Genomic DNA, 50,726 nt, shown 5'->3' with positions numbered 1-50,726 from the left:
GAGTCATATTAAATGTTTAATGCCTGTTTTTATATTAATATTGTTAATCTATGAAAATGTGTTTCCTGCAACCTTTTCTGAAAATGTGTGCATAATAAAGTGTTTTAAACGTGTAAAACACATGGTCATAAAGTCTCGTGTGTGTGTGTGTGTGTGTGTGTGTGTGTGTGTGTGTGTGTGTGTGTGTGTGTGTGTGTGTGTGTGTGTGTGTGTGTGTGTGTGTGTGTGTGTGTGTGTGTGTGTATGTGCTCTGTCTTCTCAATCCCAAGTGGTTCATGGCGGATGGCTCCAGGATTCTTTGCAAGTTTCTTCCTGTTACATGAAAAATTGGATGACTCTAAACTTTCTGCTTTTAAATCAAGACTGAAGTTCTCATTATTGGACCGGAACTTCAGAAAAGGAAATTGTTTAGCCAATCATCTGACCTGAACAGCATTAAATTAGTCTCTGAGAACAAAGTAGGGAACCTTAGTGTCTTCGACCAGGACTCTCACGTTAAACTGGTTTGTAGGATTTCCTTTTTTCACCTTTGGAATATTGCTAAGATTAGATGCATCCTTTCCAGGAGTGATGCTGAAAAACTAGTTCATGCATTTATTACATCAAGACTGGATTACTGTAATTCATTACTCTCAGGAAGTCCACAGAATGTAGTTAAAAGTATTCAGCTTGTCCAAAATGCTGCAGCTAGAGTTCTGATGAGAATTAAAGAGATCATATCTCTCCTGTCTTAGCTTCCCTACACTGGCTGCTTGTTAAATTCAGAATAGATTTTAAGATCCTCCTTCTCACATATAAAGCTCCATCATACATCAGTGACCTGATTGTTCCATACGTTCCTAACCGAGCACGTTGCTCTCAGTATGCAGGTTTACTGGTGGTTCCCAGCATATCTAAAAATAGGATGGAAGGCAGATCTTTTAGCCATCAGGCTCCTCTCCTGTAGAACCAGCTCCCAGCTTTAGTCCGTGAGGCAGACACCTTGTCTACTTTTAAGACTAGACTTAAATCATTTTTATTTGATAGGGCCTAGTTAATATCAATGGAAACTTCAGGGTTAATGTTACAAACCCTGATGTTGTTAGACATTGTGGTAGAGGGGTAACATAAAAACTGGTGCGGAGAAAGGGGGAGTGTGAATAAAATGTATTTTTATTAACACAGGGCTAACACAATTACTCAGTCCTTGAGTGGAAAAATGTCAAAACGCAATTACACTCGGATATAACTAACGAAGGCGATGGAGAAAACCCTAAACACCTGAGACAAACGGTCTCAGGGAAGAAAACACGAGAATACCGGTACTAACGAAAAAACATCATGATCATTCATATCTGTTTAAACCCTCTGGTATTCTGTCTTTTAATCGTTCTTGACACACTCCACTCATCGTTTGCTGCGGTGATTTCACCTCACTGACTGTTACGACCCCAACCTGGTCTAGGAGCCAGGGAGGTCTAACACAGAAATGTGAGAAATTAAAGGAAATGATCTGACACCAAGTAACAATCAAAGAAAGTCCTTTTATTAACTAAAAGCGTCCCAACGGGAGAAAAACCTGTTTAACTAAAAGGGGAGTTTAACTTATGCTGCTGGAGACAAAACTGAGGATCAAGTAACTTAATAGAGTGATTAAATGAGGAACAACAGAAACTTGCCCGGAGGCCTTTCCAAAAGTCCACTGGTGACTAACTCACCCACACAACCGTCAGCTCTGTTAAGAGCTAAGGGGAAAGCAAACATCAGCCTGAAAGTTTTCCCAAGCAGATGGAAATTAACCATCCGGGGGCATTTATGTGTTCCCAAAAGTTCTCAACCACAAGTCTCCTTTTAATCCTCTCCTCTCCAGTCCTCTCTCTCTCTCTGCGTTCTCTCTCTGTGCGTTCTCCTCTCGCTCTCCTCTCTCCGTCTCCTCTGCCTTCCCTTGCTCTCCTCCGTCTGAGCAGCGCTGATCTTTATTCGCTCCAGCTGGGTGATTCCTGATGAGCGTCAGCTGCGTGAGTGAAGCCAGGGAGCCGGGCGCTCTCCTTGGTCCTGGAAATGGTGCAGGAAACGGTGCAGAGTAGAAACTGAGTGCCGGGGAACTCAGGGTTCGTAACACTGACGCAGCATCGAGACGCGCACTACACTTTGCGGTCAGGAGATCCCTTTGATCTGCTTAGTTCAAAAGTAACTGATGACTTGAAAAAGTAAGAATCCAGGCAGCAGTTTTTCTGGAGAGTTTAGAGGAGATGCAGGAAGATGAGAGACAGACAGGACAGGAAATAGTTCAATAAAAACAAGAAAACAAAGCAAAGTGCTGAAAAGTAAAATGTAGATAGATTTATCTCCACTACACGTTTTTACCTGTATAAAACAATAAGTTACACACATGTAATATTTATACATCTGATAAAATTCAGATCACCTTCAAAACTCAGACAAACCCAGGGCCGTTTCAAGGCATTTGGGGGGGCTAAGGCAAAACAGAACACCCCTCACCCCTATAACTGGGCTCCCCAGAAGTTATACAGTGTTTGTAAAAGCATCTCAGACATCGTGTCTGTGAAGGTTCTCAGTCATCCAGGTCATTGTAGTCTATGGAGTGTTGAAAGAAAAGCGTTTGGACTTCTTTGAGTTGCTTGAAGACGTTTCACCTCTCATCCGAGAACGTTCACATTTTGGACAGAGAGGACAGATGGTTTGGAAGAGGAGTAAAGGAAGCCATTTATGTCCACTGTGAGCAACCATCTTTGAACAGAGGCGGTGGTTTACGACACCAACTGTCTGCCATCTATAATCCAGTTTTGAGATCCCTTCCCAGATGCCTCAATGCCCACGCATATCCTGGGACATCTGACCTCAGGAATTCACATGATAGGGTGGGGCCAGGCATCACAATGAGCTCACCCGAAACTCTGGCAGAATAGAACACACATCCACCCTCACACCTTAGCTCATGTGTTTATGTAGAAGATCATCAGGGGGTCTTTTGTTCCCTCTTCGGGGGGACACTCCCACTGGGCTTGAATCTGGGACTCTCCACCATTTGACCTTAGAACTGAAGAAGCCTCTCGGATGAGAGGTGAAACGTCTTCAAGCAACTCAAAGAAGTCCAGACGCTTTTCTTTCAAAGCTCCTTAGACCATCTCAGACATCACTGACAGCTTCTAATATTGTCAGACGAAAAACAAAGTTGTCGGACACGCTGTCATCTGTTTATTTTCTAAACTCACAAACATCTGTCAGTAACAAAAGCATCTGAAAGCCTCTATTTGTGGATTCTCTGAAAGTTTCCATGGAGTCCATGACAAACTGTTTTATCATTGATCCTATCGTCTAATCTCACAGCTGAAACAAGCATCCTTAATAATCTGTGCACATGAAGCGTACAGATGCTGTAGTAAAACAAAAGGTATAATAATTTCTTATTAATAAAATGTTGTTGCAGCACTTAAGCAGCAGAAAAATGAGATTTTGCAGTAAATATGCAAAATATTTACACATGAATTGTTTTAGAGCCATTTTGTTGGCAGAATCTGATATTAATTTTAGCTCTTCACCTGGGAAAAAAGGGTCCCAACGTGGTTTGTGTGGCGTTGCCATAGTGTGATGTCATCAGTAGGCACAGATCTGTCCTCTTTTTTGGAAGTGGAAATGTGGTCACCCTATATTAAAGCTGGAGCAGACTCTAAGCAGGTATAAAGTCCTGGTTTTCAGCTGAGCTGAGTTCACTGAACCAGACAGACCCTCTGTGTGCTGACACACTTTGAAGGGTTGACTTTGGTGTGTTTATATATTTATCGTGTGCTGCACCCTGGTTCAGGATGATGTTTCAGTGCTGCCAAGTGAAGAGATTAAATCAGTGAAGTGCACCACCAAGTGGTGGATCTGGGTTCTTTTCTCAAAAAGAAAAAGGAAATCCATGCAGCTGGTCTGTTTTAGAGACATAGTTTTATGTTTTATTGTTTTAGTACAGAGAGAACTGTTTCTATGCTACCTGTGTCAGTCCTGATTCAAATATTTCAATAATAAATGTATAAATTACAAATAAAATATAAGGAATCATAGGTCATTAGACAGCCATGTTCTATGTGTTTAACTACCAGTTCAAGCTCAGAAAAACAGAGAAGGATTTCTTCATGTGCAGTTTTTTCCCTCTAACTGTGGACAGAAAGGTTGAAGGAACCCCGACTGGAATTCAAAAGAGAAGAGAGTCTCCGTTAGGAATAAAAGAAATGAACAAAAGACAAACTTAAGGCACTCAGAAGGTGAAATGTGAGACGTCAAGATACAATCTGATACTGCAGGACTGAGCAGCAGAGGTAGAGAGAGAGAAAAAGTATTATTTTCTTTTGAAGTATCTCAGCAACATTTGAGGAAACTTGAACGTGACAATTTGGCTACAGATATTTTATTAATTATGTTTAACTCATTTTTTGTATCTAACTCAGTTTTAAATTATTTAAACAACAACAACTAACACCTGGCAACAAATGATTATTTTAGTGACATCATACGGTTACACGAGTGATGAGTTTAATCACCTTTTATGTTTTCTTTGCCTTGAAAGGATTTGTGTAAGTGTTTCCTGCTCAGCGGGGTTTTCTGAACCAAAACCACTGACACGTTCCAGTGAAACAATAACGTTGAGTCCTGGTGGTCAGACATGACCCGCTGGAGTTTTAGTCCAGGAATATCAGGATTCTTCCTGGTTCAAAGGGTCAAAGATTTGCTTGTTTGTTCTTAAAACTAAACTAAATGTTGTAAATAGCAAAACAAGTGATTTCTGCATTTTCAGTCCCAATTAGATTTAGTCATTTTCTTAAATACATTCTTAGTATTTAACTTTATTATAAACAGCTCATCAGCATAAAAGAGGTGGAGCTGGAGTGGTGCTAGAGTAGGTGAGGGCCAGAGATGGGTAACTGTAGAGCAGGTGGTGAACCGTAGGGAACTTCTGAATGGAGTCTGGGTAGAAGAATGAGATGCAGCTTATGGTATAATGCTGGAGGGTGGACAGGAGACACACAGTAGCTGAGGATGATGATGGTAATGATGGAGGTTACCAGGAGCTCAGGAGGATCTCAGGAGATGAGGAGGCCAGTAATGAAGATTAGGAAGGTGGGTATGGCCTCCTCTCCTTTTATGCTCCTGGTTGTAGTTGGTAAAATGGAGTGCAGGTGTGTGGAAAACACACCTGCCACAGCAGCTCCTAGAGGGAGCTGTGATTAGCATCTCCCTAGTGCCCTCCTGTGGCTGACTGAAGGTGAAAGCAGACACAATGGCTGCAACAGATGGGAGTTGAACCTGCAACCCTCTGGTTATGGGGCGGACACTCAACACCTCTGCCACTGTCGCTACAAATGTTCTACAGATGTTTTAAATCAGTTAGTTAGTTAGTTAGTTAGTCCCAACTTCCTAATGGGAATTTATTCCTCATAAATCTCAACAAAACAGCTTCATCTCTTTTGTGTAGATGTCTTTTAACAGCTGCCTTGAGGTTATCTGCAACACGTTGTCACACCCAAAAGCATCTGTTACGACCTCAGCCTGGTCTAGGTTCAGGGAGGCCTAACACAGGAACGTGAGAAAAGAAAAGAACAATCTGACACCAAGTCACAATCAAAAGAAAGTCCTTTTATTAACTAAAGGTGTCCCTAAGGGAGAAAAAAAAACCTGTTTAATGAAAATAGGAGTTTAATTTAGGCTGCAGGAACAAACGCTTGAGGGCTTAAAGTAACTAAAGGAGCAAATAACAATGGGAACGGAAACTCACTGGTTCTGAAAATAAACCAGGAACAACGGAGCTTGCCCGGAGGCCTTACCAAAAGGTCCACTGGTGAACCAACTCACCCACGCAACAGTCAACTCTGTTAAGAGCAAAGAAAACCAGAGCTCAACCGGTTTTCTTATGCGGGTGGAAATTAAACCAGCCAGGGGCAACCGTCCACAAGTTCTCCAAAGTAAGCAATCTTTCACTCCAATCCTCTCTCCAGTCCTCTCTCTCTGTCAGCCTCAATCCTCTCTCTCTCTCGCTCTCTCCTCTCCCTCGCTGTCCTCTCTGAGCAGCGCTGATCTTTATCTGCTCCAGCTGGGTGATTCCTGATGGGAGTCAGCTGCATAGAGTGAAGCCAGGGAGCTGGGCGCTCTCCAAGGTCCTGAAAATGGTGCAGGAATAAGGGTGCGGAGTAGAAGCTGAGTGCTGGAGAACTCAGGGTCCGTAACACCCCCATACCTAAAGTAAAGAAAAATGGTGGAAGTGAAAACAGAATAAAAACACCATTTTTCTCATAATGTGTCTCCCCTTTTTTTTTTTCTACCAGAAACACCAAACGCCCACACAGAGACCGAGTCCCCGCCATCTGCCTAACCAAAAACTAACTAAAAATAAGCCTAGCTCTTCATGTGGATTTGGGCGGGCAGATTAAGCACGGTGCAAAAGACACAAAAAAACATAACCAGCAAAGAGAGGTTCTCTTTCTGGAGTGCTCCCGAGAAGGTGAAATGACTCACCAACACTAACCCATGGGCCACAACACTAACAAAATAACAAATAGATTATCCCCTAAAGAGGAAATAATCTCTCCACCCTAGCCAGGGGATCTCGGCCGTCTGAAAACTGATCGTGGGTGCTGAAGGATCGCGATAAACAATCAGCGATGACATTCTCGGTTCCTTTCCGGTGGCGGCTTCATGTGTTTGCAGCCATCACAGGACGCTTGAGCACCAACATCCAATACAAACGGGACCTTTGGAGACAGTAAAAATGTTAGTGTAGCTACCATAGCAGCAACTTTCTTATAAAAACAATGAGTTGCGAGGTTCGTGGTGAAGCTGGTCGGTTCCAGATGAGTAACAGGATTTTCCAAAGCCAACAGGTCATCCCAGGAGGAAGTGTGAGTAACTATGTTATCCAGATAAATGCTGCACAAAGGAAGTTCTGGCGCCACTAGATGGGTTTGAGTAACCTCATCCAGAACTGGAGTGACGGCAGCGGCTGCGCACACCGCGGCCTCACCGGGTGGTTGTGCAGTAGTCTGAGGAGACAGATATCTTTCTAACATGTTAACATTAGGAACACAAATTTTCCTGCGACGGTCTGTGATGTTTTTAGCTACTGGTTTACACCAATTTCTCAGAAACACATCATTCTTAATAACATAACCAGTAGTTCCATTTATTTTCTTTCCCACATGCTCAAAGCAGTCGGTCAGAGATTTATCAGACCGTTGTTCCGCCTCCAAAGAAGCCGGACTTAGCGGAAACATGTTGGACAACACTTCATTTGTGACCAGATGAGTGGAAGAAGTTGTTTCAGCGGGATTAAGAACATCACTTTGCGAATCGTCAAACAAACTGGAGAGATCCAAAATCTCATGCGCTCTCTTAGCTTGAGATCGGGTACACACACAAGTGGGGAGCACTCCTGCGGGAGTCTCCTCACACTCTCCGGGTGCGATGTTCTCTTTCACCACTGGGGGAGGAATGACCGCACCTCCAGCCAAGTCGTTCCCTAAAAGAAGAGCTACACCTTCCACAGGCAAGGAAGGGCAGACTGCTACTTCACACGACCCAGTAAAGAGTCCACTCCTTAAGTAAATTCTGTGAAGCGGGCGAGAAACAGGCACAGCATTTACTCCAGCCAACAACACGGAAGAGCCGGTAGAGCTCAAGTCATCAAATGGCAACACTTTCTGTGAAATTAACGTCTGAGAAGCCCCAGTGTCTCTTAAAATCTTAACAGGGGTCAGCTTTTCACAGCTTTCTGTAAGAGACACTTGTCCTTCTGACATGAAAGGACCAAAACCACTGTTATTTTCTCCCGACTTGGAGACAAAACCCACGGGCTGCGCAGCAGACCCTCTTTTTTCATTCCTCCGCTTGAGGATTACACAATCCCTCGCGACATGCCCCACCAGGTGGCAATAATAACAGCGAGGTTTCTGAGGACGAGGAGGAGAAGGAGAGTTTCTAAAAGGTGTTACTGACACCGGGCGAGCAGATTCACCCTGATGAACACCACCAACACGGTGCGTCAACACAAACTCATCCGCCAGTAGGGCGGCTGAGGAGAGAGAAGAGACTTGTCTTTCATTTAAATATAATGCCAACCTCTCTGGCAAACACTTCTTAAATTCCTCCAGGAGAATTAGCTCTTTAAGATCCTGTAGAGTTTCAACCTTTGAGGCAAGGATCCATTTCTCAAACATCAGAGCTTTTTCTCTAGAGAACTCAACATAAGTTTGCGTGGAGAGTTTTACATTCTGTGACCGGAACTTCTGACGATAGGCTTCAGGAACCAACTCATAAGCAACAAGAACAGCAGCTTTCACTTTATTATAATCCATGCTGTCAGATAAAGAAAGAGAAGCAATTACCTCTTGAGCCTTTCCGGTTAACTTACACTGCAGCATAGTGGACCACACCTCTTGGGGCCAGTCTAAAGCAGCAGCCAGACGCTCGAATGTAGCGAAGTAGCTGTCAACCTCGCTCTCCCGGAAAGTCGGCACCAGAACAAGGCACTTGCTGATGTCACACTCGTTTCTCTGTTTGTCCATGGACCTCTCGTGCTCATAGTTTGTAGTAGAAGAAACACCTCCTCTTGCTTGGTATTCCAACTCCATACGTTTCAGTTTTAACTTTGTTTCAGCCTCGATCTCACAGCGGCGGATCTCCAGTTCGATTTGCTGCAATCGGGACTTTTCCTCAGCCTCATATTTCATGCGGGCCAGCCTGAGACGAAGACGTGCATTCTCCATACTAGCCGCAGAGGAAGTGGTGGATAAACTCTCTCCTGTGAGCGGCGTCTGCCGCGAAAGAGCGTCCTGTTCATCTGGGACAGAAGGGCGCTCGGGTGCAGCACCCACAGGAACGGAAGTAGAAGCTTTCACAGTCTGTCCATCCTCCATGTCCTGTTTCAGGGGCAAATCCGAAGAGTCACTGAAAGGAGGTTGTAACAAACCTTCCTTTTCCAACGCGGCCATCACAGAATCCTTTAAGTCCTTTTTCAGCTGGTTCTGGATGCCTTGGAGACCGAGGTGTACAGCCAACTCTGCCAGTTCGGTCCTTTTGAAGCTTTCGACCTGGTCCCGAGAAGGGGCATCCAGAAACTCCTTTAAATTAAACATGCTCACGTTAGCACAAAAATCAGCAACAAAAACACAGGTACTCAAATCACACCACCAATCACGTTAACGTAACAAATAAATTAATAACAAAATAATTTCCCGGACGAGCCCCCAATATGTTACGACCTCAGCCTGGTCTAGGTTCAGGGAGGCCTAACACAGGAACGTGAGAAAAGAAAAGAACAATCTGACACCAAGTCACAATCAAAAGAAAGTCCTTTTATTAACTAAAGGTGTCCCTAAGGGAGAAAAAAAACCTGTTTAATGAAAATAGGAGTTTAATTTAGGCTGCAGGAACAAATGCTTGAGGGCTTAAAGTAACTAAAGGAGCAAATAACAATGGGAACGGAAACTCACTGGTTCTGAAAATAAACCAGGAACAACGGAGCTTGCCCGGAGGCCTTACCAAAAGGTCCACTGGTGAACCAACTCACCCACGCAACAGTCAACTCTGTTAAGAGCAAAGAAAACCGGAGCTCAACCGGTTTTCTTATGCGGGTGGAAATTAAACCAGCCAGGGGCAACCGTCCACAAGTTCTCCAAAGCAAGCAATCTTTCACTCCAATCCTCTCTCCAGTCCTCTCTCTCTGTCAGCCTCAATCCTCTCTCTCTCTCGCTCTCTCCTCTCCCTCGCTGTCCTCTCTGAGCAGCGCTGATCTTTATCTGCTCCAGCTGGGTGATTCCTGATGGGAGTCAGCTGCATAGAGTGAAGCCAGGGAGCTGGGCGCTCTCCAAGGTCCTGAAAATGGTGCAGGAATAAGGGTGCGGAGTAGAAGCTGAGTGCTGGAGAACTCAGGGTCCGTAACAGCATCTAAAACTGATGAAGGGTGACTAAGCGTTTGTTTCAGACGCAATGTGCCAGAGCATCGCTTTTCAACGCCCGCGGTAAAACGAACATTTTAGCGAACTGTGACCTTTACCTTCTTGCTTCAGTTAAAGTACGTTTATTGATGTCTTCATGGTTTAGTAGATGTTTCTCTGAGTAATTGTTCCAATGATCAATTTTATTCAGTCATTATAAAAATAATTCATGTAAACAGTAATATATCATACAAATAGATACATATATTTCCATTCCTCCACAACGTATATATTCATATATGTGTATATAGTATCTATTTTAGTATCTCATAACTGAACAGGTTTAGGCAGAAGCAAAAGCTTATAGAATTGCCTAACCTACTTACAAATCAATTTTTCTGTTTCCCTCAATGTGCCAATAACCAAAAAGAAAAAAACACAATCCCATCCACCAACATCAAATTAATATTCTTCAAAAATATTTTTACTGATAAGTGTAATGATAACAGCAAATCATTATTTGCTTAGTATCATGGCTTATGTAGTTCATACTGCTAGACGGTAGGGGGAGCCAGAGGGACGCAGAGGACCCGCGGTCTGGGACAGTAGAAGGAAGCTTGTTTGTTGCATGTGAGCCTGAGATCGATAAAGTACCTTCTCTTCAAGTAATGGTGCCGTTATTGAGAACCTACAACAATACAAGAAACAAGACATGGTGTCAGAAGTTGGTCTTGAAGAAAGGTGACGGACATCTATATAGCTGTACCGACGGATCAGCGTGGCAGTGAACGTGGTGTAGCTAACTCGCCGAGGGGGAAGAGAGAGAAAAAAGAGAGAGACCTAGCGACGTGAGCATGGAAGGCTTACACCCACCACCAATTCTTCAGTTGACTGGAAATGTGGCTGAAAATTGGAGAAGATTTAAGCAACATTTCACGTTGTACCTGTCAGCAATTGGACTCGACGAGGCAAGTGATAAAAAGCAAGCGTCAGTGTTTTTGCATGTAGTGGGTGATGAGGCGCTGGAAGTCTATAATAACTTCACGTTTCCTGATGGTGACGGAATGAAGCTGGATGAAATAATGGTGAAGTTTGAGGCTTACTGCATACCTAAGAGAAATGTGACGTTTGAGAGGCACAGATTCTTCACATGTGTACAGAAGACTGGGGAGACAATAGATCAGTATGTCACAGAGCTGCAGAACAGAAGTAAAACATGTGAATTTGGAGGACTGACAGACTCTTTGATAAAAGACAGACTTGTGTGTGGGATTCCAGACAACGGGTTGAGAGAGAGGCTACTGAGAGAGGAAAATCTTGACCTGGAAAAAGCATTAACACTGTGCAGAGCAGCTGAAACAGTGAGGGCACAAGCTAAAGAACTGCTGAGTGACAGCTGCAGAGTGGATGCTGTAAAAAAGAACACACACAGGGTCAAAAAAGAGAGTGCTGCTGCTGAGATGAAACTGCAATTGAAATCGCCAGCGAACAGGGACAGAAAGGAAAAGACTTGTGGTCGCTGCAGGATGCAACATCCTCCTTAAAAATGTCCGGCATATGGGAAAAGATGCAATATTTATAACAAAAATAATCATTATGCTAGGTGCTGCAAAGTTCAAATCCCGAAACAAAGTTCAGTTCATACTGTGGATGAAGACGACACAGAGGAGCTCTATGTAGCTGCAGTGACAGACAATAAAACAGGAGGAAAGGACTGGATAATGACTCTCAAAGTAAATGACACACTCATGAAAGTCAAGCTGGATACTGGAGCTCAAGTGAATGTCATATCTGAAGCAGAGTTCAAGAGAATCAGACCTAGACCCAAAATGCATGCTACATCGGTGAAAGTGAGTGGATATTCAGGTTCAGAAATACCTGTAAAAGGAAAATGCATGGTTAAAGTCACACACAAGGACAAGGAGCACACGCTAACGTTCATCGTGGTGCCAAAGAATGTGCAGCCCATACTAGGGTTACATGCCTGTGAGAGTCTGAACCTAGTGAAAAGAGTGCTGGTCGTGGAAACTGATTATGACATGGATTATAATGAGTTGATGAAGGAATATAGTGACCTGTTTCAGGGACTTGGTTGCCTTGCTGGAGAACACACAATCAGAGTCGATGAAAGGGTTAAACCAGTCATTCATCCGTGCCGCAAAGTACCATTTGCTCTACAAAAGCCACTAAAAGCCGAGTTGGACAGGATGGAAAACCTGGGAGGGATTGAAAAGGTTGATGAACCAACGGAGTGGGTGAGTTCTCTTGTTATTGTGGAGAAAAAGACGGGAAAGCTCAGGGTTTGCATGGATCCTAGAGACCTGAATAGAGCAATAAGGAGAGAACATTTCAAACTGCCTACAGGAGAAGAGATCATGTCACAGTTTGCAAAAGCGAAGTACTTTAGCAAGCTAGATGCTTCATCAGGATTTTGGCAACTGAAGCTGGACGAAGCAAGTTCGAAACTGTGCACATTCAACAGCCCATTTGGCAGGTACAGATTCCGGCGACTGCCGTTTGGCATTGCCTCAGCACCAGAAGTGTATCACAAGACGATACACATGATCTATGAACACCTGGAAGGAGTCGACACGTCAATGGATGACATCATTGTGTGGGGTAGCACAAAAGCTGAACATGACCTGAGACTGAGAAATGTTCTTGAAGCAACCAGAAGAGGCAATCTGAAACTGAATAAGGAGAAATGCCAGCTGGGCGCGCACAAACTGACATTTGTTGGAGATATTCTGAGCAGTGAAGGCATCAGGCCAGATCCTCAAAAGGTGGCTGCAATTGAAAACATGCCGAGGCCGAAATCCAAGAAAGACGTGCAGAGGTTTAATGGCATGGTGAATTACATGGGGAAATTCTCTCGGAAAAGATGGCGCCACTGAGACAGCTAACGGAAAAGAGACTCAAATGGGAGTGGAATCATGAACATGAGAAAGCATGGCGTGACTTGAAAGATTTGCTTACGAAGGAACCAGTTCTGAAGTTTTATGATCCAATGAGGCCTATTAAGATCTCATCAGATGCATCACAGAGCGGGCTTGGAGCTGTTCTGTTGCAGAAGTATGATGAGTGGCAGCCTGTTGCCTATGCATCGCGATCGATGACTGATGCAGAGACGAGATATGCACAGATTGAAAAAGAACTGCTAAGCATAACATACGCCTGTGAGAGATTTCACCAGTTTGTGTCCGGGCAGGCTGTCAGTGTTGAAACTGATCACCAGCCGCTGATAGTATTGTTCAAAAAACCACTAAATGACTGTCCGCTGAGAATCCAAAAAATGATGATCCGGCTGCAACGTTACACACTTGACGTGATGTACACGCCTGGCAAGCTGATGTACACAGCTGACGCATTACCCAGAGCTGTTGATCCAAATGTGCCAGCAAACACCACGTTGGATGATGATGTGAGAGCATATGTGAGCATGGTCACAGGTGCACTTCCCGTTGCAGGAGGGAAGATGGAGCTCATAAGAACAGAGACAAGCAAAGGTGGAACATTACAAGCGCTGTGCAAGACTGTCATAGATGGATGGCCCAGCTGTAAGCAAAGCTGCTCACCTGTTCTTCAAGAGTATTGGAACTGCAGAGCAGAATTGTCTGTAGGTGATGATGTGGTGTTAAAGGGAAGTAAAAATGTTATCCCAAAAAGCCTGCGAGGAGAGATGCTCAAAAAGATACATGCAGGGCATCTGGGCATGGAAAAATGTAAAAGGAGAGCATGTGAGGTGATGTACTGGCCACGGATTAATCAGGACATGACGAAGTGTCAAGCTGTTCAACATGTCTGACATATCAAGCAAGCAATCCTGCTGAGCCACTGTCAGGGACTTGCCTAAACCAGCCAGAGACGCACTACTCATGAGACTCAAAAAACTCCATTTTATTTTGGAGCAGCTTCACAGGTAACAGAAACTTTAACCCAATCACAGCACAAGACCATCTCCAGAAAACAAAAGACATTTCAGACACACCAGGTTCAACTTAAATAGTGGCTGATCAGACCACTCTACATACAAGAGGGGAACAATTAACATACAATTAACACACACATCCTCACACACACAAACTAACCAGTCTAATCCATTCAGGTAACTCAAATAACTAAATCATAATTACAAACTTCCTTTCCATAACAGAAAACATCTACATTAAATTTGACACAAGTATAAACATGAATCTCCCCTCCCTTGGGAGTTGGTAGATCCCAGGAGTGCCGATTAGGCTTCCTGAGGAGATGAGCTGCAGGTGTGAGACTCCATGGGAAACTCCAAGTCACTGGTAACTCAAAACAGAAACACAAAATTAACACATACATTCATAAACAGAAGACTGATTGTGTGCACATCAACCAGTCATCCTGGACAGAACACAGAAAACACCACCAGCAGACCATGTCCATGAGGTGACAGACACTGCTGCCACAGCCACTAAAGCCACACCCAGTGCCAGACCGACCATATTAGAAGGTGGGGGCGGACCTCTTAATGTCTGGAGGAAAGGACTATATTGTGGTTACAGACTACTACTCTTTGTATCCAGTAGTATGTAAACTGCAAACAACAACAGCAGAGGCTGTAATCACCTCTATGAAAGCTGTATTTGCACGACATGGGGTGCCAAGTGAAGTGTTCACAGACAATGGACCACAATTCTCCAATATGAGGTTTGGACAGTTTGCCAAAGAATGGGACGTTATTCACACGACGTCAAGCCCGCGTTACCCGCAATCTAACGGATTAGTGGAAAAGTCCGTCCAAACGGTGAAGAGGCTGATGAGTAAGGCAAGAGACAGTGGTGCTGACTTCTACCAAAGTCTGCTCGTATACTGCACAACGCCACTTGAGTATGGTATGTCGCCAGCTCAGCTGCTTATGGGACGACGCCTGAGATCAAACTTGCCCATTCAGGATAATCTGCTTAAAACACGTGAGGGAAACGGCGTGAAGAAACTAAGGAGCAACAAAAAGCGAAGCAGAAGTTCTATTATGATAGAGAACTGCATGCTGGGGATCAGGTGAGATTCAAAGACAAAACCGGCACATGGGCGCAGAAAGCAACAGTTCTACGGAATGATCAACCTCGATCATTCATCATTCAGACAGAAGATGGAGCTGTGCTGAGAAGAAATCGCAGAGATCTTCTTAAGGGACCAGTGGTAGTGGAGCAGAGGTTGGAGGCTGCTGATCAAACACAACACACACATGAGACACAGTCACCTGCAACATCTGCACATACACATGTACAAACACCAGCACATACACATGTACAAACACCAGCACATACACATGTACAAACACCAGCACATACACATGTACAAACACCAGCACATACACATGTACAAACACCAGCACATACACATGTACAAACACCAGCACATACATGTACAAACACCGAGAAGATCTGTAAGACATGTGAAGCCACCTATGAGACTGATTGAACAGATGTAATGTGTTGACATGTTGTTTGGAAGATGATGTTACGTTATCTCTGTAAGTTCACCATGTTTGGTTTTTGGGGTTGAATGGGTTATAATTGTTGAAAGCTAGTTAAGTTGTTAACATTACTTTACCAAAGCTTGGTTTAACAAATAACATATAATTAGAGGCTGTTTATGTTTGTGAACGTCAGTATGTTATCTTATTGTTTTAAAAAAGAAAAAAGGAAGATGTAATGATAACAGCAAATCATTATTTGCTTAGTATCATGGCTTATGTAGTTCATACTGCTAGACGGTAGGGGGAGCCAGAGGGACGGAGAGGACCCGCGGTCTGGGACAGTAGAAGGATGCTTGTTTGTTGCATGTGAGCCTGAGTTCGATAAAGTACCTTCTCTTCAAGTAATGGTGTCGTTATTGAGAACCTACAACAATACAAGAAACAAGACAATAAGTATTTTAAAAACTGAAAGTGAAGTTGCTAATTTAAATTCTATTTTAGCCTCATTCCAAAATTTTACTCCCATTACAGAGATACATCTCCTTTTGATATCCTTTTTAGCTGTTTGTACAACAAACATACATACAAATTCTAATTCAATTCAAATTCAAAAATACTTTATTAATCCCAGAGGGAAATTAGAGTTTCAGTACAGACAATTCTGAAATCAGACATACATACATATGTCACAATCTGCTCCTACCTCCCTCTGACTCCTACTCTCTCCTGCCCCTTGTTAACCTGCCCATTTGTTCCTGATTGTTCCCCGTGTATTTATACCTCCCATCTTCAAGTGTCCCTCGTCGGATCATTGTTGTGTCTTGTTGTTCCTGCCGCATCCTCTGTCATTAAATCCATTTTTTACGTTATCTGAGCCCGCATTCCTGCCTCCTGGTCAGCTCCACCACACATGGTCCGCCGCCACCCACACCACAGTGTGACAACAAGCACACATATGACAAGAATTGGTGACTGTGGTCATTCACAACCCGAGTCACGCTACCGTTATAGATCAAGAGGGTTTATATGAGGATAGAGTCAATGGGAGAGGGAAAAAAGGCACTTCAGAGTTACCCTCAACAGAGAGGGTAGCTTTGCTATGCAAAAAAAAAAAATAAAAATAAACACCTCTTAAATCATATTTAGTTTCACTCTTTTCAAAAAACATTTGTATATTTTCTGGCAGAAACATTAATTTTGCTCTAAACATAAATTGCATTATTTTATAATAATTTAGATCTTCTATTTTCATAATCCGTGATTTTAAAAACAACGGATCAGTATGAGCATAATAATTGCTCTTGTTTATAACTCAAATAGTTTTCTTTTGTATAGTTTTTATTTCATTTATATGTGTTTTAAAAGTTGAACCCCATATTTCTATACAATATGACATGTAAGGTTGTATTAGTGAGCAGTATATTAAACGTGAGGCCTTATAGTTTAGCCTGTCTTTCACTTTATATAACAGACCCAAATATTTTGCTATTTTAACTTTTAAATAATTTAAATGATGTTGTCAGGATAAATTAGAGTCAATCACAACGCCTAGAAATTTTATTTTTTTATATTCAGTGATAATTTATTTACATCAAACCAAGATTTGAGGACATTTAACTCTTTTTCGGCCTTCTTTAAAAGTTCTTTTACATCTTTACCTGAACAAACTAACTAATTGTGTCAGATTTATGTTTGTAAGTTCTTTTCCATCTGACTGGTGTTCTACTGATTGTTGTTGCCTGTAAATTACTGGTTAATCCTTCAGGTTTGAGTTGAACTCAAGTCTAACAACACTTCTGAAAAGAAAAGCATAACATTAATATTTGGTCTCTTGGTAAAGTCTGAGGCATCTGTTTAAAGGCACTCATGTGAAGACGTAGCTGCAGGGTTTGAACGTTCACCCAAGCTCTGGACAGGAAAGGAAGAAAGTCATTTCCCAGTTACTTTAGTCTTTCTCACATTTGTTTTGTCTTATTTTCACTTCTCCATAAAAAACACTTTATTTTCTCCTGAGCAACATCTGATAATAATCTCATCTGATTATTGTTCTGCCCTGTGTGCTGTCATCATTCAGACAAGTTACTGATGATGTCATCCTGAGTTCTTCTGACCAAAGCAAACGTACAAGCCCCTTGCTTCCTTGTACAGAAAAAGGGCGGGAAGTCAACACTCGGAAAGAACACAGCTGATTAAAACTAAAGATTTCTCGTTACCTGAGAGAACAAAAATGTTTGAATAGGCTCCACACACCAGAATGTGGTAACAATAGATACATCACTGCACGGATTCTCCTCTTCGATTCTGTCTTACTGGAAATATGTGACATGACTCCAGCTGGCATAAGAGCGGGCGTTTCCAGAGGATGCCGGCGAGTATAAAATCTGAGCCTCGTGTGTTTGAGTCCAGACTCAGAACACGAGAAAAGACTGAGCAGACAGGTACGGACAGAACCAGCTGTTTTCTGCTGTCACTGCAGCCTAGAAGAAAAGTTTAGATTTGCACCTGAAAATACTCATTTCTATAGTTTTATCATGTTTTCTTTTTAAAAGGAACAACAGTTTTTATTTTGTGCGTGTGTTATAATTAAATGACAGGAAAGATTTAAAACAATTTAGTGACTTTTCCATTATAATTAAATTCAGGGAGGTAGTGAGTGTTTTATTGGTCTTTTCTCAAAAACCAGTTGGGAAAAATGGGCATGGCAGGATTTATTGTTACATTTATGAGATAAAGACTGAATGAATGTTTCCAAAACTAATCTTTTCTTTGTCTGATTAGTTATCCAAACAGTTCAGAGGCTTCAGCAGTGAGACGCTCTAACAAAGCTGGCTGAACTCCAGCAGAGCTACAACCAGCAGGGTTTCCTGTCTCCTCTGTCCGTGCTGAATGAGATGGAGCTGAGGGAAGCCAGAGACGCCTTTGCTAAGCTGGAGGATGAATTTGGTGAGGAGGATGTACAAATCAGACATGCTGTAAAGAATTCCACATGCTGCAAATATTCAGGATTTATTTAGTACATTTTGTTCTGTCTGATCCATTTGTCCCAAACTGATTTTCTAACAAAACTGTCTATGCAGGTAAAGAGTACACTCAGTACAGCCTCCACAACGTTCACCTCCAGTATCCCTGGGTGATGAGCCTGACCAAACATCCCCGTATCCTGCAAGTGATCCAAGCTGTCCTGGGCCCAGACGTCCTCCTGCTGGACTCTCGTTTCATCTGTAAATACCCGATTCTCAAACCAGCCAACATCCTGGAGAATGAAGGAAGTCCGACCAAGTCTGATGGGGAGAACGGTCTTCCTTACGTCGCCTGGCATCAGGATATGAGGTCCCGGATACTCCAGTGAAAAAATAAATGTAAAAAGTGTCTTCACTGGTTCTCAGTGTAAGCCTTTGGTTTTACAGGTATTGGGGAATTGCTGGTGGTCCGGTCCTCTCTGTGTGGCTCGCTCTTGATGACTCACAGAAGGAAAACGGAGCCCTTCAGGTTATTCCAGGTACTTCGTCTGAAGCTATAGCTGAACCCACAGTCCTAGTTAGCGCTTCGTCTCATGATCAGCTTTTTCACTGTAGGAAACCACTGCTCTGGCATGCTACCCCATCGCCAAGCCACCCGCTCTGGAAACATGCTGTCGGTCAACCAGGAGATCCCAGAGGAGCTGGTTCAGGTGGAGGAGACTGTGTTCTGTCCTCTGAAAGCTGGACAGATGTCTGTGAGTTGTTTTTGCTGTAATCTAAAATAGTTCTAAAGACAATTACAACTTGATTCGTAATGACTTTTTTTCCCCACAGATTCATGATGGATTTCTTGTCCATGCAAGTGATCCCAACACGTCCCGGAGGAGGCGCTGTGGCTTTGTGATCCGTTATGTTCCCACCTGTGCAAACCCCATTCAGGTGAGACTAATCTCTTCAGGGTATTTTAGAACGTCTGACCTTCTTTATATGATCATGTTTCTGATTGGTTCTGCTGCTAGGATCCTGATCGACCCAGGAAGTTTCATGCAACAATGTTGGCTTGTGGAGAAGACCAGTTCAATCATTTCTCCAACAAAAGCTCATGAAGGATCAACCATGTGGCTGGCAGCAGTCGTTCATCAAAGTCTTTTCTGTGTTTATCACCATCTCATTGATTTATGTTACTAACTATGATGATGAACTGAATTGTCTCTGAAACATATAAACAACCCTGCTGTTTTATGTGGTTGAAAAAGTAGCTTTGTTACAAACATAAAAGCACTTTCTTACATTTATAGTGGATCTTGTTTCATAACGTAAATAAGCCGTGAACATGCGTAGATGTGGAAAGTAAAATGTAACGTTTTCCAGGGGATTAAGAGGCATTACATTCATGTGTTCAAGTAAATTATAATTTCTTTGTTAACCTCTGTATTTATTCATGACTGCTGGTGTTTTACCATGAGCACACAGAGCCTAGTGAAACACATATACTTTATATTAGATGATCTCAGTGACATTTAAAAGCTGTTTAATGTACTTAAAATAGTATTTGTTTATGTATCTGTCTTTAATTCAATACAAAGTACATGTATGTATAAAAAGTACTCATGATGTCATAAAAAGCCAACAACTGAAACTAAATAAAATTTAAAAAGTCTTCATTTGAAATGGACTGAACTTACCTGTTATTTGAAGGTGTATCTAAACTTTACAGAAAGTTAAATCAATTTTACAAAATACATTATATTAATATATTTTATTTATTGTATAATTTTTTATTATTACTTTTGTAAATGTGACTTAATTTTAACTGAAAATAAAAGCTGTTTTAAATGTGGTAGCGTACACTTCCAGGCTGTTTAACTATGAAACTTACAAATGACTCACTGACCAGTTTAATGTGAAAAATGTTCAGAGCTATTTTCTGTCCTTACTTTGCCCAGTTCAGAGTCACGGAGCTCATACCAGTATTAACCAGGAGAGAGACTAATAACACCTGAACAACAGGATAACACTGAGATGTGTTCATAGATTAAATTCGTCTCCTAATTACCCTAAAATACATGTTTTGGGATTGCAGGGAGGGAACTGGAAAAAAAACCTTAGATGTAAAAATATCGTCGTCGTCGTCTTCCTCCACTTATCCGGGTCCGGGTCGCGGGGGCAGCATCCCATCTAGGGAGCTCCAGACCGTCCTCTCCCCGACCACCTCCACCAGCCCCTCCTGCAGGACCCCAAGGCGTTCCCGGACCTGATTGGAGATGTAACCTCTCCAACATGTCCTGGGTCGACCCGGGGGCCTCCTGCCGGCAGGATCGAAACACCTCCCCAGGGAGGCATACAGGAGGCATCCTGACCAGATACCAAAACCACCTCAACTGACTCCTTTCGATCCGGAGGAGCAGCGGTTCTACTCCGAGTCCCTCCCAAATGTCCAAGCTCATCACCCTATCTCTAAGGCTGAGCCCGGCCACCCTACGGAGGAAACTCATTTTGGCCGCTTGTATCCGCAATCTCGTTCTTTCGGTCATTACCCAAAGCTCATGACCATAGGTGAGGATTGGGACGTAGATCGACCGGTAAATCGAGAGCCTGGCTTTCTGGCTCAGCTCCCTCTTCCCCACGACAGATTGGCTCAGCGTCCGCATCACTGCAGATGCTGAACCAATCCGCCTGTCGATCTCCGATCCCTCCTACCCTCACTCAAAAGACCCCAAGATACTTAAACTCCTCCACTTGAGGTAGGACCTCTCTCCCGACTCGGAGTTGGCAAGCCACCCTTTTCCGGTCGAGAACCATGGTCTCAGATTTGGAGGTGCTGATCCTCATCCCAGGCGTTTCCCACTCGGCTGCGAACCTACCCAGCAAGAGCTGAAGGTCAGAGCTGGATGAAGCTAGGAGGACCACATCATCCACAAAAAGCAGAGACGAGATTCTCCTGCCACCAAACTCGACACACTCCACACCACGGCTGCGCCTAGAAATTCTGTCCATAAAGGTAATGAACAGAACCGGTGACAAAGGGCAGCCCTGGCGGAGTCCAACCCTCACCGGGAACAGGTCCGACTTACTACCGGCTATGCGGACCAAACTCACGCTCCTCTGGTAAAGGGACTGAATGGCCCTTAACAGAAAGCCATCCACCCCATACATGTGTGCGTGTGTGTGTGTGTGTGTGTGTGTGTGTGTGTGTGTGTGTGTGTGTGTGTGTGTGTGTGTGCGTGTGTGCGTGTGTGCGTGCGTGCGTGCGTGCGTGCGTGCGTGTGTGTGTGTGTGTGTGTGTGTGTGTGTGTGTGCACCAGAAGTGAGCAAATTCCATGTTAATAATGCCAGTTTCACAGAAGAAATAAATGTGTTTATAGCCTGGTTTTTGGCTTAATAGATCTAGTTTGCACTGAACTGTGAGTATTAGCCCGATATCCTCGGTCAGCTTATCCCCACACTGCCCTGGGGGTTTTGCTCCTCATCATCACAGTCCTTGTAGCTCAGGGGTGGGCAATTATTTTTTCCATGGGGCCACATGAGAAATAGAAAATATTGTGGAGGGCCAGACCAAAAGGCTGAAGTCAATTATGCATAATATTAATGGTATTTCTTTATAAAAAGCAGTAAATACCATCGTTTTTTTAAGCTGGTAAGAGTAGACTATATGTTATAAATGAGCAAAAAGGAAGAAGTGAGGTTGGCTTACAAAAATGTGATTTATTCAAATTTTCCAAGGCAATGGTAAACAAAGTGCGTATTTGCTTTTTTTAAACATTTGTGACTTATATTAGTTAACAGTTTTAGTCACATTCACTCCAAAACACATTTTGAGTTTCAAATATTGTTGGAAAGAGGTTCTTAGCATTCTACAGACACACAGTATTGTCTGTAAAATAAAATCACTGAACTGTGATCTTGAGAAAGAGGTTTCAAAAAAAGTGTCCCAGTTCACTGCTAGTTGCCTACATTTGTGGTCCAAACACCTTATTTTGTGTTTTTAAGCGATTTTTTTCTTATTCAGTGAGAGAAATCTAGTCTCTGCTGGGCTTTAGCGAGTGCATCAAAGTCAGGTTGAATGTCTGAGGTGGAGAAGCGAAGCACAGCTGACAAATGATCATCAGTGAGAGAGGATCTTTACCTGGATTTTGTAAACTTCATCATTGAAAATGTTTGTTCACAAATGTAGGTAGAGCCGAAGAAAACCAACATCTTCTGAGCATGTCTCCTCAGGTTTGGGAAGTTCTCCTCCTTACGAGAAGAGTAGAAACCCAGCAGAGATCCTGAATCTCTGCTTTCAAGTCCCAAACCCTCTTCAGCACTTTCCCCAGGCTGAGCCATCTGACAGCTGTGTGGAGTCCTCCAAAAGAGCCACACACTGTCTGTGATTCATTGCCCGTGCCCTGATGAAGTTTATTATTTTAGTAACAACATCAGTAACATGGTTGATTTTTAGCACTGACTTGCACAACACATGTTGGTGTATAATTCAATGCAAAAACACCTATTTTTGATCTGCATCGATTTCTGTCACTTTATCTTGCCTGCGTTTCAAAAGTCCGACATTTTTCCCTGTAAGATTTGGACAACCGTCAGTTGTGACACCTGACAGGCTCTCCCATTTCAATCCCAGAGTGTCCATGCACGCATTTACCTCTGTAAAAAGATCACTCCCTGTCGTTGTCCCTTTCATCGACCGCATTGCTGCCAGCTCCTCTGTGAGCTCCGTTATCCCCCGGACATCACAGCTCTCGTCTAAGGCCAATGAGAAAAAGTCAAAACTTGCCACTTCACGTTGCAGCTGAAGCTCCAGGTTCCCCACGGTTCGCCTGGACAGCGGGATTTGCTCAAATGCGCCTTTTTTTCAGGGCATATTAGTGCTGCGGAGTCCACCATGCACTCTTTGACAAACTCTCCCTCTGAAAACGGCTTGCTGTTTTTAGCTATTGTGTGGGGTATCACAAAGCTGGTCCTGGTTGCTGCATCCCTGGATGTGTGAAGCTTTGTAAAACAGCCTTGCTGCTTTTGCAACTTTGCTAGCAAAGCTTCGGATGTCCGTGCCCTCTCAGCATCAGATAAGTTCTTGTACTTTTCCGAGTGTTTCTTGTCGTAATGCCGACTCAAATTGTAGTCCTTAAACACGGCAATCTCCTCCCCGCAAACCAAACACACGGCTTTGCCTCCGACTTCAGTAAAAAAAATACTTAGCAGTACAATTTTTGTTGAAAATCCTGTATTTGGCATCTTTCTTACTTTTTTTTTTTTTTTTTTTTTGCATGAGCGGACATTTCTGGGGCTACAATCACCATGTCAACCGCGGGCACTTGTTGCTATACATATTGCGTCATTGTGCACGTAAAAAAACAACTTCAAAATAAAAGCAATGCAGCCTTAGCCCATGCATGAGGTAAAATGAGAAAATACATTTATTTTGTAATTTCCAATTAACCTTACGCGGGCCGGTCAAAGTCAACCAAAGGGCCGAATGTGGCCCGCGGGCCGTAAAATGCCCAGGTCTGTTGTAGCTTATGCAGGTTTGTTTTGAAGGAGTTTCTGCGGACCAATGTGATTTACTTCCTGTTTCCAGCCTGCTAACTGGACCGTCTCTCCCTCCTAGGTGTCCGTCACAGCCTGTCCCACGCCCAGCTGTTTTCCACTCTGTGTCTCACTGTCTCTGCTCTGTGGTGTGGCTCAGGTCTGATCTACATTCTGGTAGGACAGGGGGTGCTGCAGCCCACAGACCTGAAAGCCTCACTGGTTCCTGGTCTGGCAGTGTTTACTCTGGCCTTGTTCATCATAGGCAGTGTTGCACTCTTTGTGAAGACACAGATTCTGTTCCTCATAGCCGTCTGCATTTCTTTAGCTTCTGCCCATCAAATCACTGACCTGTGTGCTGCAGGGTTTGGAAAGTCTGCCACTGCTGCAAACTACCTTCTTGTCTGTCTGGTGTGTGTTTACTTTGGATTTGGACGTCTTCTGTCCACAATCACTCAGGGTACAGTGAGACCCCCAGGAGTTGCCCTGAAGCTGAAAGCTGAGCTGAAAACAGACCAGAACCAGAGGTGCAGTGATGTAGCAAGTGTAGGTTTGGTGATGAACTTGTTGTCTGCCTCTGTGTTGGCCTGTCCCCTGTTACGTGTTGTCCCTACACTCTCTGTTGGACTTGTCCCCATGCTGTGGACAGCTGGAGTCTTCCAGCTAAGCCTGTGTGTCCTCTTTTATCGATCTTTGGACATACTGGCTGCTACTTTCTATGGTTTTACAGCCCTGCTGAGGTTTGCAGAGGGCTACAGTGCTTTGTTGTCCTGGTACTCCATCCAGCCTTTCTCTCCGGTTCCCTTTCCTGTTGTCTTTGCCGTGCTTTTCTCCACTCTGACCCTGTTCAGCTGTCAAAAGAGCCTGCTGGAGGGCCTCTACCATTTATTCTTTGTAGCCTATTGTATTTCCATTGCAGCACAGCCCAAAGGCTTATTCCAAGGAGGTACTCAGGGAGTGCAGGGTGCTATATTTGTAGCTACGGTTGGAATGCCGTTAATCACTGCATTCAACATGGTTTCCAGTACCAAGATTCCTGGTTTAGATCTCTGGACTCCTCATTTACCAAATTCCATTGGCAGGATAAACCTCCACGAATTAGCTTAAAAACGCTTCAGAAGACCAAAGACAGAGGAGGACTGGATTTACCCAACTTTTATTATTATTTCTTAGCCAACAGGCTGCAATATATACCAAGATGGTTGCAAGATACCCCACTAGATGAGTCCTGGTTAGATATAGAACAGACACTTTGCAATACGATAGAGCTTTCAGACTAACCATTTATTAGCTCAAGCATAAGAAAACATGAAGGCTTCAAAAGTATTAGTATCAGCATCTCTCTGACAGCATGGTGGGAGTATCTTAAAATGACCGAGTCTTCACTAGTACCATGCAGACGCACACCTATCTGGAATAATCCTGACATTTTGCAAAATAAAAAAATGATGAACCTTCTGGACTGGAAAAATAAAGGAATCCTATACCTGGAACACATATATGAAGGATTGGACTTCATCCCATTTAATAGAATAGTCTTCCAATTTGGAATAGATGAGAATAGATTTTTAGAATACCACCCAATTAAATCTGTAGTCAAACAAAAATTTAAGCTCAATCAAATAGAATTACAAACACCCCCAAGGGTATTAGACTTCTATAATCTCAACCCCACCAAACTACTGTCTAAAGTATATAAGACACTGTCCAAAATAGACGATAGAATAGCAATCCCTATTGAAAAATGGGAGGTGGATCTATCAGTCAGCTTTGACCAGGACTTCTGGTCCCAAACTTGTTTAAAAACTTTTAAAATGATCAGACACTCCAATTTACAATTAATTCAGTACAAAATTCTACACAGAGTACACTATACAGGTCACCGCATGTTCAAGATGGGGTTTGTGTCGTCTGACACCCGTACACACTGCACAAACAACATTCCTGTCAATTACATTCATGCACTGTGGTCCTGTCCACCTGTCCAGGAATTTTGGGCTAGAGTATGTGAAGACCTGTCAAAGTCTTTGAAATGTCATGCCCCAACCAACCCCTCTCTTTGTTTACTGGGAAACCTGGACAATGTCCTGATTGAAACATCTGTGGTTCACGTGGTTCTGACTGCCATATGCATTGCTAAGAAAACTATCCTCTTGAATTGGAAAAATAGAGAAACTCTCTGCATTAACCAGTATAGAAATCTTTTGTTAGATCATATTACACTTGATTTAGCTTCTGCTTCCACTTCAGATAAATCTCTCTGGGCTCCTTTGATCGGTTCCATCACATAGCGATGATGGGGGACCATTGATGTTGTCCTGTGGGATGATGTGTGTGTATGTGTGTGTGTGTGTGGGGGGGGGACGGTCTGAGTTTGGGGGGGGGGGGGGGGGGGACGGTCTGAGTTTGGAGTATCCGGATGTTCCCTGAGGATGGGTTCACTGGGGATGTCTGGGACTGGGGGGCCGTTGTCCCCCTCTGGAGGTGCTTGGGTTGCCTCAGGGGGTGGACTACTGGCGGTTGTGAGTGGGGCCCCTTGGAGGTATTGGCGGCGGCCATGAGTCACTGCCTGGCAGCTGCATTGCCCCTGGGCGGGTCTGGGTGGGGGCTCGGGGTGTTGGGGTGGCCGGCCCCGTGTGGGGATCTGGGCGGGGCCTTGGGGGTCGGGTCCTGACATATATGCTGCCGGGAAAAAGGCAGGGACATGCAGCAGTGTTTGGCCGGGGTTCAGGGGCCTCGGCTAGACCTTGGCTCCTCTGCTGTCCCATCACAGGGGAGGGGGAGGACCCAACCTTACCTGGATGTCCCATGTCTTATATATTCTGGAAGTTGTGCAAATGCAGGGATAGGCATAGATATTGTGCTGAGGTTGGGCTGGGTTGGTGCCCTCGGACTCCGTGAGGCTCTGTAATGCTGCTGCTTTGGACCCTGGCAGGATGGGCTGGGGTCTCCATGCCCTGGGCGGCAATTTGACAACAGAGGTGCCTATTGGGGCCAGTAGGAGAGCTGGCTCCCTGGAGGGCTAAAGCTTGGTTTATGCTTGACACATTCACTTTCCGCTTGGTGATGCGGCTCGCGGATGGAACGCGCTTCACAACTTGCAGCGTTTATCGTTCATTCGGCTTGTATCTGCGGTGAGCCAATATTCTCCCAAACTGAACGGGGCAACATGGAGCTCTACACGGCATTCATCCAACACTAAACCGCAGTAGAAGTAAAAACTGTTGTTTACAACATGGCATTCCAGCATTTATAACAGCGTCCTTGTCTTTTCCGACAGAGCAAGCTATTTCTCTCCAATAATTATTAACAGCATGTTGATCAAGGTGATCTTTGAGAGCTGAATCATACAAATGTCTGTATTTACGAACCTCTGCCATACTAGTTCTTGTCGGTCCGCAATTTTTTTCCGCGTCCGACCACCCGCATGGTTAGAAATTTTCCTAGGAACGCGTTGCGGAAATTTTGGGCCGTGCGGAGGCGCGGTGGAGGGGCGTGGTTGTTAAAATGACGCAATTTCGCCGCGCGGACCTCGCGGACGCGTCAAGCATAAACCAACCTTTAGCCCAACCAGCCATTCCTCCCCATCCCCACATATTTCTCTCCTCCTGCTCCCTCACATCATCACACAAACATGCACATAGGACCTTGGGGGGTGGACAAGTCATGGAGTGCGGGTATCTACCCCATTTCCGCATTCCTGTGGCAACCTGCCCCCGAATTTTATTTGCACCTTGTACACTTCCACCGACGACATTCCACGCAAACACACACTTGGGCCTTGGGAGTGAGCACATTCAACGGCACTTAGCAGGGGGATTTCTCAGCCTCCTCCCGAGTGCCGATGCCCACTTCCAATTTTAAACTGCACTTAGACACCGAAGGCTGTGGGTGCAAGTGGGGTGGTGCGGTGGCATCAACTGGCATAGGCCAGACAATGCCCGCACTGCCTGCTCACCATAGCCATGGAATACACCTCATTAACACACAACACTATATTGGAGCAGGTGGAGGGAGACTAGGGGTCTTAGCACACCTCTGTTATTGCTTGGCTTCCTGGGGCTGGACGCCAAGAGGGAGATCTGGACGTCTGGTTTGGGTATGGGGTGGTGGGTTGCTGTGCTCAGCGTTGGGCGGGGGAGCCTGCCCATTAGCACCCCAGCAGAAAGGGTCAAACTCTGGTAACCGGTGATGGTTGTACCCCATGTGCAGCAGTACCGGGACCAGAGTGAATAGGGTGTGTATGGGGAGCCTGAGTGGGTGTCCGGCGTGCATTTTTGTAAGTCTTTGGTTGTATGTGCATGTGTGAGAATGAGGAAGGGAGTGTGTGACTGTGTTTGTGTATGACTGTATATGTCAGGTGGGGCCTTTGACTCCTCCCCTCTCCTGGGACTTCTTTTGATGATATAGATCTTCGTCTCCCCTCCCCTTGCCACACCTGGTGTGGGGTGTGGTGCCTTGGTCTGCCTGAGTGTTTGTGGCTCCCGGGTCAGGGGGTTTAAGATTTTTGGCGTCTGCCTGATCAATCCCGGTGGCGGCCTGGGTCCTGGGCTTGGCCGGCTAGGGGGTGGGAGGCTGCAGGTGGGCCTGTGGGCTTGCCGCTGATATCTCCAGGGACTCTGCCGGCTGCTGGTTGTGACCCCTCGGGGCGATCCTCTGTGCCTCTCGAGGGGGGTGGTTGCAGTCTCCTTGGGGTTCCTGTGTACTGGGGCAGCACCTGGATCTCTGGGACTTGGAGCTCCCCCCGTCTCCTACGCATCTTTGGGGGGCAGATCTGTGGTCCCTCACACTCTCTATTGGACGCTCCTGTAGATAAACCTTACATAAACAAGCACGTGTACACAGACAGGTGTTCACATTGTGCTCTGAAAAGTATGGGCTTGGGCACGTTCAAAACAGGTCTTAAGACGATGGTGGGCACTTAATGCACTGTGATTATTTATAGTGTGAATGTTCAGTTAAACAATGTTGATGATATATTTCTTCAAGTTGACGCAGTGATAGCTTAATCTTGTTGTATTGTTGTTGTGTCCCTTTTTTTTTTTTTTTTTTTTTTGCTTTTTTTTCTTGTCTCTTTCTGCAGGTCTAGAAGCAGACTCTTGTTCATTATTGTTTTTTTTTGTGGACCCCCCCTCCCCCCTCTCTCCCCACCTTTTGTCTTTTCCTTTCTCTCTCACCTCTGACTCCATGTCTGGTCGGAATTACAAAGCATTCAAAAATAAAAACAATAAAGTTTTAAGTATCAGGCGTGACATTAAAAGCAGACGCTTTGATGCTCCACCTGAGAGTAAATCTGTAAGGCTTGTTACAGCATTCAGACATCAATTCTGTTTGCTTCACAGCCAGACAGGACACGGTAAAAAAACAAAATAAAAAAAAAATAAGGTATTGAAGCCGTAGATTAGCTCCGATACGACCCGTCTGGTCTTGAGATGTCTCCGAGTAACAAAAGGAAGCTGGAATGTTTGTCAGCTTCCAAGATGGATGTTCGGCTCTTAAAAGAGCCGTCTGGCTGTGTCAGCCTACAGCGTGCAAAGAGGCTTTTGACCGTATGTCAAAAGCGATGTCTGGAAGATGCTTGTTCCCGAATTGGCCGGTTTGAGAGTCAGCTAGAAACTGAATTAATTCTTGCTTTAATAAATCACAATGTTATGAGTTTTGGCCAAGTTTGGCAAATCAGAATTTTGCTAATGTAAGTATTACATAAACATATCAAAAACATTTACTGTGATTACAACAGAAAATGTGTGTTTTTCAGATTACAGTACTTTTCTGTTGTGTATTTACACCATTTTTATGTAAATTTCATGGTCATTTTTTGCTGTGCAGTGATGTATGATGTGTCCCCACTAACACAAATATGATAAAGTTTTAATGACTCCCTGAGATTTCTGGCTGGCCCTGTTCTCAAACACAGCTCTTTTACTGCTACTTCAAAAATTCTACGGTTTTCAGTAAACTCTTTCCCACAAGTACCGGTGTCATTCGGAAACCAGCTGCAGAAAAATAAAACTGGTTCCCTTTCAGTAGATCTACGGAACTGACAAAGACTTTCCTCCTCTTGGAAGCCATTAGCTAACACACGTGTGAAACACTTTTCTCATTCTGTTTGGTCTTTGACTGAAACTTTGAGAGGATCTATAATTACAGGAGCATTTGCATTTACAAGATTTGTTTTACGTCAGCCTCCAACAGGAAGTTGCTAACAAATATCCCTCAGCCTGGAAAGCTTTTCCTTGTTAAGTTACCAATTGCAATAACAGATTAAATATTAAGTAGTTAAAAGTGTGTTAGGTGAAACTGTCCTGCAGTCTTTCTACTGAATGAGTAAAGAAGAAGAAAAGATCTTTTCTATAGCGCCTCTCAAGATAAAAATCACGAGGTGCTTCAAAAAACAAAAAAATGTCAAATATAAAAAGAATTTAGAAAATGATTAAAGATATATTTATAATGAGCAAATAATAGACAATTTTGATCAAAAAGTGTAAAGACAGAGAGAGAGTGAAAAAGAAAGAGGGAAATCAGTGGATCCTGATGAAGGTGGAATAGGTAGAAAGAGCAGAACAAGGAGAGGGTGGTGTAGGTCACACCAAAGCCAGCCTGAACAGGTGAGTTTTCAGTTGCTTTTTCAAGGAGACCACTGAGTCCACTGATCTCAAGCTCAAGGGGAGAGAGTTCCAGAGTCTGGGGACCACAGCAGCAAATAATCTGTCACCTTTAGTCTTTAGCCTGGTGCGCTGCACAACCAGTAGGCTTTGATCACTGGACCTCAGGGACCTGCTGGGGGTGTAGGACTGAGAAGATCACCCATGTAAGATGGTGCGTGTCCATGTAAGGCCCTATAGACCAGAATAAGGATCTTGAAATGAACCCTGAAGTTGACTGGTAGCCAGTGAAGCTGGAGGAGAAGCGGGGTGAAGTGGGTGTGCTTGGAGGACTTGGTCAGAAGCCGAGCACAGGCATTCTGAACCACCTGTAGACGGTTCAGGGAGGTTCTGCTCAGACACGTGAAAAGAGAGTTGCCGTAGTCTAAGCGTGACGAGATGAAGGTGTGGATAACTGTCTCAAGTTCAGAGCAGGACATAATGGGACTCAGCTTAGCACTGTTCCTGAGATGGAAGAAGGAAGAGCGAACAAAAGAACTGACATGAGAAGCATAGTTAAAATAACCCTTTTGTCTTTTCCGTGTAACAGCGAATGTTTTCTTTAAACAAACAGACTCCAGCAACCGGTAATGTTCAGTATTTGTTCAGAACTCTCCAACATGTGGAAATGTTCCCTTCAACTTTAAAATTATAAGAAGCTTCCAGGAACTTTTATTCATAATTTTTGAATCAATCTAGAAATGGCTAATTAATAGAAAAACACAATCAGTTCACACATTGCCTATTCAGATTACTAATACATTCTTACATAACAGTTTTGCTGCATAGGCAAGTTTTTAAAATATAGTCTAACCCAATCAGTGTCTTATTAAAAAGTCTATCATCTTTCAATGTGGAGTCTCGTTTTACCGATTCCTCCCAGAGGTTGGAAAGTCCTACGGATGAGGATGTTTTTCACATCTGTTGTGAAGTGACTCAGAAGAACAAGAGACAGTGCAGTCAGAAAAACTTTGTCAAGTCAACCACCCCCTCAGAAAGCCGATTCAACTCATTCAACAATGCAAGAGATGTCTGATATATGGTTGAGACGACCCAGCAACACGAGGCCAGAAGAACAAACAACCTGAAACTAGAAATTCCACATTTTCCCCACAAGAAAGCTTCACAGACCTTTATGTCTCTTTTCAAACAGCTGTTCCTTATCTAGACTATGGTACCTGAAGAAAGTACAGGCATCAGTTACAAGTGAGTAATTTCCTGTATCGGCTGATAATGTATACTACAAACTGGAGCGCTAAATATAGATTTACATCTATATCAGTGGCGGCTGGTGAAAAATATTTTTGGTGGGGCTGTGCTATTTTTTTTTAAACAAACTTGTGCTTTCTGAGCTTTGTGCACAACTTCACTATTTCCTGAATTAAGCACAGCTCTTTTATTTCCTGTCTTACATCATTGGACAAACTGATTAATCCAGGTGTGTCTGACTATTGGCACACTGCCTTGCAGACCAAGGTTGAAAAATACTGCATTAAATTTCACATAAAATAACACTACCATAAATGGTAAATAGGCAATGCAAGAGGCAAGTAACAAAAACATTTTGTTTAATTTCAACATTTGAGTGAACACCAAAAATTACGAGCAGGTCACTGTTACAGTAATGGTAGTAAACACCACTTAGACAAAATGCCAGAAATTTACACTGTTAAATATTTCTGGAGTGTTGTGCCAAGGTCAACTTTATACAAAGATCAAGTGGATGCATTTGTGTGTGTGTGTGATACCTCATTTGTACAGAAATTTTGCCCTTCTGTCCTTCTGAGTGGCAAAGCTCTCGATGAGCTTTTTATTGAAGTCAGGAATGTTTGTGACAAGCTTTTTTTTCCATGGAGAGCATGGCAAGAGCATTCAGCCCATCCTGTGTCATGGTGTTCCTCAAGGAAAGTCTTAATCCTCTTTAAAGTAGAAAAGCACCTTTCTGATTCGGCTGTGGTCATGGGTGTGGTGACAAGAATCTTCTTTTGCATGGCTCAGGATGGTGTGAAAAACCTGTCATATGATGAATAAAAAACAACAGATAAGTACATAGGAAACACTTTCATAGGAAATAATGTCATCAGTATCCTCTTACAAATGTCATATTTCCCAGTTTTGGGGACAATAAAACATTTCTGATTCTCAATCAGATGTTTTTACATTTGAGGTAAAAACATCTAATTGAGAATCAGAAATGTTCAATTGTCCCAAAAGCTGGGAAATTTGTTTGCTGCAGCAGAAGTGTAACAAGTAAAATGGAATCAGATTGATGTATGTACAAATTTACATGAAATACACATTTACGTGATTAAATATGTATAATAAGTATGTGTGTTGAAATTAGTTTTTACAGTTATTGCACATTAAACATGTTATTAAACAAATGTCCCGGTTTGTGGGACAACCAAGAATTTCTGATTCTGATTGTCTTGTTCACAGAAATGGCCCTCTTTTAAGTTGAATCCATTCCACAGTTTTCATTGGTACACTCAATCCAAATGTGTTTCACACATTTGTCCTTTACCAGAATGTTTCATCTATCTTGTAATTTCCATTTTGTATTTTGTAATTTGTATTTTGTAATTTGAATTTCTTTTATTGTTGATTTATTCAATATATTTACATACAACTGTACAATGTTCAGCGCTTTGGGCTTCCTGACAGGGTTGCGGAAGACGCTTTATAAATAAAGCTTTGATTGATTGATTGATTGTAATGTACAGCTTACCTCTGCACCCAGCTGCTGTTCTCCCTGCATGACAACGTTAGCTCTGCTGCCTAGCATGGCTAGCTTCACCGTGTTGTTGTCCATGTGTGCCCGGGATGACTCGTGTTTCTTCACCTTCTCATGTCTGTAACTCCTGACTCATCTATGCCTTATCTGTCCCAGCCGTTTTGAATAACAAACACGGAAAGCAAAATAACGCATTAGCGTGATTGCATCCAGCTAGCCACTGCTTCCTGGTGTACCAATTTTGGGAGAAGCGTCGTGTGTACAGTTTACCCTTCTCCTTCTCCTGCTGGCTTATCTTTACGTCGGGCTGATCTGGTCCAAGCTCTTTGACATTAAGTTTTTCCACCATAGTTCTCCTCTCGAACGGATACTGGAGAAGGGACTGAACTGAATTCAGTGGCTGCTGAGATCCGGTATCCATGCTGGTTGTAGTCACCGGCGGCGTCCATGTTACATCTGCGTCACGACCAAAAACGACTCTGCCGAGTTCTACCGAACACCAACGAAACCTTTGGCGGTAGCTCCATCGCCCATCATGCTTCTGAAACGTTCTGAAACAACGTCGACGCTGATTGGATACATTCCCATTCCTACCCTTTGATATTCTTGTCAGCAATTGGACAGCTGGTCTCGTCCTGTTTGGGCGATTGAAAAACAGCACACAGCCTCCACCGCTCGGCAGAGACCGGCAGAGATCGGCAGAGACCGGCAGAGACCAATATATATATATATATATATATATATATATATATATATATATATATATATATATATATATATATATATATATATATATATATATATGATTTATTTTTATTACAAAACACACAATTAACTTAGAATATGTGATTGTTGTTAATTTTTTTTTTTTTTAAATAAAAATTAAAAACACGGAAAAACTGGGAGGGCGGTGCCCTATCGCCCACTACTGGCCAGCCGCCACTGATCTATATTTCAAATGTGGTGTAGACTTAGCTTGTCTTCGTCGTTTATAATTTTATATTAAATAACTCGTGGCACCACCCAGTTTTGCCTGTGTGAACTGGGACACTGGATTTAATATTTATATCTTCTCAAAATAAGTCTCAAAGTTAACACCACATTTTAATCTGAAAGCTGAATTCTTGTCAGAATGTGCCGGCTATTCTCAAGATCACTAGGCAATGATCTGGCATGATTTAAGTTTTGTGAATTAATTACAAACATCATTTGTGACACCTGACAAAGAGAACCAAACACAGCTTATTGTTTCATGCATGAGAATAAGTTAGTGGATAAACACAAGGCTTTGTGGCAGTGCTATAACATAACTAGTCTGTAATAAAAGTGGAAATTTGGTGACACATGGGATTATAGTAAATATTAGGAATAACTTCTGTAAGGAGAACAAGTGAGCATGTGTGTGTGTGTTCCTATGGATATAGGAATACAGGAGGGTGTGTGTGTGTGTGTGTGTGTGTGTGTGTGTGTGTGTGTGTGTGTGTGTGTGTGTGTGTGTGTGTGTGTGTGTGTGTCTGTGTGTCTCTCTGTGTGTGTGTGTGTGTGTGTGTGTGTGTGTGCGTTCCTATGGATATAGGAATACAGGAGTGTGTGTGTGTGTGTGTGTGTGTGTGTGTGTGTGTGTGTGTGCGTGTGTGTGTGTGTGTGTATGTGTGTGTGTGTGTGTGCGCGTTCCTATGGATATAGGAATACAGGAGGGTGTGTGTGTGTGTGTGTGGGTGTGTGTGTGTGTGTGTGTGTGTGTGTGTGTGTGTGTGTGTGTGTGTGTGTGTGTGTGTGTGTGTGTGTGTGTGTGTGTGTGAATAAGAATTCGTGTGCAGCAGAGAAAGAAGATAAATCTTGAAAGAAAAAAAAAACGGAATTTGGATCGAAAATAACAAGCCATAAAAGTTTAAGTCTGAATTCACTAATCGGGCTTAGCAGGAAAAGTCAGCCAGATGAAAATGATTCACAGACCTTTTCTCCGTCGCCAAAGAGGCGTCCTATGGGCTGGTTCAGCCGGTCCAGAAGCTTGAATGTGGCCTTCAGGGGTTGTAGGACTTTTTGTCACCTCAGCTTTGGTCAACGGACGTCTGTGGATTGGAGAATGATACGTTCCTCCACCGTGGCTTAAACGGTGCCAAATCAGAACTGTTCCAAATTGCTTTAAACTCTTAATGCACGAACTTGTCTTGAACGCGTCAACTTTCGGTTGCATGTGGGACGTCAAAACAAAACAAACGGAGTTGCCTCTGTCCTGCCGAAACTTTCGAGAGCGAATGGCTTGGTTTCTTTAGAGCAAAGGTTTCTTGCTAGACCAAGATGTAAAAGCCAAGCAAATGTTTGCTTAAGGCGTCTGTGGTTCTTAAACTGCCGCCACGAGGTTCAGATGTGTGCTAATATAACCTTTTGGGCACGCCCACCTGTCTCTCACTCAAAAACCACTGGAAGGTACTGTGGCTCTTCGAAAAAAAACTACCTTCTCCGAGATGGAAAGTCCATGAACACAATTTAACACAGTTATCCATATAGAGCCTCAAAAAGTATTACTTTAGCATCAAAGTATTACTTTAAACAGGAAAGAATAAAATTCATGTCTTAAAACTGGACAGTTTTACCATTAGCATGAATTTTAACTGGAGAAACACCAAATCACAGAGGTTTAACATAAAAGAAAACACAAAACAGCAGCCACATGTGAGGCTCCGGCGCACAGCGCATGTATGGCCATAACATAAGATAATTTGACAGAAAGATGCTACACGGAGGCTTTTCCTTGTTGTTTTAATTCAACAAAACAAATTTTAAACACGGGTGAACATGCCTGCAAGTTTAGAAAAGAAAACAGCACTGATAGCATACATATTTCTGGATGGTTATAAAATAAAAACAGAACTTACCAGTAATTTGCATGCATGTTCAGAAGAAAAGAACAGCGCTGACACAGCATTAATAAGCCCTGGATGATTAGAAAATAAAAACTGCACACAAAACATGCCTGGTTAGTAAATAAAACACTTGCCTACCAAATGAAGTCATTCGCTCTCATCTTCCTCATGCGTACTAAAGCCAATAAAGTCCTCTTCTTCAGTGTCGGGAGTTGAACAGCCTCAGAAGAGCTTCATCACATACCTTTTCTGTGGTGATGTCAGTGTCGCTGTCCGTGTTGCTGTCATCATCCCCAGGTGAAGCTGGCTTGAATGAGTTCTTCCCGCTGCCATCTCCAGCGCCAAACCATGGATTTATTCTTTCATGCCAAGCTTACGTGCGGCAGCACTGTTTCCCTCCTTTACTGTCCGATCAATGGCCTTCAACTTAAATGCGGAAACATATGAACTCATACATGTAGTTACCATGTTGAGGGGGTATGGATTAGAACAAAATTCTTTATCGTGCTGGCTGCTTGCATGTGCTAAATTAAAATGAGCACTTTCTTCGATATCCACTTTTGACTTCCACCTGTTTCACTTTGTGCTAAAGCGCCCCCTGGCAGGTGAAGTAAAATCTTCAGTAAAGCCACACCTCATTATAAGCCGCATGGTTCAAAGCTTGGGAAAAAAGTAGCGGCTTATAGTCCGGAAAATACGGTAAACACCTTCTTTGATTGTAGATAAACAGAAATGCATGGTTTATAAAGACTCAGGTCTTGAAACTCCCAGGACTTAAAATAATTTTTTACGACTTCCCCTATCGTGAGAAAAGGGTCAGTCTGAGGTTGATGTAAAACAGCCCAGTCTTGCGCCTCCAGATTGGCGCAAAAGGGAGGCCAGTCAAATTGGTGCAATTTACAATCCTGGGAGAGTCGTAGGAGTTAGCCAGATGTTCGAAAATGGTCCGTTGAAATTTATGATTGTAGGTCAGTTTCCCATTCCCCCTATTTCCTGCTAAGGGTGAAAGAACCCTTTGTGTGAAAATGTTATTTTTATTTTCCATGTAAATCCATACAAAGTTAACCTGAGGATATAAAATTTGGATTTCTGCTACATATTACATTTAATTGTTTGTACATAATATTGGAAATGTGAATGTTAAAGTGGATGAATGGATGGACAGACGTCTCTTGGGGACAATAATAGTCATGGCATCGAAGAGAGAGAGAAGTCTTCTAAGAAACAAGAGGGAATTAAACAGCCTATTCCAACCGAGTCACCAGAGAAGCTAGCTTTGGTAATCAGGCGAGCTCCATTCGAGTAGATAGTGGCTTTAAAAATGGCCTATTGCAGATGATGGAGTTAGTTGATGAAGCACTGTTCCCTAATCAGAAGCAAGCTGTGATAAACTAGCCTAGAGATTTAGACAGACTGTAGTACAGACAAAACAATTCTGCTTCGCAGGTCGGTCCATTGAAGCCTCCGCACATCCACCATTAGCCGGAGCAGTGCGGTGTATGGCGGACTGCCCCAATGACCGACATCCATAGCAGAGATCCATGAATCCATGGTATTCATTGTCCAATAGCATGCAGAGACAGTTTGAAAGACAACTGTATTCCACCCAACGACTGAGCTCTCTCTATGGGTCTTGGATACACTAGATATTCACATATATAGGTTTGAACCCTTGTTAGGGTCATTTCAAACTTAAAGGTGTGGAACACTGAAAAGTACATTTATAAATCTTACTTCTGGTTATAATCAGTCACTCTAAGTTTTTCATGCAGGCTGAACATGAAAGTAGTCTTCCACCAGCTCAGTGGTCTAGTGGTATGAGTGTCTGCCCTGAGGTTGTGGGTTCAGATCCATGGTGGGGTCCAGTGTCAGCAATTAAAACACCTTGAATAATAAACAAAACAATCTATACATCATACATATTATAAATACTGTGTATAATCTGCATTAGTATTTAAATGTTTTCTGATCTTTTACCACAACCAAAAAGTCATTTGATGTATTTCCTGTTCCTTTAGGGCACATACATCTTTGCTATAGACAAACATAACTGGCAAATGCACGCTGGATCTCCCTACAATACAAAGCCTTTGGGCGCAGGATTTTGCACCTGAAGCATGCACAGAAAACCAGAGTCTCAGTTTAACTGGAAGCTCTCCACAGTCTACTTTTTCCCAGACAGAAGATGCCTAGTTGGCTGGCTGTGCTAACACTGGTGCTTCATTTTTTTTCCTGCCTCCTCTATGAGCTTCTTCACACAGATCAAGCCTGGATTCAGACAGGTATTACAGATTTAAACTGTAATTGAAAACACGTATTTTTGCTTTAATTTCATCATTTAAGATGGTGTGATGACTAAGAACGACACTGTGACGTACCCTAGTGTTGATATGTGGTTAGAGCACATCTGAAAACTGACTTGCAAAAAAATAATCTCATCACCTGGTCGAGTCATGTCAAACACTTTAAAAATGGAACGCAGTGCCTCCCTGCTTGACACTAAACATTTACTCATTAACTGCCAACTGTTTCCTGATCAGAAAAGCCTCTCGCTGCCAGCGTTTTTCAGCGTTTTCACAGTTTTTTGAAACAGAAAGTGGCCTTCTATGATGATGTCAATGTCAAAACTCCCAAAACAAAGAGCAGACTCACCTCTTACATCAGAAAGAATCTGGGTGTTTCGAGTGTTATCCGTGCTTTCCTCATCCGTTGTCGCCTCGCTTATTTTACAGCAGCGACCCAAAACGATCTCCTAACACATGGATTTTCTACTTTCTGATCATGTGAAGTGTGACATATGCAGAAGAAAATCAGCTTTAGAGCTGGGATGTTTGTTGTCACGGTGCGGGGGCTCGTTCCGACGCCCACTGAGTAAAAAATGCAAATGACGACTTTAGTCGTCAATGGCAGTAAATAAGTTAAAGGGTTCGATTGTGGGTTTTAACCACCACATAGTTCCCGAGGATGGCCGTGTCGGCAACTTACCGCTCCCCCAGGGGATGGATCTCATGCAGGGAACAATATTCACCACACACCAGTGTGTATGACAACTAATCGTTCTTTACACCTATCTCCTGCATTAGCTTCTGATAAAACATAAACAGTGAAACACAAAGATTTGAAAATCCTGACATATTTATGATATATATATATATATATATATATATATATATATATATATATATATATATATATATATACGTATATATATACGTATATATATATGTTGGGGTTATTAGGAGCGAACAATTAGTAAGCTTCAACTTACTTTTGGATTCTTCAATAAATTCTGTAAATATGGGAATATTTACTGAGTTATTAATTAATTAAGATACAATTAAGTATATACGGGGCACCATTCCCTTCAAACGGGAAAAATTGAATCCAAAACTCTTATCAGTCTTTCTTGAAGTTCGTAGAATCCTTGGAGCAGAGACTTCTCTTCGACACAACAAAGCTACTGGAGACGAAAATCTGAATTTTATAATGTTTAATTAACAATTTGTCAAATGAATAAACAGTGGCATAAATGAATAATAACCATATGATATAATAAAAGGATGTATATTCAAAATAATGTTCAAGGTGTTTTGTGTGTATGTATGTGTGTGTGTGTTTCTAAAATGGAGTCTGTATGCAAGATGGCTGACCCCTTTGTCTGGCTAAAGTGTGGGTGGCAACTTGCACTTTAACTTCCAAAGCACTTAGAATCAGTAGTAACTTAACCTTAAATCACTCAAAACATTTCAAAGGATCATGAAACAACACAAAAGATTAATCACAAGTTAATATCTTTTAGTTTATCAGCCTGGCCATGGCCGAAATCCTTTTAAGATACCAAACAATGATCAATAAGCAGTTTATTCTTTCACAATGACCCGAAGGACGTATTGGGAGCGAAAGAGGAAAACACGAAGCTACTTTTTAAGCAATAGCGCGGTTTTATTGCTTATTCTGGACTATAGAGGAAACGGGAGAAGAAAAGGAGAGAGAGAAATGAGTTTTCTGATCACCAGAACAGCAAGGCGTCCCTCACTGTTTTGATTTGACGGTTCTCCGTGTTTCTCCGTGTTTCTCCGCAGTTTGGCATCGTCCGTCGGTTTGATGGAGTTGTCGCTTTCTCCGTTGTTTGGCGTTCTCCGTGAGTGTTTCTCCACGGGCTGGACACAAAGAGAACGAAGTTTCTTTTGTGCTGAGTTTGACAACTTACAGCGTCTCTGAGAGCTGGATGGAGTTGTTGCTTTCCTCCGCCGTTCTGTGTCCTCAACTTGGGCACTTAGAGCTTCCGCGTGCTCAAGGGAGTCGGAGCGTTCGATAAGCGTGTCCTTACCGCCAGGTATCCTGGGCAAAAGAACGAGGTTTCTTTGTCTCTGCTGAAGATTTATGGTCTTAGTTCGTGGGAAAAGCTCCACGGCCTTCCGCACATGCGCAGAACGTGTTTCTGGTATTAGGCGGTGACATCATCCCAATGCTTCCGTGTGCAAAGCATCATGGGAAATGAAGTTTCTTGGCGCTGATGTGATTATTTGCTTTTCAGAGCAATTTAAGCACAGTCATTTTGGAGAAAATCACTGCATAGTAATTTCCTCATGAGGTCAGACCCTCAACATATATGTACTGTATATATATTAGGGGTGGGCCGTCATCGGCGTTAACGCGCTGCGGCAAAGCCAGACTCTTATCGCACGATAAAAAAATAATGACGCCGTTAATCTATTCTCAAAGTTGGGTTGGGATCTGGGTCTATACTAAGTAAGCTATGATGACTTTCACATTGCGCGGATGGATTCCTGGTTGGCACGGATGTTTACTTGGCGCAGATCATCGCTCGAAAGAGAACATCTTTAATGCCGGAGGAATCTTCAAACGTGACGCGCCAACATGGATGCACCTATGAAGCTGTTGGGTTTGCTCCAGGGAAAATTTATTTTTAAGAAGCTTCCCAATGGAAACCTTGACAAGACTAAAGTTGTATGCACCTTGTGCAATGCGGAATTTGTTTACTGTAGAAGTTCTTCCAGTCTCAAGTACCACCTAAACGCTAAGGATCCCTTAGCTAATTTGGAAGATGCTGGACCACGTCTTGCGCAGGGGAAGACTTTTCGTCAAACTACTATGTTTGAGTGCAACCGAGGCAAGCCCATCAGTGCAGCTCTATCAAGTAAGCTCAATGATCTCCTTGCTCAGTGGATTGCCACGAGCTGCCGGCCCATCAGCGTGGTCGAGGATGATGGGCTCGAGCTTGTTCTCCAGGCGGCCACGGGTGACTCATCCTACAAACTACCTGCGAGGAGAACAATCGTGAGGAAAATACATGACCAGCATGCAACAGAAAAAGCAGCGAAAGATGAGAAGTTGGTGGAGGCAACTTGTGTAGCACTGACTGGGGACCACTGGATCTCTGTCAGTAATGATAATGTGGCAAGGTGGAGAAACGAGGTCCCGGGCGGGATTCGATCCCCAGACTCCCAGGTGAGAGTCATACGCTCTAACCAGTCAGCCAAAGGGACATCCCCTTGGCCAAGTAGCCAGGGCGCATGATCAATCGGGACATTGTGACAGGACGCTCACACTGTCACAATAACAACTTCGGTGTTACTGCACACCTCATCGGTGCCAGCTGGGAACTTCACTCCTTTGCTTTAGGTAGGCTGTGTCCTTTTAAATTTCATAATTAACAGAGAGGTTAACACGCGAGAGGGAGTGCTGTTGTGTTGACTATATGCATTTGTGTGATTCATATCATTAATACGTAAATAATCACACCAGTGCTGATATTTAGCACAACAGCAATCCCTCTCATTTGCTATTGTTTTTATACAACAATTCTAAGAGCAAATTTTCTTATTTAACAATAATAAGCGACATAAGATTATAATTTGTTAGTGTATTCAATCATTTATTTAGCTCCACCAACACAAATGGTTCCAACTAGAAAGCTGTTGCTAGGCAACACAAAAATAACACAACATAACATTAGAACGCCTGATATTGTCTGTAAAATGTCCCAGTGCTGTTGTACTCCAATATCAGCACTCAAGGAATGTCTCTTGTCCAATCAAATTACTTGGTTAGAGCTAACTGTTGTATAATTTAATTTAAATAGCCTACTTATTAATTAGCACAACACCATGAATTACCACCACAATATGTTTGCTTCTTAATGATTGCTAGTTGTTTACTGCTTGTGAAATTATTCTGATCTTTGTTTGACCGTTAGGTGTGATGAAAACAGAGGAGCGCCAATTTGCAGACGCATGTGCCAGGCAGTTTCTTGACGTTGCTAATCAGTGGGGGATAGCTGACAAAACCAGCACTATTGGAACAGACAGCGCTCGTAATATGGTGGCAGCAGGGAGGATACTGCCATTCGAGCATTTGCCCTGCGTTGCACATGTTATTCAGAGAGCTATAGTAGTGTCACTTCGGGAAAGTGGTTTTGATGGCGTTCTGGTCAAGTGCCGTAAAGTGGTCGGACATTTCAAACACAGTCCAGCAAACTCAGACGAGCTGAATGCCCAGCAAGCCTCCCTTGGACAAGAACAGGAAGAACTTGTGCAAGATGTCGAGTCGTTAGCTGAGAATTGTTCTTTCAGCCTCTCAGAGTACCTTGATTTAGCATTTTTCACCTCCCTGCTGAACCTGCTTTCACCTCTTTTGTAGCTCTCTGTGTCTTTGTTTTTAAATGCAATCTCCTTCTCCATCTTGAGCTGACTGAGTTTGGCCATGGTTTGTCGTTATTGAAATACAGTCTGGTGAGTGTTGGAACAATGCTGGAATCACAATATTTTTGCTCCACGCACAAAATTTTATCCACACGTGCACGCTGCACTGCATGCATGTCTGCGCTTGGCAGGATGTAGACGTGGCCAGAATAAATGAGGAGAAATCACGGGGAGAGTACAAAGGGTTACAGTTGAAGAGTAGGCATTCTAAATCAGGAGAACAGTGCTGGGAGATTATGGTCACATCAGAACACCAAACAAACTGTTGTTAGTATAACAGACACCTACACCTTTTGGTTTTGCCAGAGAGATCGCTCTTGCGGTCTGCGCAGTGGAAATGAAAGCCATCTAGTAGGTTGGTCAAATGAATAAATGAAGGAGTCATGAACAAATATGGAGGTTAGATTTGGAAAGTGAAATTTTCATCAATAATAATAATTATTGTTTTATTTATTAAAGGTGGCTACTGCCTTAGATCCACAATTTAAGGACCTCAAGTGCTTGCCCAGAGCAGAGTGGGAGCCGGTGTGCGTAAAGCTACGTGAGTTCGTGAAGGGACGAGAACCTACTCTGAAGCCACTCAGGGAGGAGAACCCTGAGCCACCCAAGAAGAAAAGAGCCCTTCTACTAATGGCATCAGACTCAGATTCAGATGAGGAGACACCAGTAGACAACACTGAGTATGTTTACATGCAGCCAATATCTGGGTTATGATCGGGTTAAGGTCGGGATTCGAGTTTCTGAGTTGATCAGAATAACTCGTTTAAAAGCATAAATAGAAAGAGTTACCGCTAACTTGCATAACCCGATTTAAATGCGGACGTTGGGGTAGCGTCAGGACGTGTGGACTACGTCCAGACGCAATATGCGTCATTTCCGGTTCTTCTTGTTCCAGAATCCGTGAAAACAACATGTTTCCCAGTTCGGAAGAGATAGCGACCGTGTTTCTTTGCACTTTAGTTTCTTCGTCACTCCAAAAGTGTGGTGCTGTGCCGCGACTCGCCATTTTGCTCCCAACTTGTTGTTTACTTCCGGTGTTCTGGCGCATACAAGACGTCTCGCTACTTAAAAGACCAAGATTCCTTGCGAACAGAGCATGCGCAGAACACACGCTTTGATGGGGATATCCCGCTATGCGTTTACACGACCAAACATTCGGGTTAGAAAAGGGTTACCCCAGGTGTAGTAACCGGGTTTTTAAAAACCCGGTTATGAGCATATCCGGGTTTTTGGCGGTGTTTACAAGGACCTGCGTAACCGGGTTATTGTGGATATTCAGGTTTTAAAAGGGTTACTGGCTGCATGTAAATGCACTGACTGTGGAGAGGTACAAGGTAGAGCCCAGTGCCAATTTAGATCAGTGTCCACTGAAGTGGTGGTCGGAACACACTGCTGTGTATGGTAAGATGGCCCACATTGCCCGTAAATATTTGGGGACTCCTGCCACAACTGTCCCATGTGAGAGACTTTTTTCTTTAGCAGGCCATATTGTGCAGAAGAGAAGATCCAGTTTGTCACCAGACAATGTAAACAACAGTGGCGGCTGGCCAGTAGAGGGCGATAGGGCGCCGCCCTCCCAGTTTCCCCTGTGTTTTTAATTTTTATTTTAAAAAATAAATAAATAAAATTAACAATAATCACATATTCTAAGTTAATTGTGTGTTTTGTAACAAAAATAAATCATATATGTATATATATCTATATTGGTCACTGCCGGTCTCTGCCGGTCTCTGCCGAGCGGTGGAGGCTGTGTGCTGTTTTTCAATCGCCCAAACAGGACGGGACCAGTTGTCCAATTGCTGACAAGAAAATCAAAGGGTAGGAATGGCAATGTATCCAATTAGCGTCGACATGGTTTCAGAACGTTTCAGAAGCATGATGGGCGATAGAGCTACCGCCAAGGCTTTCGTTAGAACTCGGAGAGTCTCGACTCCAGCACGTTTTGACGGTCGTGATGCAGACGTAGACAGTGCGCCTACAACATGGATACCGGATCTCAGCAGCCACTGAATTTAGTTCGGTCTCCTCCAGTATCCGTTCGAGAGGAGAACTATGGTGGAAAAACTTAATGTCAAAGAGCTTGGACCAGATCAGCCCGACATAAAGATAAGCCAGCAGGACAAGGAGAAGGGTAAACTGTACACACGACGCTTCTCCCAAAATTGGTACACCAGGAAGCAGTGGCTAGCTGGATGCAATCACGCTAATGCGTTATTTTGCTTTCTGTGTTTGTTATTCAAAACGGCTGGGATCCACAGAAGGTGGATGTGGAACTTGTGTCTCATTGGGGACTCCATTCATTCTCTGACTGAGGAATGCAGCGCATCAGTGCAGCAGCCAACAAAGAAACGGAGGACATTTGGACAGGGAGAACAGCAGCTGGGTGCAGAGGTAAGCTGTACATTACATTTCTGTAAACAAGACAAACAGAATCAGAAATCCTTGGTTGTCCCACAAACCGGGACATTTGTTTAATAACATGTACATTGTTTAATGTGCAATAACTGTAAAAACTAATTTCAACACACATACCTATTATACATATTTAATCATGTAAATGTGTATTTCATGTAAATTTGTACATACATCAATCTGATTCCATTTTACTTGTTACACTTCTGCTGCAGCAAACAAATTTCCCAGCTTGGGAAGTGGGAAATATGACATTTGTAAGAGGATACTGATGACATTATTTCCTATGAAAGTGTTTCCACTTTCCATAAGTCCTAACAGTGTAAATTTCTGGCATTTTGTCTAAGTAGTGTTTACTGCCATTACTGTAACAGTGACCTGCTCATAATTTTTCGTGTTCACTCAAATGTTGAAATTAAACAAAATGTTTTTGTTACTTGCCTCTTGCATTGCCTATTTACCATTTATGGTAATGCTATTTTATGTGCAATTTACAGTAATGCAGTATTTTTCAACCTTGGTCCGCAAGGCAGTGTGCCAATAGTCAGACACACCTGGATTAATCAGTTTGTCCAATAATGTAAGACAGGAAATAAAAAAGCTGTGCTTAATTCAGGAAATAGTGAAGTTGTGCACAAAGCTCAGACAGCACAAGTTTGTTTAAAAAAAATAGCACAGCCCCACCAAAAATATTTTTCACCAGCCGCCACTGGTAAACAAGCTGGTCTGCTTGAGTGACTGGTGGAAGAAGGAGAAATAGAGCTTGGACTGATTGATCAAATGCTACTGACTGTAAATAGTTAATCATGACCTATTCTGTAGACCTACAGTGCAGAATTTGTTGAACTGAATAAACAGCTATTAAAGACAAATACTTATTGATCATTATTTATTTTCATCATCAGTTATCGTAGTAAAACTGCTTTATCAGTCTGTGATGCATTATTGAAACAAGAAATATGCCTCCATTCTCAAAGACTTGCTTTTATTCATTATCGTGGTAGCACACACATATGCCTTTGGCAGAATTTGAATGAGCCGTTTTAATGATTGATCTAGATTAATTCCAAGATTACAGTGAGATTAAAAAAATTAATCTATGCCCACCACTAATATATATATATATATATATATATATATATATATATATATATATATATATATATATATATATATATATATATATATATTATTTATTTATTTATGTCACATAGCATTCATGGACTAGTCTATCTTGACTCACAACAGGGAAGGCTGTTGTTGGTTTAGGGTCTCCAACAGTATAAGATAACCTTTAGCATTAGCTACTTCAGGCAAATCCTCAACTATGATGTGGCTCATTTCTACTTCCTGAAACTGGTGCACCAGAGCTCTCTTTTCCCCAGAGTACGACTTACAAGGCCTTCATCACTACTAGAGACCACTGCAAATGTATTCATTAAACAAGGGATCCCCATCTTTAAAGAGCTCATAATAAAATTAGATGGTTGAATTGTTTCAGAGTTCTTTAGCTGCTAATGACCTCTGGCAAATAACTAGATGCTTTCAAGTGCTTAATTAGTAATTGTTCAAAAATATATCTATTTATGTCAAGCTTTTAAACACCATTGTTGTTATTGTTTTATCTGAAGATCTGAATAAAGATGTACTGAGGGAGAGAATGCATTCATCTAGATAACATTTAGTAATTATTTAAAGATGCAAGCCTTAATACATTTTAATTATTTTTATTGCAAAAATTAATTAATGCACGAGAGAGCTTCAATGCAGAAACCACAAAAAGACATTCTGTTTTGCAATGAGTTCAAACATTATAAATTAAAAAGCATAACTATTTATTTACAGATTCAAATTGTTTGTGTTGATATATTTTGAAAATAAATATAACAATAAATATATAAATAGTCCAAAAAATTGTGGAGTTCATGCAGTTTAAGATGACTTTTGAATTAGCCATCTATCTATGCATCCACTAAGACACAAAAGTTACATCCATATAAACACACATCTTTAGTTTTCTTTTTCCCTCTTTTGCTGTTTGTCAGTATGAAAAGCAAAGCACAGCTTGGGTAAGAGAAGTTGACTTGAACGTGATCAGCCAGGTAGACAGTCTTCGCTAAGAGACACTCAAATCATGGAGTTCTTCAGTCTGTCAAAGATCTGTTGGACTTTGATAGCAGGGACACAGCCTTCTCTCACAATGGTGATGACTCCTGAACGAAGGTTAGAAGAGCTTCAGTTAGAAACTTGACCTTAAACAGCCCCAGTAGGAAGAAATCATGGCCCCTTACCTTCATCAATCCTCAGGCAGTTGACCACAGTTGAAGCAACTACTTCATTCGAGTCACCATCACAAAGTACTCCTTGGATCTTGTGTCCCAGTCGACTGCAGCAAAAGAAGCAGTTTGAAACAGTAATTAGTGTATGGTGCTAAAAGTTTTAGAGATGTGCTGTTTGTTAGTTTGCATTAAACTTCTTTGAGGAGACTCTTACTTAATGACCATGCTGTGGTGGGTGCTGTCTGATTCTCCACTGGGATTGGCTGATGTTATGGCCAGGGGTCCAGTGATGTCACATAGGTGGCAGGTCACGGTGTGGTCTGGGACACGGATCATGATGCTGTCTCTGGTACCAACACGGTCATAAGCAGGTCCAACTCCTACAGAAATGAGGTTAAAGTTCACGTAAAAACTGAAAACTGATACAGAATTCTGCCACTCAACATTCAAACACTCTACACTGCTGACCTAGTCTGTAAAGCCAGTCTCCTTTGCTGACAATGCAGCTGATGCCTCCAGGATACACATTCCTCATGAACTCCCACAGCAGAGGGCTGAAAGGAGGCCTGGCTGCAACCAGCTGTTCCACACTGGAGATGCAAATGCATATAGGCTTCTCTGCAGGTCTGTCCTGCAAAAGGTCCAATTCAACAAGATGGTGACTTCATGAAAATGTATATTGCTGTTAAACAAGCCTCCTCTATCTTCTTACTTTAATGTTGTAGATTTTTTCTATCGCCTGAGGATTCTTGCAGGAAGCAGCCAGAGCGTACACAGTATCTGTGGGAATACCACACACACCCCCGTCCTCGAGAAGTCGAGCTATCTTCAACAGACCGCTGGTGAGACCCGAGCTAGCCACCGGACAGGACGGCTCGTCACAAGATTCCTGTTTCACTTTTTCCTAAAACAAAACACACACACATTTTTATTAATTATTCACGCTGATTCTTAAAGGTAGGCCAATCTAAACTTCAGTCATTACCTTTATTATGGGAGGACCCATTGGGATCACTCTTTGTGAGAAGATGCAGTTCATCAGTGAAGCCAAGGTGCCATAAAAGCAAATGATGGATACCAATGCAAGCATGGCAACTGCAATACATCGTTTCTGGATGTTAGACTTTATTTGTTCTGATGAGAGTCAGCATCGTAAATACATAAAGTTTATAACAGGCGGTTTTAACTCACTTTCAAGTTGGTATGGAAGTCTGTGCAGGGTGGAGAGAAGGAAGCAGACAAGAACAACCTCCATGATTGTTGTTAGAAACAACAGAACCACGTTCCTATAAGCAGCTAATAGAAGAAACAAAAGTACAAAATTATGAATGAATAAAAACTGTGAATTCCAGCGCTGAAAGCAGATACTAGACCTTACCAATCAGCATGAGGAAGGCATTATTGACCAGTAAAGCAACGCTTCCAGCTGTGAATCCATAGGCTGCCTGGAGTGTTAACATTCCTAACACTCCTGGTTCTCCATAGAAACTGGCAGGAAACCCGTCTGCTGTCATGGTGTTTCTGTAGACAATCCAAACATATAATAAAAGTCTAAAATGGTAATCGTCAACAGCAACATTAATATATGAATTTTAAAAGGAACCAGTGAAAGATTGAGCATAATATAATATAATATAATATAATATAATTAATATAATATAATATAATATAATATAATATAATATAATATAATATAATATAATATAATGTAAAACGGTCCTTGCCTGTCATAAGTAGGCTGAGCCAATCTTGTCATGTAACTAATGTAAAAGTCATTTATTACGACGCTCCTCTAACAGGCTCTCTGAAGAGGAAGAATTTATTCTAAATGAAAACAATTTTATCAATAGAATAATACCCCAAACATTACTGTTATTTTCATGTTGTTGAAAAACTACAGGATATTGCAATAATAGTTTTAATATTTATAAATAAACTCTTGTCAGGGAGCATCCTTTATGCAGATTTAGGTCTGATTCAATCTACAAAGCAGAGTATATAATAATCTAGCTATAGGTTTAAGGATCTTTGATGGGTGACATGCAGAAACAAAATATTTACTCCTGTCGGCAATAAAAGAAAGAACAAAGTTTTACCTGTTGAAGTTGTTCAGACTGATGGAAAGCTGAGTTGTGCTGAAGGAGGGACGAAGGTTTGCCTTAAATATGATCTGTTTGTGTAAAGGAGGAGTTACTGAGAATTCCCCACTCTGTCACACAGCAGCATACTTACAGGTGACATCACTGCCTTTCACTTTACACAAAAGTGGCTTTTCCTCCTTCTTTCTCCTTCCTCCCCCTCAAGGCTATTGATGATGGTGAACGTTACACCACAGATAATGACCCGGGTGGAAAAGCCTCATTCTGATGTGATGCAGGATTGCAAAAGGAACCTGCCCTTCCTGCTCCTTTGGTGTTTCCGGTCATTGTAAGTCCTGGACTATATAAGGCAGGTGGATTTTCAGCCACAAAAGCATCAGCACCCTTCACTGCTCAGCTGCTGCATCCAAGAGAAACAAGAAACAAGATCATTGTGACAGAAACTTGAAGTCATGTTCTCCACGCTACAGGTAAGATTACAGACATATTTATGCTTTTAGTCAGTTTTCAGACTCTAAAAGTGATGGTTTTAAGTCCTTTTCAAATAAAGAAGTCATAAAAATATCTAAAAGTAGAGGTTTGTAGTGCGGCCAAGGCAGGGAACTATAAAATAACTCCTGCTAATTGTTGAGGAGAACACTCATGCTGGTAAACACCTGTTACACCTCTACACTGGCTCTTTCAAACACAAACATTAGATTAAAGACGTGAACAAGTAAATGCAGGAACTCATCAGCCTGTAGTCATCCTGAGATGTGAAAAATAACTGAAATGCTTTGTTCTGATTTATGTTTTGTCCCAAAGAAAACCATCAGACCAGTGCGGGCTGCCAGAAGACTGCATAACACTGCAGTGGAGGGTAAACAGATATGCTGACTTTGATTAAAAATAATAATAATAACCTTAATTAATAACCTTTATTAAACAACTTTTATCTTTTCATTCCTGCAGTCCAGAAGCACCCAGCCCCAGAAGATATGGTCACAGCCAGTTTTGGGAAGTTCATCAGTGAAATAAAGCCTCAGCATTTGTCTCCGGTTGTGCTCCATCGCAGCAAAAGAATGGTGCTGGACAGCATCGGGGTCGGACTGATAGGGAGCAGGACAGATGTGTTTGAGCTGGC

At 42.6% G+C, this 50,726-nt stretch overlaps 2 protein-coding genes across 3 annotated transcripts in view; both read left to right on the top strand.

Moving 5' to 3' along the window:
• The first annotated feature begins 10,477 nt into the window (after positions 1–10,477).
• On the top strand, positions 10,478–20,052 carry LOC129156248 (L-threonyl-[L-threonyl-carrier protein] 4-chlorinase-like). Its single transcript, XM_070552519.1, has 7 exons — positions 10,478–10,879; positions 18,142–18,306; positions 18,441–18,693; positions 18,771–18,862; positions 18,939–19,078; positions 19,158–19,262; positions 19,343–20,052. The coding sequence occupies exons 2-7, from the start codon at positions 18,255–18,257 to the stop codon at positions 19,427–19,429; spliced, it is 729 nt and encodes a 242-aa protein (XP_070408620.1). The 5' UTR covers positions 10,478–10,879; positions 18,142–18,254; the 3' UTR covers positions 19,430–20,052.
• Positions 20,053–50,055: 30,003 nt separating this feature from the next.
• Positions 50,056–50,726, top strand: part of LOC129160715 (cis-aconitate decarboxylase-like) — a 2,936-nt gene continuing 2,265 nt past the window's right edge. Inside the window, exons 1-3 of one of the 2 annotated variants that reach the window (XM_070552462.1) lie at positions 50,056–50,073; positions 50,408–50,462; positions 50,555–50,726. The exon at positions 50,555–50,726 is cut by the window's right edge and continues 16 nt beyond it. In XM_070552462.1, the coding sequence (XP_070408563.1) occupies positions 50,056–50,073; positions 50,408–50,462; positions 50,555–50,726 (245 nt within the window). Of the gene's footprint in view, positions 50,074–50,324; positions 50,463–50,554 lie in introns of those variants that run through there. The other variant, XM_054735868.2, reaches the window with a different exon arrangement.

Source organism: Nothobranchius furzeri, chromosome 1 (assembly GCF_043380555.1).
Source record: "Nothobranchius furzeri strain GRZ-AD chromosome 1, NfurGRZ-RIMD1, whole genome shotgun sequence".
NCBI lineage: Eukaryota > Metazoa > Chordata > Actinopteri > Cyprinodontiformes > Nothobranchiidae > Nothobranchius > Nothobranchius furzeri.
The sequence above is the reverse complement of the archived record's forward strand: the minus strand, read 5'-3'. Positions and strand labels throughout refer to the sequence as shown.

Bases quoted from the DNA above. Each gene is read 5' to 3' on its own strand.
- LOC129156248 (XM_070552519.1), top strand. From the start codon at position 18,255: ATGGAGCTGAGGGAAGCCAGAGACGCCTTTGCTAAGCTGGAGGATGAA. The intron at 18,307-18,440 runs GTGAGGAGGATG...CTGTCTATGCAG, and splicing joins TAAGCTGGAGGATGAATTTG to GTAAAGAGTACACTCAGTAC. The intron at 19,079-19,157 runs GTGAGTTGTTTT...TTTTCCCCACAG, and splicing joins TGAAAGCTGGACAGATGTCT to ATTCATGATGGATTTCTTGT.